The 72,089-nt window shown below is 31.7% G+C and overlaps 3 protein-coding genes across 5 annotated transcripts; 2 read left to right on the forward strand and 1 right to left on the reverse strand.

Moving 5' to 3' along the window:
- The first annotated feature begins 8,307 nt into the window (after positions 1 to 8,307).
- LOC139524288 (ubiquitin-like protein NEDD8) lies at positions 8,308 to 22,307 on the forward strand. The gene is made up of 5 exons (XM_071319025.1): positions 8,308 to 8,632; positions 12,563 to 12,580; positions 13,915 to 13,944; positions 18,779 to 18,861; positions 21,807 to 22,307. The coding sequence occupies exons 1-5, from the start codon at positions 8,615 to 8,617 to the stop codon at positions 21,889 to 21,891; spliced, it is 234 nt and encodes a 77-aa protein (XP_071175126.1). The 5' UTR covers positions 8,308 to 8,614; the 3' UTR covers positions 21,892 to 22,307.
- Positions 22,308 to 27,524: 5,217 nt separating this feature from the next.
- LOC139524289 (adenine phosphoribosyltransferase-like) lies at positions 27,525 to 35,321 on the reverse strand. The gene is made up of 4 exons (XM_071319026.1): positions 35,144 to 35,321; positions 29,906 to 30,143; positions 28,986 to 29,064; positions 27,525 to 28,486 (listed from the first exon to the last, which is right to left on the reverse strand). The coding sequence occupies exons 1-4, from the start codon at positions 35,224 to 35,226 to the stop codon at positions 28,350 to 28,352; spliced, it is 537 nt and encodes a 178-aa protein (XP_071175127.1). The 5' UTR covers positions 35,227 to 35,321; the 3' UTR covers positions 27,525 to 28,349.
- Positions 35,322 to 35,606: 285 nt separating this feature from the next.
- On the forward strand, positions 35,607 to 52,167 carry LOC139524290 (coiled-coil domain-containing protein 102A-like). 3 transcript variants are annotated; one of them, XM_071319030.1, is made up of 11 exons: positions 35,607 to 35,739; positions 38,316 to 39,051; positions 39,859 to 39,967; positions 40,469 to 40,585; positions 44,968 to 45,177; positions 46,659 to 46,829; positions 48,010 to 48,113; positions 49,615 to 50,096; positions 50,141 to 50,692; positions 50,955 to 51,722; positions 52,002 to 52,167. In XM_071319030.1, the coding sequence occupies exons 2-8, from the start codon at positions 38,390 to 38,392 to the stop codon at positions 49,733 to 49,735; spliced, it is 1,494 nt and encodes a 497-aa protein (XP_071175131.1). In that variant the 5' UTR covers positions 35,607 to 35,739; positions 38,316 to 38,389; the 3' UTR covers positions 49,736 to 50,096; positions 50,141 to 50,692; positions 50,955 to 51,722; positions 52,002 to 52,167. The 3 variants fall into 3 exon arrangements, with proteins under 3 accessions (XP_071175131.1, XP_071175130.1, XP_071175128.1); XM_071319029.1 differs by having other exon boundaries at positions 50,955 to 51,543; positions 51,902 to 52,167; XM_071319027.1 differs by having other exon boundaries at positions 50,955 to 52,167.
- The last annotated feature ends 19,922 nt before the right edge of the window (positions 52,168 to 72,089 follow it).

Genomic DNA, 72,089 nt, shown 5'->3' on the forward strand with positions numbered 1-72,089 from the left:
CTTTATATATTCTAGCATCCCAATATATTTTACTTACTGATGTTTAGTTACATTACGACGTTTATCTCTGATTTATATACTGGTTAATACCAATTAGTATACAAATTGGTGTCATTCATGACAACCTAAACAGAATTCACATGATATATGCGACCATTCTTGGATGAAATCAATATGTATAGATTATAACATGCCCTTTTCTATATTAGCCCTGGTATCATCCCGAGACTCCCATATCGGCCTCGAGGCTTTAGCCGAGGGCCGATATGGGTCGAGGAATGATACCAGGGCAAATATGGAAAAACATGATATAATCTTTAAGCTATTTATCACATATTTAAGTGTTGCAGAAAAGAGGGAAAAAAGTTCAATTATAACAATTTAATAAAACATAACAGGTAAATCTTAAAAATTTATCCGTATCCGTAACAAATATGTGATAAGATATAAATAACACATAGCTGAGAGGGTGATAGAGCAGATTGGGTCCCGAGAAAACATTGTCAACCGCGGCGAAGCCAAGGTTGACAATGTTTTTTCGAGGGATACCGATCTACTCTATCACCCTCTCAGCTATGTGATATTTGATTTATTATAATGAATGTCTTATCATCATTTTCTTTAACAGATGAGTTTTATTATAAAGTATTTTCTATGTAGTCACGTACTTGACAGCGTAACGGGTATTTGAAAAATCATCAGAAGTGAAGTAAATAGACAATAGTAGTGCATTGACTTGACATATAAACGATACAAGGATTAGGCCCGAAACGTGAAAAAAGCTCTGCTATCAAGAAAAAAAATATTTTCAATTGTTGTTATTTTGTTATTGTTATTTATTTTGTTTAAATTTTGGGTAAATACCCCTTTCAAAAGGCCGCATATCTGGCGGAGAAATATACATCACAATGAACATGGTGAAATGTACATCACCAGTTGAAACCCATCGATGGTGAACGAATGCGTTTAATATCAACAATAAGCATAACACACAATGATGTATAGGTTTTAAAGTAAAAATATTAACAAGTGAAATACGTTTTTCCAACAATTGTAAAAGAAATAAGTTTGAGTCGTTCCACGATACGTTGTATAGTAAATTAGAACTTTAAGCATTGTCTATAAAATAACTTGATGTAGATTCAATTCATTGTCGTTTAAACTACCGATTTTTGATTGGTCTAGCCGAGAGGGTGACATTCCAAAAAATTGTCACCCGCTCAGCCATGTGATAGAGTAAATTAACACCTTCGTATTAGGCAATCAAAATATGGCATTTTAACATGATGTATAATAATACTTTAATATTACACTTTTTTTATATCAGTTTTCAATATTCATGGCCTAAATTCATTGTTCATGTCAGTGTTTCCGTATATATTATGTTTCATTGCTCATGTGTTGTTTCCGTATATTTTAGCCACTCGTCTTGAGCCTACCCATTTGATCCGATAACACCCCATACAGCAATAAAATTATACTTTTATTGCCATTCATAACTCTTAACAGACCAATTAACAGACCGGGTTTTATACATCCGACCCATTAACAGACCAGGTTTTAAATAAAGATTGAATTATGTCACCAAAATACAGATTTTTGTGTAGATTTTTCACACAATGATATCAATTTGGTTGACAAACATAATGCCTGTCTTTGTTCGATGTTCAAAATATCGCATGCAAGTAAATTCAACCAAAGTGTCTTTTTGTGTACACATTGTCAAGAACCAGTCCGGTCGACATTGCGCATGCGTGAATTCAGATACCCTACATGGAGACAATCGTTATATAGAAGTTATATGGAAAATAATCTTTATAAGACGATATTCAATTTTCTTCCCGGTTGTTTTCTTAGCTGTTGTGATCACCAGAATCCTTAATGTGTCTTCTTTTTAATGATATAAATTATTTTAAAATAATGTTTAAACTTCATGCAACAAATTTAGATTTTTCATACAGTGGTGTCAAATGGCTTACATTTGCCGTTATTCTTACAGAAAATGCCATTTTTAGGGAAAGTGGTCAGCTTTGAAAAAATAAATAAAATACTTTTACTGATGACATTCCTTAGCTGTTGTGACCAAGAGAAAGATGAAAAGTTATAGTTTAATGTGGTGTAGTTTATTTTTAAATTGGTTATTGTCTCCTTGCACCAAATTTGATTTAAAAGTAGGCGATTTTAATTTCTATTTGACAACAGGATACATTGTTTGTGTAAACAGATAGTAGCCTGTTACACAATCTTGTTTATACAGTCATGCTGAGACATAATAATTCATGTGATATAGTGTAAACGACGTTTTGTATTAACTTGGTTTAGGGCTGAAGGAATTACAAAACAATAAATAATATGAAATTCACCTTTTTATTATTGAAGTTAATTATATATTCAAAGTTTTTGTTTGTGTTTGTTATGACGTGCTTATAATAAAGTATGAGAATATGCAATAGTGATCTAAAAGTTAACGCATTGTATTAAATAGATGCACGTTCAACTGAGTGTTTTATCAATACACAATCACATTTTTTTTTGTAATTAATGGGATTAAATAGTTTCTATTCATATTTGATAAAAAAAAAAAAAAAAAAAAAGAGTTCAGCAGTAGCTGTATGATGGCAGATTGTCAATGAGACAACTCCCCCAGTGACTAGTTGCATTTTAACTGGTCCTTTTGACTCTTTTTCGTAACAATACTTGTATAACCTTTTTAAGGCTATTTTCTCACGATTTGAATACACAATCATAAAGGAGAACAATTCCATTTCGTCGCACTTCTACAGTGCATGCATAAAACAGCATACATGTATATAATACACCACTGAATTCGATCACTTGATACGGCAAGTTAAGATCAGATAATAGATTTTTCTTCAAAACCAAGTTTCTGTTATTAATTTCTTAAAACTAAATATACAAATAATGTGTGCGCACAATACATTAGAAAGTTAACCCCTTTTAAGACACGTTTTACAATATGATGATATAAATTTACATTCGCCGTCTAAAGGAAACTTGTTGATGACTAAAATAATCGAAACTAACATATATATCTAAGGCCACACCAATTTAATTTCTTGTTCTACGGATTTTTGGACTCCAAAATTTGGGGCGAGCGAGCGATTTGAAAATTTTAATAAAAAAATATTTAATTTGCAAATTTTTGAGGCGAAGCTTGAAAAGTAAAGGCGAGCGATTATAATTTTTTTTTGTAAACATAAAATAGTAGGTTTTGACAATATTAAAGCTTGATTTATCACCATGATCACTTGTACTTGGTCTATGTATGTGTGACTGACAATGAGACAATTCTCCAACCAAGTCATAATCAGTTTGGGGACAACCCCTTAATGTTATAAATATCCCCTTTACATGTTTTATGAGGGATCAATATAAGTTATAATATATTTGTTTGTACAAAAGGGCTCATATTTTCTCAGAGAACTATATATCTATCTGGTATTAAATGGTCAAAACATGTCCAAGAATTTTGTAATATTCCTGGACTTTAACCATGTTAACACATTTACTTTAACAGTTTAATATTATTCAAAATAAGTGGACCCCTCTTTTAGAAAAAGTTGTTTAAAATATGATGTAATTCTCCTCTTTTTGAGTTCAAAATTCTAAGTTTTCAAAGGTTTTGTATAGAAGAACTATACAAATCCTTGGTATTTCTATTTTCTTTTCTACATCAGTAAATTGATCCCTTGTCTGAGGGAGGATTGTTCTCAACCTGATAATAACAAACACAGGTCAAAATACGGCCTTTTACACAGGGCTTTGATACAGACCACACAGCAGGCTATAAAGGACTCCAAAATTATTAGCGTACACAATTCGAACAGGAAAACTAACGATCCAGTTTATATATCATGTATATCCAAAATGAACAACATCAACAAACGATAACTGCTGAACGACAGGCCCCTCAATCAATCAGGACAGGTGCATAAACATGCAGCGGCTATGGATAGTTTTGTTTTGCCAGCATACACTATAATTGCAGTTGAAGGCAAATCATCCAGAAGTTCTTTGTACTTTATTCTAACATAACGAACATTTTTTCGATAGGGAATATAAGTAAGGGGGAAAGTAACCAATTTTTTGTTCTTTAAATTTATACCGGGGCACTCCCGCTTTGGATAAATAGGTTTCATGCTGAAACAAATATTCTCACAGATATTTACAAAGTGTGGTGGGGTGCTTTTATGTTTAAAATCGTTATATACAGGTTAAGACTGTGATTTTAAAAACAAATCATGAAATGTTGATATCTTTTTATAATATTTACAAAAAAAAAACGGTGTGGGAAATGGACATGATTACATTTCCGGATGCGGGAAGCGGGAATATAAAAAAAATAAAAAAAATATGTTTTGAAAAAAATAGGTGCGGGCGGGTCCGTCGAACAAGAAATCAAATTGGTGTGGCCTAAATACAACAGTATTCTTGTATAAAATGAAAATATAGAATTGCCTTGTCATTTTATTTTATCCCAAGCTCTTCAACTGAATTAAAATTCATTGAACCGAAACAATATTAAATAAAAAGTCAATAATTTCTTCACAAAACGATAAAGATTGTTAGCTTTGAACAGGTACTTGTATGACAATTAACATGTCAGCTTCAGGCTATATACCTGTGGATACTCGAGGTGGATATATGGTGGAAACGAGGCTGGAATCTTGTATTATTTTTATTAAAAACAGGAAAGGGGTCAACAAATATGACATTTCCGAGATTTTATTTTCAGACATGATTTAAGTGCGTTAATTGTCATAACGTAGATACAAACAAAATGTAGAATCTGCTTTTGAAATGACGCTTTCTCACTATCTTCGTGCAACCGTATAAGTTACTGTATGGCTTTTATCAATTATCTTAACCCATATCGTATAGTAGCTTTATAACTTCAATAGAATTGAGAATGGAAACGGGAAATGAGTTATAAAAAGAGGCAACAACCCGACAAAAGAACAGAAAACAACCCATAGTCACCAATGGGTCTTTAAGGCAAAAAGGGGGGGGGGGGGATATTCAATACAATAATGTTATAACTATATATAATTTAGCGAAAAGAACGTCACACAAACTCCGTAACATATAAAAAAAAATTGAAAAAAAACACACACACACATAAGACTAACAAAATTTCTGTGTCATATTTTCTCTTGTGGATAACAAGAAACGACAACCTCATAATAACAAATAATTTGTTCCTGACTTTATAAAACAAAACTAGAAACCGTGGCATTCGGCGGTGTTAAAAATGTTTGTGAGTGCTCAAATTTATCTGTGGTATAAAAGCACAACACAAGACCAAACTCTTAAAATTAGTAGGAAAATGCTTCCCTGTACATTGGGCATGAAACTTATCTACAAAATACAAAAGATCTAAAGTACCGATTTGAAGATAAGTTATCTACCAGTACACATCTAACATACATATGAAAACAAAAAAAAATGTGATACGATTGCCAATAAGACAACTGTCCACCAAAGTTCAAACAAAAAAAGTAAAATCACAAAAATACTGAACTCCGAGGAAAATTCAAAACGAAAAGTCAGTAATCAAATGGCAATATCAAATGATAAAACACATCAAACGAATGGATACGTCATGTAACAACTGTCATATTCCTGACTTGGTATAGGTGGTCGTATCCAACTATAGACAACCGTACGATCTTCAACATTGAGGGAAAAAAACATACCGTACGTATAGTCTGATATAAAAGGCCCCAACATTAAAAAAAATATGGAATTATTTAATTGAGAAAACTAACGGCCTCATTTATAACAAAAGAATTTACGAAAAACAAATCAGAACTCGCGGAATTGTGCTGTTATCCTCACTCAAAGCATAGAAGTAATATTACTTCCATGCTCAAAGTGAGTGTACATTTAATAATTATTAACTGTCAATGAATTTTAAAATTAAATTAAACGACAGACATTCCGAATTCTCAAGGTACCTGTTGTATATATACACATAAAAAAAATAAAGACTCGTAAGACAACGACATTTCGGCCAATTGTGTTAGTTGAACTAAAATTTCAAATACATTTCAGTCAGTTTGATGATCAATCCATTTTGAATAAGAAAATATAATTTATTTATATGCATTTTTCATTTACCAATTTGGGTCAAACATCTTGCGCCGTTTTAATGTTTCAACTAGGACTAAGAAACTAATTCAGTAGTCCCCGGTTTCAACAAAGATCGGAACTCCGGCCTTCAATTAATTTTACAAATTGAACCAAAAATTAGAAAACATGAATCAAAATTATTTTAGCGATAACATCTGGTATTGGTTTTCACTGAAGTTATCTTACAGACCAGCGGGTGTTCAACCCCTTAAGTGTACGTCGTATCGCAATTGTTAAATTATCTAGTAACCCCATGTGGAGCGAGGATGTATTATCGTCCTTGTCGATACAAATAATTGTTATCAAATTGAGTTATCTCCCTTAAACCGGACAGATTCTTGGCAATGATTTTGTGTGTGTAAAATGTGTATAAATTTATTGATGAGTAACACGCCTTTTCATTTTATAGATCGTACACCGAAGCTAGAAAAATAATAATTACACCACTGGATTCAGTACATTGAATTGTTTTGTTAGACATGAATAATTTTTATGATAAACATATATTTAAAAAGTTATACAATGAAACATGCAGAATTTCCAATGATTTCCTCGATAACACCTGATTAACAGACTTTAGCCAACCCGATTAACAGACCCACCGCCGATATAGCCACATACTCAATATAGATTAACCGACCAATCTCTCGGTTAGCCGAGTGTCGGCCGTGAGGTTGGGCAAAGTTATTATTTAAAAAAAGGTTTCTCAACATACTGAACCTAGATAATTATTGACGCCACCGACAAAGTTTAGAATCGTTATTGGTCGCTTTGGCGTCAAAAATATGTCACAGGCTCGACAAAATTGTAAACCACAAAACGAATCTAAGCAGATAATGAATTGCTTTAAACGAAAGGGACTCGAAGTGAGTATAAAAATTTAAACTCACAGTATAGATTCAGACTTGACAGAAAATGAACAAATATAGAATATGATACCATTTGACTGAAAAGTAAATTTCGTCAATTTGATCCACAGTTTCAAGCCAATGTAGAACGAATTTTAAAGCCGATGTGCTTCTAACAAGTTCTTTTTATTTTCTTTAGATTAAAATATTTTGTTTATCAAAATTCAAGTGTACGTCCTGGCGTTTTGACGTAAACGTAGCCCCGCGCCTGGAAACACTTATACCCTGTTATAATTTGTAAAATATATGCTTTTTTACCTTAAATGTGATAAAAAATTTCCATATATATATAGCAAGTGAACTTTAAGAAGGATTTCCAAAGATGATTCTTCAAAAAAAAAAATTTCAGCGTTTACTGTTGTCAATGGCCATTTGAAAATAGCATTCATATCTTGTTCTTTTCCCCTATGTTTCTATTGTGATTATTGTAGTCATTGTAACTTTGGTTTAAAAAAAAATCATAAAATTCTATTTCATTCTTCGCAGTTAATTTTTTCATAGCAGAAAAGATGAAAAATGATGAACCAATCTAATTATCAAGAAATCAAGTTCTTTTTTAAATCAACGTTTTCTGTTGTCAACTGCAGTTTGAAATGCATACTCCAAACCTCCGTTCGACAGATGTCGTATGCTGGTATGTACAGTATACAAATGGATCGACATATTAAATAGAAAGGTTGACTTTATAAAAGTTTCTTCTTTGCCTACCTTCGGCATTATTTAGAAAGAACAAATTGTAATTGTTATTGAAAGTTCTATCGAATTTTTTTAAGAGATTTAATACAGAAAAACTGATGTATCAAAATGACAGTATTTTAAATTGGTTATGAATTTGATATACCGTGCATGGCCATGATATAAATCGATAAAAAATGACCAATTATTATAGAATAACACAGATACATTCAAAACCGAGGTTATGTCAATTTACCAAAATTATGAAGACTTAATTAAAATACAAAAACGAGATATCTCGCATCATTTTAAATTATATCTCGTTGAGCAATTTAAAACTATGAGAGTTTATATAAAAACTAATCTTTAAAAATTTGGGTTATCTCGCTGTGAAATGTCCAGTATTCTTAAACATGCCCCCACTTTCAATCATATAGAGACGTCAACTCGATTGCTGCTTTTTTGTCAAAATAAGAAAGTACATCATATATTAAGATAGAGTAAGTAAACCAATCTTTTAATACAACCAAAGATGTACAAATGTAACTTTTCTCGTCTAAATACTTATAAAAACTTCACCGTGCATTAGATAAATGGGGCGAAATTACCCAAAAAAAGTAGGGTCGAAGTAACCTGAGAATCGGTGGCGAAACAGTCGAATTCTCATTAGTTGATTGCTTATTTCATATTTTTTTCAAAAACTGAATTATGAGTCGAAGTTATTTGAAATCGGAATTCTCAACTGTTTCGAGAAACTTATAATTGATTCGGCCAATGAAGTTGTATGTGCTATTTTCGTCGATGCTGTGATAATCAAACCGGAAGTGAAGAAATTTTATTTGGAAAAAAAGAGACGAGTTTATTGAATTGTTTTAAACATGTTAATCAAAGTAAAGGTAATGGATTAAAAACAAATTATATTGAAAGCAAATCATCAGTTAACCTTTTTCTTAATGAGTATTTAAAACAGTATTTTATCTTTAAATTAGTTAATTACTGAGACGAGAAAAGGGGGAAGGGTTTGTCAGTTTAGGAATTACACAAAAAAAAACCCACACACACTACATTTTGGAAGAATGCAACATACCTTGTGAGAGTAAAAAATGAGGGATGTGTGAAGGTAACAACAACCAGACCAAACGTCCAAAGACAAAGAGCAAATGGCCACTAATTTTTTTTTTTATCAACGACAACATACAGACATACATGTAGCAAGAAAATCCCGCACCGTGGTGTGGGCTAAAGACTTAAGGCTTAGATCTACCCGTAACAAAAATTGCACTAGTTCAGTGAAAATGGACATATTCATACTTAACCAGTTAACTCCAAAACATCATATGAGGCAGGCATTACCTGTGAAATGGGGATGAAGTCTGTATGGTTTTTTTTTTTAATCATACATGTTTAAAAGAGAAACGGTAATACCGTAACGTTTCCGATTTTGGTTCTGTTGTTAGGGATTTAGTTGTGACATCATATTCAATGTAAACAAAGAAACGCTGTCATTAGGTAACGTCTTTTTTATAACAAACAATTTTTAAAAATGAATTTTTATTGAGTTCCTCTCGGCTTAGACTGATAAATATACATTTTATTCAAAGTCTCATGCAAACGAGACCGCAAACCGAAGTAGATTTCTTCGCAGACCTGGAAATTCAAAACTGCGACATTCTGGATTTTTTATTGAATTTTCTACTGTAATAGAGGACTTTGTCCCCGTATAAATAAACTAAAATAAAAAAACACACACAGGACTTACAAAGCCCAGAGGCTCCTGACTTGGGAGAGACGCCATAATGCGGCAGGGTTAAACTTTTGAAGAAAAAAAAATGCCATGAAAGACTTGTTAGGAATCTTCTATTACATGTATAATTTTCCTGACATGCCTGAGGATCTAAAATTTGTGGCTGTGTTACATATGTATTTTTTGTTCATTTTTATGTACATACTTTAGTCCATTAGTTTTCTGTTATGGCTGACTATGTGGTATTGGGTTTGCTCATTGTTGAAGGCCGTATGGTGACATACAATTGTTAATACTGAATGATTCTGTCTTTTTTTTTTGTTCTTTCGACACTTTACTGAAACACAAATAAAATAGCTTTTCAAGACGTACATGTAATGATTATTTGGACTAACAAAAATGTATCTGTCTGGTATAGCAGGGAAGATGTTATATCTTTTTGTTGAGCCTTCGACTTTAGTCGAAAAAGCGAGACATAGCGATTCTACATTTTGTCGTCGGCGGCGGCCGCGGCGTCCACAAATATTCACTCTGTGGTTAAAGTTTTTGAAATTTTAATAGCTTTCTTAAACTACACTGGATTTCTACCAAACTTGGACAGAACCTTGTTTATGATCATAAGATAGTATCCAGAAGTAAGTTTTGTAAAATAAAATTCCATTTTTGCCGTATTTTACTTATAAATGGACTTAGTTTTCCTGCGGGAAATCATTACTTTCAGTCTGTGGTTAAAGTTTTTATACGCCCGTCGTCTTTTAGACGGGGCGTATTATGGTATACTGTTGTCCGTCCGTCCATCCGTCCGTCCGTCCGTCTGTCCGTCTGTCGTCCACACTTCGGACAATAACTCAAAAACGCTTTCACCAATTTCCATGAAACTTGAGTGAATTGTTTATATCTATTGACGTAAGCTCCCTTTCGTTTTTTTTTAATTTCAGATTTTAAGTTTTGGATTTATGGGGCTTTATTCATAAAAAAGGGGGGATTTTCAACACTTCGGACAATAACTCAAAAAGGCTTTCACCAATGTCCATGAAACTTTGGTGAATTGTTTATATCTATTGATGTAAGCTCCCTTTCAATTTTTTTAAATTTCAGATTTTAAGTTTTGGATTTATGGGGCTTTATTCATAAAAAAAGGGGGATTTTCAACACTTCGGACAATAACTCAAAAAGGCTTTCACCAATGTCCATGAAATTTTGGTGAATTGTTTATATCTATTGATGTAAGCTCCCTTTCAATTTTTATAAATTTCAGATTTTAAGTTTTGGATTTATGGGGCTTTATTCATAAAAAAAAAGGGGGATTTTCAACACTTCGGACAATAACTCAAAAAGGCTTTCACCAATGTCCATGAAACTTTGGTGAATTGTTTACATCTATTGATGTAAGCTCCCTTTCAATTTTTATAAATTGCAGATTTTAAGTTTTGGATTTATGGGGCTTTATTCATAAAAAAAAGGGGGATTTTCAACACTTCAGACAATAACTCGAAAAGGCTTTCACCAATGTCCATGAAACTTTGGTGAATTGTTTATGTCTATTGATGTAAGCTCCCTTTCAATTTTTATAAATTTCAGATTTTAAGTTTTGGATTTATGGGGCTTTATTCATAAATAAAAGGGAGATTTTCAACACTTCGGACAATAACTCAAAAAGGCTTTCACCAATGTCCATGAAACTTTGGTGAATTGTTTATATCTATTGATGTAAGCTCCCTTTCCATTTTTATAAATTTTAGATTTTACGTTTTCTTAAGTAATGAATTTTTATACTTAAAAAAGGGGGATTTTATGAAACTTTGGTGAATATATTAATGTAACATCCCTTTTGATTTTTATATATATTTATAGTTGATCATATAAATTCATTTAAAGCATAAAAGACAACTTAAAAGAGCAACGAGCGTATCATGCGCTAAAGCGCAGCCCTTTATTAAAATTTTAATAACTTTCTTAAACTATCCTGGGTTTGTACCAAACTTGGACAGAAGCTTGTTTATGATCATAAGATAGTATCCAGAACTAAATTTTGTAAAAAATTAAATCCATTTTTTCGGTATTTTACTTTTAAATGGACTTAGATTTTCTGCCAGGAAACAACACATTCACTCTGTGTTTAAAGTTTTTAAAACTTTAATAGCTTTCTTATACTATTTTTATTTTGTACCAAACCTGGACAGAAGCTTGTTTATGATCAATAGCTAGTATCTAGAAGGAAATTTTGTTCAAATTTTGTACCTGTGTATTTTTCTTATAAGTGGACTTAGTTTTTCTTCTAGTTAACATTACATTGTACATCATGTACATTGTACATACAGTCTGCAGTTAAAATTTGAATAACATTTATTAGATTCATAAACTATCCTGGATTTTTACCAAACTTTGGATAGAAGCTTCTTACAATCAAAAGGAATATTTTTATTGATTTATTTTCTTTTTTTTTTGTTCAGCCTGCGATTTACAGCAAAAGTAGGCAAGACACTGGGTTCCGGGGAACCCTTACGAATTTTTTAATTTATTAAAAGATACTTTTTTGTGATGTCTGATTTGATCTTTTATGTATGACAGGTACATGTACATGATGTAACTATTGGTAACTGATGCAACACATTTCAATCTCAAATAATATACAACATGTACAAACAGAATTGAAACACTGCAGTAAAAGATTCTGTGTTTTAGAAACATTTCATTACCGCATCGTTTTCCATTTATTTGAGATAGTCATCAGGTTTTATCAAACGTTCACCAAATTGTACATGTAACTAACTGAAGATTAAGAGTAATGATAATAATCATGTTAGGGATTTATTATACTTAATGAACCTTCTAGTTCACAAGGTCAGCAGGAAGACATGACCTTGTGAACTAGAACATTTGTAGAAGGTTAAAAATCTGGCTCAGCATGTACATTGTATCATGTGTACAATGTATGTCTAGTACAAAGCAGGGTTTGTATTCATACAAAACTTAAAATGTTTTTCATCCTAAATATGCATATTAATTTGCTGCTGGCCATTAAGCAGCAATCCATCGTCACCAGTTGTGTCATTATTCATCTTTCTTTTTCTCTTTTCAGACGCTTACTGGAAAAGAGGTAAGTAATTTGATTTTGAATACATACATAAAGTGAAACAATAAGAATTTACATGTTAAATTAAGTAATCAACATGTACATTAATAAGTTTACCTCAAAAACCAACTAATTTGGATGTTTAATTTGTTGTCCAAATAAACCAAGTCACAAGTGTAGACATTTGTAATGAAAATAAAAGATAAATCATTTTACATAGTCATGATAGTGTTAAATTTATAATTTCTTATGGTCAGACAGGGCATCATTTGTGTGTTACAGATAGTACAACAATTTCAAGTTGTACATCATAGTTTTTAAAATCTAAGTATGTGGAACTATTTTCATGCACATGGCAGAGCAGAGGGAGCATCGTCCATATCTATTTTCAAATTCACAAAAATATACAAAAGTATTTTCATTTCGTCAAGAAAAATTGAAAGTATGAATTAATGTTTTTTGTCAATAAAATATGATATCTACATTCTAAAAGAGACAGCACATTCACAGGCACTTGTCGCAGTAAAAAAATCATATATACCTTATTATAAAACAAGGTACTTAACTTGCATTTTAGAAAAATGTCAGGTGGTGACGAAGTTCCGTTATATGCCGCTTTATAGGCTATCAACCCCGCTAAAACATGTCTACATTTGTTGTCGAAATCATCCGTAGCAATCCTACCAAAGTATGTCAATTGTAATAATTTTGCAAACCGCTGAAAAATTGGCAATACACGTCCGCAGTAAATGATTTATTATAAAAATTGTTTTAAAAAAACCTGTTAGTTTTTCGTATGAATAGAACTTATCATGCAGTTAGTAAAATTGTATAATATACCGTGAAAAAAATCTAACAAGTGTTGTTTGTGGTATGTCTAATAAGTTACAAGTTTTCCCATGACGTCAATGTCTTGCAGACTCTCTCTTGACTTTATGTATGAAATGAAACAAGATAAGATAACTCCGAGAATCATTTAGACTAACCCATAGAATTGACTTATCGGAAACCGAGATATACAAGGAGATGTGACACGTTTATTGACAATTCTTCAGCCGTTGGCAAAATTATTACAATTGACATACTTTGGTAGGATTGCTACGGATGATTCCGACAACAAATGTAGGCATGTTATACACCATTGTAAAGATAAATCAATTTAGATTTACGATATAACAAGTTTTAGCAGGGTTGACAGCCTATAAATCGGCATATAACGGAACTTCGTCACCACCTGACATTTTTCTAAAATGCAAGTTAAGTACCTTGTGTTATAATAAGATATATAGGAATTTTTTTTCTGAGACAAGTGCCTGTGAGCACATTGATGTAGTTGTGTTAAATTTTTTATTTTTCAGATTGAAATAGACATAGAACCCACAGATAAGGTAAGATAAAATATACATATACAATTCAAACTTGATTGTTTTTGGTGGCAATAAGCATTGTGTGTAACTTACACTTATGTAATTGTCCTTGGTAATTAAAAAGATCTAAATTTTGTATTTTGAAGGGTTGCCACCTACATCAAATATTGGATTGATTGTGGCAATTTTCAAATACAGTACTGCTCTTATGGATCACAAAAGAAATAATTCCATTAAGGCATTAATTAAGCTTTGAAAAAAGTATGAAATACAATAAAATTCAAATGCATGTAGATTTTATTAAGGCATTTGCAGTGTTCTCCCCAGGCCAATTTAGCGTCGCGGTACCACAACGCTATATTATTTTCTTCCCGTGACGCTATAATTATTTTCAGGATGTTATTTTTCTCGTTTCTATATGCATGGCAAAGCCATGTTCTAAATTTTGAACTTTCATCTAATTACCGCTTATGATCATAAAAAATATATCACCTTTAATCCCTTCAAGTCGGACAATAGACTATTAAGAGTCATTAAATAGGTGCTAATTGCCCTTTGGGGGATAACTGTTTGGATAGGAATACCCCAAGCTGTCACTTGTGACATGATTAATACCACGTGGTCTGCAAAATATTACAGATGTATTACTTTCTTTCACTTCCTATCACTTTTTGTAAATCAAGAGTGAAAATTTTGATTATTCATCCATTTAATGCATTAAAAACGCCATATTCATTTTAAATCTCTTGTCAAACATTGTTTATTTTCGTATTTTTCATTGCTTTTGGCGGCCATTTTATATTTTAGTGTAAACTAATGATCGGAACCGGACCAGATATGACAAAAATCCATATTTTACAATAATAACTACATTTGCACAAATGGCACAGTAAACAGAAAACAATGATACCTAAAGAGAAAACTAAGCATTAACAGACTATATGTCAGATAACTTTCAGTGTTCCAGCTAGGCCGTTTTCAGAGGGTGCGGCGCCCGCCCTTTTCCGAGTGGCGCCCTGTGCCCTTTTTACAGTTTCCAGGGCGCCCTGCCTTTTTTGAAGATCGATTGCATATTAATTTGCGTATTGATATGATACGCTAATTACTAAATTTTACCTGGGGAAAAGATTATGACTTTGTTTACCACCCCAAGCTAATCAATGGTTACAACTGGTGTCATAATCTGTTGTTATAGGTAATCCGTTTATCGGATGGGTCATTAATGATCATCAACATTAATTCGTTCAAATAGAATCGGTCAGTCGGCAATTATCTTTGAAGAAATGTGCATACAACAACTTGGGCACAATTTGCGATGTTTACCGTAGTTTCATGGAAGAAACGTAATGACAGAAAGTTTGGAAACCATTATAAACTCTTTGAAGACATTGTTTTACTTGTTTTCTGTAAAATAAACAGAAAATTCAGACGTATTTGTCATTGACTGCCTTCATTTTTGATACGAAAATAACAAAATCGGCCTCCATATTGTGATCATATTTACATCATATTTACGTACTGTTTATAATCCTCCAAAGAAGGAGCACACCCGAATAAAGAAAGATAACTCAATCTGATTTTTTCCTAGCATTGAGTAACCCATTTACATATTCTAAAATGTGTCTCCATACTTCTTGCTTAAGAATATATATGTTTAGGTATTTATTTTGAGTTATGGGAAAAGTTAAAGAGGGTCTTAGTAGCAGTGTTGGTAGGGTGCCTTGGTCATCTTTTTCTGTATTCTTTATTTTTGATACTATTTTTCACTGTTGCTTTATATCCTAAAATTGTGAATTTACTGAGCACACCTGTTTTGTGCTGTATTGCCATCAAGCACAGCAGGGGTAGAAAGGTGAAACTGGTAAAATGTGGTAGACCATAGAAACAGTATGAAACAGATCTCCTTTAAAAACATACTGCATATAAAGTTCAACTGTGCCAAGCAATGATAAAAAAACTTGTGTGACAAGCTGCTTCACAAGTTTTTCAGCCTTAAAAGTAGAAAGATAGAGTTCTATATGGGCTAAAGATGTTGTTCTTGTATAACCTGTGATTCAACGAATAAACACAAATGTTTGATTAACATCTTTTATTAAAATATGCCCTTTTCATATTATCATATCGCGCGTTAAATGCCCTTTTTCAGGATTGGCACCCTGCCCTTTTGAAAACCTAGCTGGAACACTGACTTTGTTAAGAATATATATCATTAGCTCACCTGGCCTAAAAGGCCATGTGAGCTTTTCTCATCACTTGGCGTCCGTCGTCGTTAACAATTTTTCAAACATCTTCTCTGAAACTACTGAATGGATTTGAATGAAACTTAGCATGATTGTTCCTTAGAGTATCCTGCACAAAGTGTGTGCTTCGATTTTTGATCCGTCAAAAAACATGGCCGCCGTTACTTAAAATAGAACATAGGGGTCAAATGCAGTTTTTGGCTTATATCTCAAAAACGAAAGCATTTAGAGCAAATCTGACATGGGGTAAAAATGTTCATTAGGTCAAGATCTATCAGCCCTGAAATTTTCAGATGAATCAAACAAACCATTGTTGGGTTGCTGCCACTTAATTGGTAATTTTAAGGAAATTTTGCAGTTTTTGGTCATTATCTTGAATATTATTATAGATAAAGATAAACTGTAAACAGCAAAAATGATCAGCAGAGTAAGATCTACAAATAAGTTAATATGACCATAATTGTCAATTGACCCCTTAAGGGGTTATTGTCCTTTAATGACAATTTTTCACAATTTGTTCATCATATTTGCTAACTTAAAAAAAATCTTCTCCTCTGAAACTGTTGAGTGGATTTGAATGAAACTTAGCATGATTGTTCCTTAGATTATCCTGCACAAAGTGTGTGCTTTGATTTTTGATCCGTCAAAAAACATGGCCGCCGTTACTGAAAATAGAACATAGGGGTCAAATGCAGTTTTTGGCTTATATCTCAAAAACGAAAGCATTTAGAGCAAATCTGACATGGGGTAAAAATGTTCATTAGGTCAAGATCTATCAGCCCAGAAATTTTCAGATGAATCAAACAAACCATTGTTGGGTTGCTGCCACCTAATTGGTAATTTTAAGGAAATTTTGCAGTTTTTGGTCATTATCTTGAATCTTATTATAGATACAGATAAACTGTTAATAGCAAAAATGTTAAGCAAAGTAAGATCTACAAATAAGACAAATTGACCAAAATTGTCAATTGACCTCTTAAGGAGTTATTGCCCTTTAAAGACTTTTTTTCACAATTTGTTCATCATGTTGACTTACTTTAAAAAATCTTCTCCTTTGAAACTGCTGTATCAATTTCAGCCAAACTTAGGCTAAATGAGTTTTAGAGTTTCAGAGTATCTTATATAAATTTTATATTTCATTTCCTTGTATGTCAAGAAACATAGCTCCTATGGCTAAAATAGAACATAGGAGAAAATGATTTTTTTTTGCTTTTGAAGAAAATAGGACGATTCAAAGAACATTTAAATAAATTGAAAAGCCAAAATAATCATTGATGAGAGATTAAACCAAAAAAATTCAGGTGAGCGATTCAGGCTCTTGAGAGCCTCTTGTTTTGATAAAAAGAAACAACTGGGACTGGTTCGTGGTATACCATGAAACAATATATTTCATAGACATGATAAAGATTGTTTTTAACTGGGTAGGTAGGGTGACTGGAACCACACATATATTTTTATTTGGCCCAAGAGGAAAAATAATTCTGGAACTATAAATGAATATAGAAAACATAAACTGAAAATACTGTTATCATGGTTATAGTTTAATTGTATTCTCAGTCATGAATTCAACAATATTGACACAAAGAATAGGGTTGAATAGAATATTTTATACACCAAATAAGGACCTATAGCATACAAACAATATAATGCATTTTGTAATAAACAATAATGCATATATCATAATGGAAATAGAGCATTGCCACGACGCGACAAATTACATTGAAATTTTTTTTTTTTTTACGCCAAATGTGAAGCTATCCAAAATTTCTGGGAGAACACTGATTTGGTGTATTAATGTCTAACATAGAAAAAAGAATGCAAACTTGACACTTTGACTGACCATTATTTGGTAAAGTGTATACTTTTAAATTATGAAAAATATCATCATAACCTCATTTTGAGGTAGTTGTGTTTTGTTTTCCATGATAATCAATGTTATAATTGAACATGTGGAGTTTCTTAAATTCATTATGAGTCTAGCTCAAATTGAAACACTATTAAGTGAGAGTATATTGGCTTTGGATTCAACAACAATAGCTGCCTGTAAAGGAAAAGAGTGCAACATAAAATATGCATTGAAATGTAAAATATGATGCAATGTATACAAAACACCTTTTATATGTTATAGACACAACTAATGTCTCTATTGCAATCAAATGTATATTCAACTTAGTTATTTTATTACTCTTTTAATACCAATTGATATAATCAAAATATAGTCAAACCTGTGAAATGTAAATATACCTAAGCACACTTGTCACAGATGTCTTTAAACAGACATATAAAAACCTGTCATACATGTCATATAAGACACTGTCTTATATGACATGTATGACAGGTTTTTATATGTCTGTTGAATCTGTGACATATTCTAGTACATTGTACATGTATTCCAATGTCTTTGTAAAGTTGCTTAAAATAAATCTCAATCTCATATAATTTTAACACTACATTATTTTTATATGAAGAAAGCTCCCTTTGGTTTTGCCATATGTATGTAGTTTTAAAGTTACTGGATTTTGTCATGTTTATCTGTTTGAATAAAGGTAATTTTTCACATACCTTGCATGATTTTATTCTGATACTTTATTTGACAACAGTATTTTGTATTTTAGGTGGAAAGAATAAAAGAAAGAGTAGAAGAAAAAGAGGGAATTCCCCCACCACAACAGAGATTGATTTTTAGTGGTAAACAAATGTGAGTGTACATATATCTCACAGTACTATTTTCTCATACATAAGTGACTTACCAATATTTTCAGTTAACATAAGTCATAGACTAAATTGTAAGTAGGCTATGCAAATTGTTTCATTGCCCACTACATTTAAGTAAATGTATTCCAAAACGATCTTATGCCCCTAGGCATAGTGGAGGAAGCTGTAAGTTTTACCCTTGTCTGTCTCTACGTCCGTACATCCAATAGTTTGTTTCTGAGCTGTAGTGGAGGGAGCTTTAAGTTTTACCCTTGTCTGTCTCTACGTCCGTACATCCAATAGTTTGTTTCTGAGCCATAGTGGAGGGAGCTTTAAGTTTTACCCTTGTCTGTCTCTACGTCCGTACATCCAATAGTTTGTTTCTGAGCTGTAGTGGAGGGAGCTTTAAGTTTTACCCTTGTCTGTCTCTACGTCCGTACATCCAATAGTTTGTTTCTGAGCCATAGTGGAGGGAGCTTTAAGTTTTACCCTTGTCTGTCTCTACGTCCGTACATCCAATAGTTTGTTTCTGAGCCATAGTGGAGGGAGCTTTAAGTTTTACCCTTGTCTGTCTCTACGTCCGTACATCCAATAGTTTGTTTCTGAGCCATAGTGGAGGGAGCTTTAAGTTTTACCCTTGTCTGTCTCTACGTCCGTACATCCAATAGTTTGTTTCTGAGCTGTAGTGGAGGGAGCTTTAAGTTTTACCCTTGTCTGTCTCTACGTCCGTACATCCAATAGTTTGTTTCTGAGCCATAGTGGAGGGAGCTTTAAGTTTTACCCTTGTCTGTCTCTACGTCCGTACATCCAATAGTTTGTTTCTGAGCCATAGTGGAGGGAGCTTTAAGTTTTACCCTTGTCTGTCTCTACGTCCGTACATCCAATAGTTTGTTTCTGAGCCATAGTGGAGGGAGCTTTAAGTTTAACCCTTGTCTGTCTCTACGTCCGTACATCCAATAGTTTGTTTCTGAGCCATAGTGGAGGGAGCTTTAAGTTTTACCCTTGTCTGTCTCTACGTCCGTACATCCAATAGTTTGTTTCTGAGCCATAGTGGAGGGAGCTTTAAGTTTAACCCTTGTCTGTCTCTACGTCTGTACATCCCATAGTTTGTTTCTGAGCCATAGTGGAGGGAGCTTTAAGTTTTACCCTTGTCTGTCTCTACATCAGTACATCCCATAGTTTGTTTCTGAGCCATAGTGGAGGGAGCTTTAAGTTTTACCCTTGTCTGTCTCTACGTCTGTACATCCCATAGTTTGTTTCTGAGCCATAGTGGAGGAAGCTTTAAGTTTTACCCTTATCTGTCTCTACATCCGTACATCCCATAGTTTGTTTCTGAGCCATAGTGGAGGGAGCTTTAAGTTTTACCCTTGTCTGTCTCTACGTCTGTACATCCCATTGTTTGTTTCTGAGCCGTAGTGGAGGGAGCTTTAAGTTTTACCCTTGTCTGTCTCTACGTCTGTACATCCAATAGTTTGTTTCTGAGCCATAGTGGAGGGAGCTTTAAGTTTTACCCTTGTCTGTCTCTACGTCTGTACATCCCATAGTTCAGTCAGAGCTCAGACATAAACAAGTCGATTTCTGTTTTTGACTTAAAGAAGTCAAAACATGTATTTATTATAAAAATGTGTTTTCAATTTTAGACTTATCTAAGTCACAAAATGACAGACTTGTTTAGGTCTATTTATGTTGATGAAAAAACTTAACTTGACTTGGTGGCCAAAGTACACCACCTATGACAGCAAAAACCTGTCTAAATGTTCACAAGGACTTGAGCTATCTATATTTAATTATCTAATTGAACATCCTTACCAAACACAGATGTTTTACCTCATTAAGTGTGGATCCATGTGGTTGCATTGTAAGGTTAATTAACATGATTCCCCCATTTTTTAGACTCTCATTCATATTTTTCTTTAGAAGACAAAGCATTGGCTTTCAATGTTGTCATTATTTGATTTAGATGCATGACCTTTTTATAAATATGCGTGGGTCTTGAAGTTAACCAATTTTGGTAACTTATCGACTTGTAGGAGTCGATATTTGCAACTTTTTGATTCTGGTCAATCATTTCTTGCTTAACAATATTTGACTTATTCAAGTCGTATTTTGTCTTGCATTAAAGGGAGACAAATCCTAAAACTTACAAATTTAGACCTCTATGAGTCAAAAGCAGATTCAGACTTATTTATGTCTGAGCTCTGACTGTAGTTTGTTTCTGAGCCATAGTGGAGGAAGCTTTAAGTTTTACCCTTATCTGTCTCTACATCCGTACATCCCATAGTTGTTTCTGTTCTCAAACTTTAGCATGTTTAGTTTGCCTCAACCAATTGTTATGAAACTTATACACAATGCTTATTACCCCAACATTCATATCAAGTTTGAATTTGGGTGGCTTTTCTTTTACAGTTCTTGAGGAATACCTCTGTATAAACATAAAAAAATGATGATTTTTTCGTTTCCTTTCTTCAACTTTAATTTACCTTAAACAAATTTTATGAAACTTATACACATTGCTTTTTACTACAAAAAACAGACCTAGTTTAAATTTTGGTGTCACTTATACCTTTCTAGAGTTATACCTGTTTACAAATGAATTTTTCATTTCTGTTCTCAGACTTAAGTTAGCCTCAACCAAATGTTATGAGACTTATGCACAATACTTATTACAATATAACTCAGATCGAGTACAAATTTGGGTAGCATCAATTTTAACGTTCTTCAGTTATGTTCCTTCTTTAATATCTTTAAATGATATGCAGGTGGTGGCATCATCTGTGTCCCATGGACACATTCCCCATTTATTTTTTTCAAACATTTTTACATATACATTTTTGAAATATTATGATCCCAACCAACATTTCTCTTGATAAAGAATAACACCTCAATCAGGATTTGTATCAATTTCACTGTTTGATTGTATATACAAATGTAATTTTGTTTTAATTTTAGGAATGATGAAAAGACGGCGGCAGATTACAAAGTGACCGGAGGATCAGTATTACATCTTGTTCTAGCTTTACGAGGAGGAGTGTAGAATATACTAATCATGCCATTATGTTGTTATGTCATCATGGAACACTATCATCTATTCCACATCTAGGATTGTTATTGTACACACAGGAATATGATTGACGGAAAACAAATGATACTTTGGGGGGACATTAAGTACAAAAAGTACTTGGAATAGTAAAATGTATTATTTGGTTTTGTACTTACAAGCATTTTCTTTGAAATATTTGTTTTTTTATGATAAGTGCTTTCTTCACCATATTAGTTTAGTTTTGATTATACAAAGTGTAAAGTAAGACCTTTTTCTTTTACTTCTAAATAGTTTCAAAGAAATTTAAGATTACGGATATCCATTTGAAAGAATGAACTTTCAATTTCTTTTGTTGTTTATGTATTAATGTACATTTTTGTATAAATAATTAAAATTATTTGTCTAATGTATTTATTGTGTCAACATGACTGACCTTTTTATCTTGCCACGATTCTTTTTTACATCCTCTCTGAAAGGATAACAAACATGACTCCTTTTTTTTTTTTTTTTATCAATTTTCATGATAATAGGTGTTTGTCCTCTGCTCAACATGCTGCAATGACCATAGAAATAGTTTTAAATGAGTAAAGTCCCTTGGAAATATCATAATATGATGGGGGGAAAAAGTGGCTCTCAATATTAAAATACAGATATTCATCTAACAGACATGGATTTAAACAATTATAGGTCATCATACAGCCTTCAACAATGAGTCAAACCCCGACAATTAAGCCTGATGTAAAAGGACGAAGAAAACAACTGTGTAAATTAAAACAAAACAAGACATGGCATTCAGCAACCACTAAAAATCAGTTTTTCTTTTATTTTTTTATAAAAAATTGTATCTAAGGTTTATATTGACAATGCCTCTGGTTCTAAGATCAGTGCTGATCAATTATTTTTATTGGAGTTATATCCCTTGGAGATTTTATTTCTATAGGATGTTGCAATGTAAGCCTTCTGTAACCTACAATTTATGTCAGGTTTTTATCAAACTATCAATGATCATAAGTCTAACAGTTGAAAAATCAGTGACCATTATTTTTACATGTAAAATGCCCTTTAAAATAGAAATTAGCGGTATATGTTAAATGCATAGCCACTTCAGAAGAGATCTTGCACCATTATTTCTGGTAGGGTATTTATGAAACAGTTGAAAAGGACCAGCACAAAATATGAGTCGCTGTGGGAGATCAAATATATACATCAGATGGGGGACATTGGAATGTTCTTTTAAACTTGGTTACTTTGGTGCCTACAGATTATATTAAGAAAATATTTTCTCCAAGAGTTGCAGAACAAATTTAGAATAAATACTTAAGAAATATTCCTCATTTATAGGTACTTAGTGTTTGTGACATTTGTGCTGATTAGCTGGAAATTATGATAGCTGTTGGTTTAATTTTAAAACTTAAGCCTATGGGAAACATGTACAAAATCAGTATGATATAGAACATAGTTTACTGAGTTTACTGGCTCAGTGTATCTAGCCAGCTTTATGCTCTCTGAGGATGTTCCTAAATATTTCTGTTCTGAAAACTAAAGACTGGCAACAAATTGTCAATTCCAGTTCCCTACTGGATATTCTTCAAACTATCATGAACAGATCAGACAATCTGATTTAAAATTGCTGGTATCTTCATGAAATATACATGTAGTTGACAGTGCCATTAAACCACTCCAACAAGGAAACATCTAAAACAGCTGTCAAAATCTATTAAGATCGGAATGAAATCTGCTTATGCTTCTTGAGTGGAAATTCTCAGCTCATTGCAATAGGCAGTAAAACCAAATTTATGAATCAGATTTGTTTGAATGGTACTTTAACACAAGAGGGCAAACAAGTCCACAAAATACTAATGATTGTCAAAACACTGGCCATGGAGGTTTAGTATTTTTGATTGGTCTGCAGTTCCTACTCCAAAAGCAGCTATCATTGTTTGCCATGGTAAAATATGTTGATGTTATCATTTGATCTAAGTCAGAACTTGATGGAAAAAGGATCTATTTAACATATATTCATTAAATTTTATAACTATCATATTCAATCTTAAAAGTAAAATCACAAAAATATTGAACTCTAGGAAAAATTCAAACAGGAAAGTCCCTAATCAAATGGCAAAATCAAAAGCTCAAACACATCAAACAACTGTCGTATTCCTGACTTGGTACAGGCATTTCTTATGTAGAAAATGGTGGATTAAAACAGGTTTTAAAGCTAGCTTTTACTCTCACTTGTATGTCAGTGGCATCTAATTCCATTATATTGACAACGATGTGTGAACAAAACAAACAGAAAAGCATCTGTTTGACTAGATGAGATATACAACAAACATGTAAATGGCCAACCAGCCACAATGAGAATGTTAATCCCTATCCATTGTTAAGGAAGACTGCCACATTCATACCTTTTCAAAGAACCATTGCAACAATTTTTTAAGGGGTGTACAGGTGGCCAAATTAATGCCTGGTTTCGGTGGCAGTCTAAATTTTCTGTCCATCCTGGTTTAACCACTTTGCAAAGCATACCTTTTGGATTTGACATGTCTTTAAATATGCATGATATATTTGCTAATAGATGCTAAGCAATAAGCAATCCATCAGTCAATCATTCCCTTTCATTAATGTGACCTACTGAATTAGACTATTTACCGGATTTGTTATCTCATAAGCAACATGACGGGTGCTACATGTGGAGCAGGATCTGCTTACCCTTTGGAGCACCTGAGATCACCCTTAGTTTTTGGTGGGGTTTGTGTTGTTTATTCTTTAGTTTTCTATGTTGTGTTATGCGTACTATTGTTTGTCTGTTTGTCCTTTTCATTTTTAGCCATGGCGTTGTCAGTTTATTGTCGATTTATGAGTTTGACTGTCCCTCTGGTATCTTTCGTCCCTCTTTTTCAATCATCCTGAACATTGGAGCTTGAAATTAAGGTCATGTCCTATGATGTATCTCCAACTGATATGTATTTCATGCAACCAACCCACAAACTAAATACTGAGGATTCATTATTATTATTCGTTGGATACCAATTTTCATGGATTTTGTGGGTGCAGGTGAACCAAGAAATTAAGTGTACAACGAATGACGTAATTTTTATGGGATAGTATTGAGAAGACGGCAAAACCATGAAATTAAATATCCAAGGAAATGCAAGTTTTCCTTAATCCACGAAAATTGGTAACCACAAAAATAAATGAATCCACAGCATTGTCAAACATCATTGATAGTTTTTGAGGAACAGAACACATCCCAATTTTTTTACCACTGTACAACATGTTTTTGATCCACATACAATGTCCACTCTCATTGATCTTTAATGCAGCTGTTTATTGTGTATATAATGAAAACAATGTTAAAGTCTTCCAAAATTTATTCAAATATACATCAAATGTTTCTTAAATTTACCTAAATACACATTATAAAATTTGCCAAATAAGCCAAATTGGTTCATAGAACAACAATATTTGAGTTTTCGTTAATAGATTTATCCTGGTTTCTGTAAGATAATTAATAGGGAATTCACAAAAATGAACATTCATACAGATAGATATAAAAAAAAAAAAAAAAATTAAGGTAAATTTTAAAAGTCTAGTTCTTAAAAATAATATTAAGAAACAAACCGTAAATGACTAAAAACTCCATACCAGTTACAAGCACTTTACAGTTAAGAAAACTAAAAATTCAATTTTCTTTTATCAATTAAATGCCTGGTATCTTGAATTATTTTGTGTTGATTGTATACAAATATCTGTATATATATTTTTTTCTGCATTATCAATTAACATAAACAAGGAAACAGTTAAATTTGATTTTTTTCTTCTTCATATTTTTACTCATATTATAATGTACTGTTAGAACAAGAAATATAGACCAATAAACCAATAAAAAGTGACAGATAGTAGATAAATTATCTTTATAGAGATGGAAGACTGGAAAACTTAAAGAAGAATTAGAAATGTTTGTCCACAAAAGATGTACATAAAAGAACCATGTATGTAAAAAAAACTTTAACAAATAAAACTTAACATTAATCACATGAAATGAAGGATTTCAAAAATGAAAATAGACTCAGGAAAAAATGTTCCACACAACACTCTGCTTTCATAAATGAAATACATTTGGAAATGCAAAAAAAAAGTATAATTGTCAGATATCTTAATTTTTTTGAACTCTGTATAATACCACTGACCCTAGTTATTCTAAATTTGCATGAAGTTTTTACTTTTACAGAACTAAACAAGCACGTTTTATGCTGTTTCAGACAAATATAATATATGATCTAAGGGGACCAATTATTTTTCAGGAGTTTCAATTCACAAGGAAAAAAGCCTACTTTAATCTTGTTAATTGTAGGTAGTAATTTCATTTGAAGTCATCTGAAATCTGAATATGTTCGTGTTTAAAAATCTTTATAAGCCAGATTTTATTATCGGTATACATTTTCTTGTGAGAATCTAGATGCCTATAAATGTGTCAAACATATTTTCAGTTGAGGATCTACATGGACGAATCAAACACATCCACATCAAAATATTTCCAATCTGCATACACTGCCTGACTGACATTACCATGAGTCACTTCACTTATTTTAAAGCAAAATTTGATTAGAAAATTAAGTAGAAATTTATAACAAAATGTTTCGTTGTACATTGACAGCAATATTTTCTTAACAACAGTAAATTTATGCAAATAACTTTCAACAACTGTACATCAATTCAAATCGTAACAAATATATAAACATTAAAAATTAATTAAAATATATAATATAGCACTAAAATATCCTGATATAAAGTATATAAACCCTCAGATTACAAAAAAAGCATGTGCCAAAAAAAATGCATGTTATGATCAAATGTACACAGCATAATCTACATTTTCTATTTGATTCAATTTTCTTTTCTACAGCCAAGTATCATTTAAGTAAACAATTGAATAAAATAAATGTGGTTTTTTTTCTTAATTCTTTTGTCAGATATTTGGAATCCTCTAGTTTTATCCATGTAGTACCAGTAAAATTTTGTCTGCTCATCCCCACTTTTCTTTTCATAATTTTGTTACATGAAGTTTAAAATGATTTTTTTAAAAATCAAAAAAAAATCCTTGTTATTTTCCACAGTTTTTGTAAGAAAAAAGTTTGTCAATGTTAAATGCATGAACAATCTAGAGAGTATCAAATCCTGCCAATTTCATTTGATTAAATGTCAAAACAAGGCCACAGACCTTTTTTCTGCAATTTAAGTTCTATTATTTATATTCTATCAATTTGTAACAGCCTCAGGAGCCTGTAATTCAGTGGTTTTCGTTTGTTGATGTGTATCATATTTGTTTTTCGTTAATTTTTTGTATATATTTAAAATAAGGCCTTTAGCTCGTTTCAATTGTTTTACATTTGTCATTTCTGGGCCTTTATTACCTAACTATGTGGTATGGGCTTTGCTCATTGTTGAAGACCTTACTGTGACCTAGAGTTGTTAATTTTTGTGTCATTTGGTCACTTGTGGAGAGTTGTTTCATTGGCAATCATACCACATCTTTTTTATATTTAAAGTAGTGACCATCCTTATTGTAATTAGTCAAATAGTAAACAACAAACAAAAATGCATTTACTGACATTAATTCCAAATTTTTTTTAATTTTTTTTTTTTTTAATTCACAATATTTTGTTATCTTTAGTTTTGTTTCTCTAATAAAAATAGGAGAAACTTACTTGTATAACATTGTATAAAATTCAAATAATGATATGAGATTAAAATATAGACTTAGAGATGGAAAATATAAATGCAAGTTCAATCACATTTGTGTATGATTGAGCCTCCTCATGGGGTTTAAGATTAGATGATTACCTGGCCATGATTATCATGATTATTTGATTATCAGTCAAGATATTTCACTATTATTGAATTATTTGATCATCTAAAACTGTATTTTTGAATATTTGATTATCTTGTTTCAAAAAATAATTAAAGATTATTTGATTATATTGGCAAACAAAATGTGACTGTGTGATTACTTTGAATACCACCATGAGGGGCCTTATGATTCAAACATAGTATATTACTAAGATATGAAATGTCAGGTATAGAAAGTTGTTTGTCATTAAGTTCATGATTACTTTTTCTATGTTTTGCAACCAAAAATATATATATCATTACTTAATAAGATAAAACAAGAAAACATAGGACCACATGTACTTCTAGATTTACCAGTACATTGCATGTTTCGTTTGTTATCATGCAGCAATCACAAATTTGACAAAAAAAGTTACATATATCTTAAAAGAAAGTTTATGAATTGGCAGTGAATCTGTTTGTGATGATGAAGTTTTTTTTTTTAACCCTTTCCGCCATTTATTGCATAAATAGACTAGAAACGATGATAGTTTGAGGATTTATCCTGTCAGATACACTTCTATATCATTCAGGAATATAAAGAATGTGATTATCATGGATTAATACTGTATCAGGGATGACACTGTTTTAGAAACTTGGTCTCTCCCTTTCAAATCACTTAGCTCGATAACAACTAAACAATTTAACACATCTCCAGAAGCTTTTTCAAGTAGCTCACAAGCAGCTTTCATTGTACCTGTTAAAAAAAAGCAGAAAATGTTGTCATATGTAAATTGATTTTGACAAAAAATTCAGCTATTCATTACACGTTTTAAAAGAGAATAACAAGACAGGTATGGTATTTAGAATATTTTGGTCACATTTCGTTAAGGCTATACAAAAAAGAATGCATGTTTACTGTACCCCTACCTACTAGCCTACCCAGATTTTTATACTACAGGATGTAAGATATAGTTGTTGGAAAAACTTATTGTTATTTATCAACAATTTAGTAGTACATTAGTTAGCAATAATGTCCACACATTTTGTACAGTACTGATTTGTATCAACCAAAGTTTATTTATTCACAACAACAGTTGTAAACTCCATATTATTTTTGCACAATACAATCATGACAATTATCAAATGATTATACTAACAAAAGTTGGGTTTTTTTTGGTTATTTTTGACAAAATTATGTACATGATGAAAAGTAATTCAAATTGTATATCTTTTTTTGTAATCAAATTACTTACCGCCAGTAGCTAGTAAATCATCAACTATCACAACCTTAGCTCCAGGCTTTATTGAATCCTTCTGTATTTCAAACTTATCCTAATGAATAAAAAAAAATTGTATGCAACTCTTTCTATGTCATGTATGTTGTGATGTTACACTATTGTTTCAGGTAAGGGTGAAGGTTGGCACCTATGAAAACCTTTAAACCTGCTGCTTTTGTTTGCACTTGTCCAAAGTCAGGATCCTGATGTTAGTGGTTGTCTTTGTTGATGTGGTTCATAAATGTTTCTTGCTTCTCTGTTTTTTATATAGACATGATAGATAAGACTGTTGGTTTTTGGTTTGAATAATTTTACACTAGTCATTTTGGAGCCCCTTATAGCTTGCTGTTTGATATGAGCCAAGGCTCTGTGTTGAAGACGATAATTTGACCTTTAATGGTTTACTTTAACAAAGGTGACTTGGATGAAAAGTTTGTCTCTTTGGCACTCATACCACATCTTCTTATTCTATTTTCATGTATATTGTGGTCAGTCATGGGTACTACTCGTACAAGTTATTTTTATTTACTTGAAGAAGTAACTATAAATATACTTATATAAGTAAATTTGCAGGATACGTATACAAGTGAATTCTTTTTACTTGTACAGGTAAAAAAAAAAATGGCTTAGTTATGTCCCTTAGACATTCAGTTTTGTTTACTGGTATAAGCATGATAAGTAAAAAAGTCATCCTATCTTCTTTTATTGAATTCTTAGGATTATTTGTAGGAATTAAACAGTATTTTTCTCGATATCGCAAAAATCAAAATCGAATTTTAGTCTAAAATGACAAAATCGCAATAATAAATGCATGCAATAATTTCTGATTTTACAGTATTTACTACAAATGTACTATTCAGACATAATAAATTCTCAGTTCTTAAACATATACTAACCTGACCATATTCTAGTGAGTAAGTAACTTGAAATGTCTCCCCAGGAAGTTTCCCAGCTTTTCTAACAGGAACAAAACTAATGCCAAGTTCCTGTGCTATGATTGGTCCAAAAAGAAAGCCCCTGGAATCTAATCCAACTATTACTTCCACATTAGGGGTTTTTGATTTAACATGGTCCACAAGAACATCTGTCAACATTTTAAACACAGACGCATCTCTTAAAACTGGAAATATGTCCCTAAAAGAAATATTAAATTGATATTCATGATTACATTTTGAAGCTATTTATTTACACAAAAAACTATTTCAGATTAAAATCACTATAGTCAATTTATGATGTTTATTTTCTGTATACATGCATATATATGTATAATACGTATTATGCTTCAAATATTCTTCTTGTGAATAAAAGATGATAGTATATGATTAAACGGCACAAAAAATGAACTTGAGAGAATGCTACATTGCATCTTTATTCTATTCCTCTGTCTTATTAATTCATTTTAAATTAATGATCAGATGATGAAATATTAAAATCTAAGCTTGTTGGGTCCTCATCTTGGTTATTGACATAAATAAGCATTTCCAATACATTGACATTATAAATTTTTAAATTTTAGTCAATTTTTATCAAGGAGGAAGCTGGAGTGTGTGGAGAGAATCACTCAGACCTTCCACATGAAAACTGATAATCCTTGTCAATTAAGATTGGAGGTGAATGCACCTGCCATGTGCGATAATCAAACTCACTTCTTAGACCAATTGGCCATCCAGGCCCCCATTTAGATTTAATTATTTAATCGAGATTCAAAAGTTGACAATAACTCATCATTGTACATATGATAATCCCTGCAAATACAGGCCTAGCTTGTAGTAAGCTAATTTTTTTTATACGACCACAAAATTGAAAAAAAATTTGGTTGTATATTGGTATCATGTTGCTGTCGTCGTCCGAAGACTTTTGGTTTTTGCACTATAACTTAAGTATAAGTGAATAGAAATCTATGAAATTTAAACACAAGGTTTATGACCATAAAAGGAAGGTTGGGATTGATTTCGGCAGTTTTGGTCCCAACAGTTTGGGAATTAGGGGCCAAAAAGGGCCCAAATAAGCATTTTCTAGGTTTTCGCACTTTAACTTTAGTTTAAGTAAAAAGAAATCTATGAAATTTGACAAAAGGTCTATGACCACTAAACGAAGGTTGGGATTGATTTTGGGAGTTATAGTCCCAAGATTTTAGGAATAAGGGGCCAAAAAAGGGCCCAAATAAGCATTATTCTTGGTTTTCGCACATAACTTTAGTATAAGTAGATAGACATCAATGAAATTTAAACACAAGGTTTATGAACACAAAAGGAAGGTTGGGATTGATTTTGGGAGTTGAGGTCCTAACAGTTTAGGAATAAGGGGCCAAAAAGGGGCCTAAATAAGCATTGTTCTTGGTTTTTGCACCATAACTTAAGTATAAGCTATGAAATTTAAACACAAGGTTAATGACCATAAAAGGAAGGTTGGGATTGATTTTGGGAGTTTTGGTCCCAACAGTTTAGGAATAAGGGGCCCAAAGGGTCCAAAATTTAACTTTGTTTGATTTCATCAAAAATTGAATAATTGGGGTTCTTTGATATGCCGAATCTAACTGTGTATGTAGATTCTTAATTTTTGGTCCGGTTTTCAAATTGGTCTACATTAAGGTTCAAAGGGTCCAAAATTAAACTAAGTTTGATTTTAACAAAAATTGATTTCTTGGGGTTCTTTGATATGCTGAATCTAAACATGTACTTAGATTTTTGGTTATTGGCCCAGTTTTCAAGTTGGTCCAAATTGGGGTCCAAAATTAAACTTTATATGATTTCAACAAAAATTGAATCCTTGGGGTTCTTTGATATGATGAATCTAAGCATGTACTTATAAATTTTATTATGGGTCCAGTTTTTAAGTTGGTCCAAATCGTGGTCAAAATTAAACTTTGTTTGATATCAACAAAAATTGAATTCTTGGGGTTCTCTGATATGCTGAATCTAAACCTGTATTTAGTTTTTATTATAGGCACAGTTTTCAAGGTTGGTCCAAATTGCGGTCCAAAATTAAACTTTGTTTGATTTTAACAAAAATTGTATGTATGGGCTTCTTTGATATATGCTTAATCTGATCATGTATTTAGATTTTTGATGTTTGGGCCTTGTTAACAGATTGGTCCACATTGAGGTCTAAAGGGTCCAAAATTGTACTTTATTTGATTTCATCAAAAATTGAATTCTTGGGGTTCTTTGATATGCTGAATCTAACCATGTATTTAGATTTTGGATATTGGACCATAATAGGTACTTATTATAAGTTATAATATATCAGTCAGAGATATAACTCTATAGGGTTATTACAGAAAATAACTTGCGTCTGTTATTACAGATTTTCTTCCTAAAATTTTCTAAATCTGTAATAACATATGTTTGTTATTTGTAAAATTATTTCATTTTTAGTGGGCTCTAGGGAACTCTTGAGACTTTGCGCAGAAACTAAATGCATAGCCTTGATAACTAATTTCTTAATTAATTTAATACATTTTTGATTAACCATGGTAAATCAATGAGACAAGGTTATTAAGGGATAAACTTAGCTGTAATAACAAGGCTTAGTTATTAAAAGAATGTAACTTATTACTAGTATATAAGACACTTGGGAATTACTGAGAAACTTGCGCAGAACCTCATTACATGCTCAGGTCATTATTTCTTACAATAAATTAAAATACATTGTAATTAAGCATGATCTATGTCTGAGCAAATCCTTTGAAGTGATATAGACACCCTTTAGTTATTACACTACAGGCATATTTTTTCTGTGATAACATTTACGGGCGTTATTCAGTGTGCACCAAATTTTTTATGTTATTTCTTCATAGACAGAAAAAATATTACAGTCATTCCTTAAATAACAAATGTATGTTATTTTCCTGTAATAACCCTATAGAGTTATATCCTTGACTGTATATATTTTTTTATTTTTTTTAACAGGTAATTATATCATGTCCAATTTAAAATTTGAAGTTTTTAAGTTTAAATTCTTAGACCACATTCATTATGTGTCAGAAACCTATTATGTGTCAACTAGTTAATCACGATCCAAATTCAGAGCTGTATCAAGCTTGAATGTTGTGTCCATACTTGCCCCAATGTTCAGGGTTCGAACTCTGCGGTCGTATAAAGCTGCGCCCTGTGGAGCATCTGGTTAAATTGTTTATAAGAAAAATTTAAGTTGAAGTTTAAATAGTGTTCAACCTATTTCTTGGTAACCTTTGTTTATCATATGTGTATGTTAAAAGGATATTTCAAAGAAGAGTTCAAGTATTTAAGAATAATATTTTACAAATAAATTTTTTACAAATATTTTATTGGCACAAACTCAATTACAATAATTGGCAACGGCCCATACAACTAGTATACGAATAGTAATTAATGATACAGCAATTAAACAATACTACATAGCATATCATTGGGCACATTTCGAACAATGAAATGTGCAGTTATAAATATCAATATATATTAGGTTAATTTGTAAGAATAGACTACTGAAATAAGTATATTGTATGTTATAATTTTATAGCTTCAAATTGTTCATATTACTCATTTATAAGGAAATTTTTCCTTAATTCAAATGATTGATTAATAAAAGATGATATGGGGACGGAGTCCCCAATAACAGTAGAAAATTCAATAAAAAAAAAATACGGGAAAATTTCCTGAATTTTTCATTGTACTAATGAACTCAAAATCGTTCAAATTTTTTTTGTCGTGTTTTGAAATCCCGGACCTGCGCAGAAATGTACACTGTACTTCCTTTTTTCCGGTCTCGTTTGTATGAAACTTTGAGTAAAATATATATTTATCAGTCTAGTATAGAATAGGAAGGAACGCGCAATACCAATTTCCTTTTTAATAATTCCTTGATATGAAAAAACGTTACCTGTTGATAGTGTTTCTTTGTTTACATTGCATATGACGTCATAATTTAAATAACGTCACAACTAAATCCCTAACAACAGAACCAAAATCGGAAACGTTACGGTATTTCCGTTTCTTTTTTTTTAAACAAATATTTAAGTAACAAAAAAATAATTCACACACAGACTTCGTCCCCATTTACAGGTAATGCCTGCCTCATATTATTAATCTAAGTGTTTTTCTACACTTGTTATTAAGCATGTTAAGTAATAGTTTGATATATATTCATCCTCAGTTTTGGATTGTTTGTCATAATTTTTAAAATAGGACAATTTTGATATAAGAACATTTCTTTGTGATTCATATTTTGCGCAGTGCAAGATAAAATGTTTTTCGTCTTCTATATTTTTATTATGACATAATTTGCACAACCTTTCTTCTCTGTTAACTTGCATGTATCTACATCTTTCAATTTCAAGATTGTGTGCACTTAGCCTTAGTTTTGACAAAGGTGCCCTATCTTTCAGCATATTCAATTGGTCAACATAGTGTGCACGTTTATTTGAAAAACAAAAATGTCGAAATAATGATAGTTTTGATGATTCTGTAATATATGAATTCTGTTCTTGTAAAATTTATGGTCATGAATTCGTTGTTTAATTTGAGCAAGCATAGGTGTAATAGGTAAATTAAAAGATGTTAAATATGAGAAACCCAGATTATGGATACATTTCTTCATATTACTTGTCCATAGGTTGTTTTCTCTTGTTTGAATAAATATGTCATGAGCTAAGATTTTGAGAATAATTATGAATTTCTGGAAGTTAAAATAATTCTCAACCAGTGGGCCAGCATTCACAGTTTTAGGCAGAGACATATAAGAGGGTAGTAATGCACTTAGACGTAAGGCAGCAAACAACGGCTATTGTTAGCGTCAAATTCATTAAAATTTATCGTCATTTCTCAAAACGTTATCGTTAGTCATATTTGGAAAAAATATATGTGATTCGTCAAAATCAGTCGATGTATTTATTGTCTAAAAGAAAGTGTACATTTTTTCGTCATACACCAAATATTACCGTTAACGTCTGCATTTGGCAAGAATTTTTACTGTTATTAATCATGAAGGTACCCCAATTACGACCCTCATATAATATATATAACAATTAACATGTGTTAAAGTAGTCTCAGTTCACATATATATTATATAATTTAGTCATTTATATATATATATCATGTATATATAGATAAATCAACTTCTTAAAATTAAATCAGTAAAAAGTGTATTTAAATTACCTAAATAATATACCAGGTTTGGGGAAATCTGGATGACCAGTTATGCACTGCTTAATTTTTGCAATTTTTTCTTCAGTAGTCATTCTTGAATAGATTGAATCAAGTACAAAATTACAAGCCAAGGTACAACAAGGTGTTAAGAATTACTTCCCCTTCTGATCTATTACCTTTTACCTTTGACCACAGATACAAACCGAAACTAAAAGGCACCAAGGGATTATTTTTTAATCAGAAATAGCCTGTATCATGGATGTATGTAACTACATATATTTTTGATAGTACATTTCCTTAATTTTTTTTAGTATTTATTTCGAATAATTCTATATCTATTTAATAAAAAGATTTAACGATGTTTTAATTATTTTTTAAATTATTTTATCCTTGCTTGAGCCCCACATCTACAGAAATCGTGTTCATTGCAACGTTTTAATGACCCAATAAAAATAATTGATTAAAAAGTAACATTTCTACATCGAAGGGAAACTTGAACAAAAAGTTTCTTTGTAATCAAGTAATTTTACAGCAAAGCTCTCCGTTCATTTTATGTATTTGTGGTCATCCTTACAACAGAATAAGTTAAAAGGAGGCATAAAATCGTATGACATTTTAAATTCTAAACTTTCATCATTTTTTTTTATCAAAAGACAAAACAGTCAAAAAAATGATGACACTTTTAGTTTTAGATTTACATTGTATATATTCAAAATGAAATGTCATGTATATCATACAAATACTGTAATCTAATAACACATACTTCTTTAATGTGCGTTTATAGAACACTGCATTAAGGGATAACACCACTTTGTTTATATTAGTCCGAGATTACTCTGAGTCTGACCTCCAACGGCTGTTTTGCCAGACAAGCTGGGGCCATTTCAGAGCTCGTCCCTTATCAAATAGTGGATATTTGCCCCTCAAAAATAGATGCTCTGCTTCATCGCTTCTGGTGCCAACTGACAGCCTTGGATAATATAAATCGAGTATCAATTTCAGTAGTCTCGTTAGCCCAAAATAGAAGGGCGCCGCGCCCTGGGTGCCCTAAGCCGAATTGAAGTAATCAACTTTGCCTTCACAGAAACATCGTCCATCTCAACTTGTGAGCGACAAGAAGACGTAAACATGTTGGAAATTAATTTTGGAGTTACTTCCCCTGAAAAAGCTTATTACAAAATTGTGCTCCTAAAATATTATCTAGCACTAAAAATAGGAAAAAATAACCAATTGAATACAAAATTATATAAGAATGTTACCTTAACACAATGCTTAAGGATACTAACTGTCTTTGAACATACAAAAAAAATATATTGCAATTTATTTTTGATAATCATACTTTTGGCAATCCATGTTTTATACATTCTCAAGTAAGAAATATGTATAAATTAATTATTTGAATGGTGTCAAGCTATCAACTTACAAAAATGGAAGTGTGTAGTTAAACTCTCATCACAAATCAACATGATGAAGCTACACTAAATAATATATTCCTAAACACAAACAATAAAAAAAGTTTTGAGGGCCAAGCTCTAGATGAAAATTTTGAAATACAACTACTCTGTCAGTCATGTACATGTATGGTAAACTATGAGATGTTTAGTTTATGTTCATTTTTTTGGAAGGAGAGGGGGTGGGGGAGAATAGTAAGTTTATTTTGCCTCTTTTGGTTAATAGTATGAATGTGTATTGCCATTTTATATGAACATGTAGTATGAATGACTTTTCTTATGCAAATTTTATAGAATAAATAATCATAACAACAACTTATGCATCTTTATTGACAATATATACAGTAAAAATATATGTGAACTCGTGATACACGCAGGGACGTAGACAAAAGAAATGAGCAGTGCCTTCTATCATAAAAAAGTGCCCTGCCCTTCACTGGCACCCTGCCCCTTTTGAATTCTAGCCAGAGCACTGAATTTGTTCATTTTTCATTTATCTCTTCATTTATATAAGTTTCACCTACCTGCCACCCTTTATTTTCTCATATTTAGACAGTTTTCACAGTGACCAAACAATTCTGGCATTTTGACTTTCATTTTGAAAGATTGTCATGTGATCACGAGAAAAAAGTAAGGCACAATGGACTATGGGGAATGATGTACATGTATGCATATATATGACTCTAACATGTCTAAGTCACAGAGTTCGCGAAATCTTTATTTCCTTGGTGGTCCTTGAAGAAAATCTGCTGGTCCTCACTATTAATTCTATTGAAAAATACTAAAATTGTGTCAGTCCTATGCAAAATTTTTGTGGTAAAATCCTGAGGACCGCCACTTTTCGCGAACTCTGAAGTCAATATGAATATATAATCTAACACCTCGCTCATTTACAATGCAATCAATGTAAACATCTGAGAGCTTCTGAATGTTATCATGGTGGCACTAAATGCTTAATACCAATCTCCTGTAAAGGAGCGGAAAAAAATATGAATATTTGCATTTTTGAGTCGAGGTCTCGTAACTTGACCTTAAAGGTGGAGGAGGGGTCCTGATCCGGAAATCCTAGGCTTAAAAACACATAAACCAGAGGTCCCCAATTTAAATAAATTTAAATCCTCTCATCCCGAAATTCAAAAAAAGATTTCGTGGATCCTGAAAGGGTCAATCCTGAAATCCCAAGCTTAAAAACACCCGATATCAGGGGTCCCGATAAAGGTCCTATTCCCCTCTTAAACCCCCTGACTTATCTTCCAATAAAAGTAAGTTTCATGGGCTTGTGGAAATTAAGATACAGTAGGAGTCACATTATTTTTTATAGTTTAGGTTAAAACTTTGGCTTGGAATTAAATTATATAACTTGAATGTGTTGGATTTTTGTGAACTGCAACAACTAGTTCCTGATATTGGTGAACTTCAAAGCAAAATTGTTTTTCTAATGATTTTACAAAGAAAATCATAACCCCGTAACACGCCCCTTGGTTACATATACATTTTTAAAGAATTATTTTTTCTTTAAATTTATGAGTTTTTTGCCAGATGTAAACATAATGTTATTGCTTAAATGTGTTCTTAGTCTAATGATAGATATTTTAAAACAGAAGGCCTACATGTATTATACAAGTATTTGATATATATGTTTTATATGAATTATATCTTTGAATCTACATATATTTGTTATCATAGTTATTTTATTTAAAATATGACACATATTTTTTTTTGTATTGCAGACTTTTTACATTTGTGATGAACCTACAAAAATGTACTACTAAATATTTTGAAATGGAGCTATAATTGAAGATTCATGATGAGTCAAAAAATAAAACCCAATATGACTAAAGGTGATGTTTCCTATTTACGGGCTACAGGAATACCACCTCCAGCATCCCCCGCCCCTTCTAGAGAAGGCTCTCATACACCAATGTCACAAATATCTAATATAGAAAATGATTGGGATGACAGAGATGAGATAAGAACACGTGAATTAGAAGAGGCAAGAGCAAGAGCCACCCAGATGGAGAAAACTATGAGATGGTGGTCTGATTGTACATCCAACTGGCGTGAAAAATGGAGTAAAGTTAGAAATGAGAGAAATAAAGCTCGTGAAGAAAACAGACAGCTCAGGACTAAATTGGAAGCAATGGCTAAAGAATGTACTGCATCTAAAAGGCAAAGTGAAGAACTTAAAGTGAAAAATGTAGAACTACATAAAAAATTAGGTATAAATGTTGACGTGGCAGCTGAAGACAATGTGACAGTCAATGATGTTGACAAAAAGTCAGATAGTAACGCTGTAAACAAAAGTGAAAGTGAAAGTAACAAAGCATCTCCTGTGTCAGATGTTCGGAGAAAAAGTCATCCAAAGTCTGAGGATGATTCTGATGATTTTGAACTTGCAGAGGAAAAGACCAACCTTGCAGGACTCAAATTAGATGAGGCACAAAAGACATTAATTGCTGAAAGGGGGTAATGATTTGTACAGAAGTCAAAATTTATTGAATTTCAATTCGCCTTTTCAGAATCTAAAGGACTATGGGTAATCTCATTGTTCATACACAAAAATGAAAATGAAGTTACATCATTGTTTGAATTTCCATTGTTGATCACGTTGTAAACCAATCACAATGCTTTGGTGTACACTTTTGAAAATATTACCCAGAATGCATTAGATTCTGAAATAGTGAATTGAAACAGTAATTGCAGGTTTCAAACTAAAACTAGAGACTGATCAGATCAGTCATTTATTTATAATGTTTTAACAATGAAATAAGTATGATATACATTTTACCTACTTCATTAAAATTTCAGTAAAATAATTAGTCATGTCTACAAGTTATATGTAGCATGTATATGTTACACTCATTAGTTTAAGCAGTATTTATTAATGAAAAATTACAAGAATAAAGTATTTAAGTGTTTCATGTACATGAAGTTCAAATATGGGTGTCGGAAACATATTTGGAAAAACTTAAATCCATACTCGTTGTTTAGCTTTGTTACAGAATATAATATTTATGTTAGGATTAAAAAACTAAGAAAGCTTTCAAATATATGTTTAATCTAGAAAATTTAAGAATTCATGAATTTCGACTATTGTTTGAGAAAAAAATAAAAACTAGGTCATAAAACTTTAATCAGAAACAGTTAAATCAAAAGATAGTTAGAAAAGAGCTATTACATATATATATTTATATATTAAGAAAACTTTTTATATATTTAATAAAGAAGGTAGAATTGATTATACAATTGTGTTTTTTTTTCTTTATTTTTCAGTGAAAAATCAGTATTGATGAAAACGATAGAGAAGTTACAATTAGAATTGAATTCACAGAAAACAAAGTATGATGATCTTAAACAATCAAAACAAGAAGCATTATTAGAGGTAAATTCTTTAATAAACAAAGACATTTCGGAGATGTCTGCTCATTTAATTTCTATTCCGTCAAAAATACTTAGCAATTGTTTAAAATGAATAATATCTCAATTTGTGTGTACAAGTATATCTTGTCTATAATGTAATAGAAATGTTAGCGTATTAAATCACACATAACAAGTTTTGAGCTGAATTCATTAATGTTATTGAAAAAGCAAAATCATGTTAACTTCAACACAGCACTTTATGACAATTAATTATGAACATCTCTGTCAAGGTAGTTTTCAGTCTTACAAAATGGATATAATTTAAAAAAAATTTGAAATAGCTTTAGCCATGTTAGTAGTACAACAAAAAACATTTTTTTGATTAAGGATTGAGTGCAATATTGCTGAGAGTAGAATCTTCCTGCACAATTTTGCAAAACTGTCCACAGATGCATGCTGGATATCTTAAAATATCTTATACATAATGTAGTTGAAATTCATTGAATAAATGTCTATTTTATAGATAACCAAATTGAAAGAGAGTAACAAAGACGAATTAAGTCGTGTTACTGTTGAGCTTGAAGATGAAGCAGTGAATAGATCTAACATGGAAAAGAAACTAGCAGAACTGAGACGAGAGGTATGAAGTGGTGTAATATGAAGCGCCAACCGTTATTATAAATGGTTGGCAGATATTATACAAATATCAATTCTTGAAGTCACAGTATTAAACTGCTTTGAAGTCAAACTTTGGAAAAACTAGAAACAAGATTTGTTTAAATAAATAATTTTTATACGACCGCAAAATTTCGTATATTGCTATCACGTTGGCGTCGTCGTCTGCGTCGTCGTCGTCGTCCGAATACTTTTAGTTTTCGCACTCTAACTTTAGTAAAAGTGAATGGAAATCTATGAAATTTTAACACAAGGTTTATGACCACAAAAGGAAGGTTGGTATGGATTTTGGGAGTTTTGGTCCCAACATATTAGGAATTAGGGGCCAAAAAGGGCCCAAATAAGCATTTTCTTGGTTTTCGCACTATAACTTTAGTTTAAGTTAATAGAAATCTGTGAAATTTTGACACAAGGTTTATGACCACAAAAGAACGGTTGGGATTGATTTTGGGAGTTTTGGTTTCAACAGTTTAGGAATTAGGGGCCAAAAAAGGGCCCTAATAAGCATTATTCTTGGTTTTCGCACAATAACTTTTTTTAAGTAAATAGAAATCAATGAAATTTAAACACAATGTTAATGACTTCAAAAGAAAGGTTGGTATTGATTTTGGGAGTTTAGGTCCCAACAGTTTAGGAATTAGGGGCCAAAAAGGGACCCAAATAAGCATTTTTCTTGGTTTTCGCACCATAACGTTAGTATAAGTAAATAGAAATCTATGAAATTTAAACACAAGGTTTATGACCATAAAAGGAAGGTTGGTATTGATTTTGGGAGTTTTGGTCCCAACATAATAAGGGGGCCAAAGGGTCCAAAATTAAACTTTGTTTGATTTCATCAAAATTGAATAATTGGGGTTATTTGATATGCCGAATCTAACTGTCATGACTGTGTATGTAGATTCTTAACTTTTGGTCCCGTTTTCAAATTGGTCTACATTAAGGTCCAAAGGGTCCAAAATTAAACTTAGTTTGATTTTGACAAAAAATGAATCAGTTAGGTTCTTTGATATGCTGAATCTAAAAATGTACTTAGATTCTTGATTATTGGCCCAGTTTTCAAGTTGGTCCAAATCGGGGTCCAAAATTAAACTTTGTTTGATTTCATCAAAAATTGAATAAATGGGGTTCTTTGATATACCAAATCTAACTGTGTATGTAGATTCTTCATTTTTGGTCCTGTTTTCAAATTGGTCTACACTAAAGTCCAAAGGGTCCAAAATTAAACTTAGTCTGATTTTAACAAAAATTGAAATCTTGGGGTTCTTTGATATGCTGAATCCAAAAATGTACTTAGATTTTTTTTATTATGGGCCCAGTTTTCAAGTTGGTCCAAATCAGGATCTAAAATTATTATATTAAGTATTGTGCAATGGCAAGAAATATCTAATTGCACAATATTGTGAAATAGCAAATTTTTTTTTAATTAGAGTTATCTTTCTTTGTCCCGAATAGTAAGCAAGAAATATCTAATTGCAAAATATTGTGCAATAGCAAGATTTTTTTTTAATTGGAGTTATCTTTCTTTGTCCAGAATCAACTTAAATCTTTGTTATATACAATATACAATGTATATTCACTTTTTACTACCAACTGATAAATTAAAATAATCTTTACCATTCAGTGATAACAAGCAGTTTTTTTACATCTTAATATTTTATGATGTATTTAAATGAGTAGTTATTGTTGCAAACTCCATTAGAAATTTTAATTGAGATTAGTTTTGGAATAAGGGAAAGGGGGATGTGATTAAAAAAATTGGGTTCAATTTTTCTCATTTAAAATTTCATAAATAAAAAAGAAAATTTCTTCAAACATTTTTTTGAGAGGATTAATATTCAACAGCATAGTGAATTGCTCTAAGAGAAAACAAAAATTTTAAGTTCATTAGAACACATTCATTCTGTGTCAGAAACCTATGCTGTGTCAACTATTTAATCACAATCCAAATTTAGATCTGAATCCAGCTTGAATGTTGTGTCCATACTTGCCCCAACCGTTCAAGGTTCAACCTCTGCGGTCGTATAAAGCTACGCCCTGCGGAGCATCTGGTTTTTATTTGAAGCTAATATCAATAAAAATAGATAATAATTTGAAACTGACTATACTTTCCGAAAATATAGGTTAGACGACGTCACTCAATACATGCTAATGTATATATATATGTGTTACATATTTGTTTTTCATGTATTTTTTTTACATAAATAAGGCTGTTAGTTTTCTCGTTTGAATTGTTTTACATTGTCTCATCGTGGCCTTTTATAGCTCACTATGCGGTATGGGCTTTGCTCATTGTTGAAGGTCGTACGGTGACCTATAGTTGTTAATGTCTGTGTCATTTTGGTCTTTTGTGGATAGCTGTCTCATTGGCAATCATACCACATCTTCTTTTTTATAAAAACAATACATGTGTACACTAAAATAAAAATAAACCAAAATGATGTTCTAGTTGACAAGTATGATTTTGGATAATTCTAACATTATAAAAGGATAAATATGGATTAAATAGGATGCATTAATAACTTCTGAATGAAGTAATTATGTTGTAACTAAGAAAGATTATTCCCCATAGCAAACAAGTGTTCAAAAGTGAAAATAAGTATTACCCAGTTTCGTGGAAAATATATATGCTGTGAAATAGTATGAAATGAATGCTAAAAATGTAACTGTTACTGTAAATAATCGTGGCACAACATAAGATCATGTTGAAATTGTCTTGCATTTGTAAACACTGGTAAAGTCTGTATTCATACAAGTTCATAGAAAAAGACATTATGAGATTGATAAAAGAATTCAAAGCTGTATGTTACCAAGCAGACAGACAGTACACACTGAAAAATAAATTAAAGATAGATCACACCTGAATGATGAATTATCTCCCTTTTATGTTTATAAAAAGATATGTCATCATATGTGTATTGACAACTGCAAATTATACCTTATATATATAAGGCCTAAATTAATATATTGTTTGTTTCCCCAATCCCGACCCTGCCAATCCAGGTGTGGGTCGGAAGGTAGGGAAATAATTTTATTTTTTCCAAAAAGCTTGAACAACATTGGATGATCCTGCAAGCCTGAAAATCGGAAATGAATAAAATAATATTTGACTTAAATTTGACAATAAAATTTTATGAGTAGCACTGTTTTTGCAGGGTCGGTCGGGATTGGGGAAACATACAATATTTTATTATATATATATATATATAGAAATATTTAAATTCACAAAATCATTTAACAACTGTTATGACAAAATTTAATTATTAAATGGGAATGATGGCAGACAGTGGCGGATCCAGCCATTTTAAAAAGGGGGGGTTTAGTTTAGACAATATTTTATTCAAAAAGTGCATGAAATTTTTGAATTATACAATATAAATATAAAAAAAAAGGAGGGGTTTCAACTATATGTCCCCATTCAAATGCATTGATCGGCCAAAAAAAGGGGGGGTCCAACCCTCAGACAACCCCCCCCCCCCCCCCCCCCCACTGGATCCGCCATTGGCAGATATATTTGAAATAAAAAAATACTCTTAGACACATTATTATGAGTTGGATACTATTTTTCAGAGTTTTGTGTGTACTGGTTCGCTATAAATTAAAAATTTAAACTACATGTACTAAAAATTATCTTAAGGCTTTGTTAGCAGTGATTGGCAATCCACGAAATCTAATATCAACAAAAATGCAAGTTTTCATCAATCCACGAAAAAATATATGAATCCATATAAATGTTGTCATCTCAATTATTATTATGAACTTGCTCGACGATTCTGTGCTGATTGTTTATCAAGGACACTATTGGTATTTTAAACTTAGGCACCAAAACTAAAAAGTTAATAAGCAACTAATTTTTCAACCACAATCACTGTATGAAATATTTTGTTTGTTGATTATACTTTATGGATTCTTTTTAAATTTAGATAATGTGCACAGAGGACAGAGTTTACAATGTAGTATACATACGTATAAAAATAAGGAGATGTGGTATGATTGCCAATGAGACAACTATCCACCAAAGTTCAAACGAAGTGAATTAGTGATGAAAGCAAAAAAATAGAAAAATCCATACTGTATATAGACATAAGAAGATGTGGTATGAGTGCCAATGAGACAACTCTCCATCCAAGTCACAATTTATAAAGGTATACCATTATAGGTAAAAATAAGGTCTTCAACATGGAGCCTTGGTTCAAACCAAACAGCAAGCTATATAGTCTGCTCTTAATGAATTGTTTAATAATTAAATTAATTTCCTTAACATTATAATTACTTTACACTTATTTATATGACTTTAAAGTTCACATGGTTAACCTGATCCTATTTAAAAAAATTGTTTTGATATTTTAGCTTGAACGATTGCAAAGAGAAAATGCAGAAGAATATGGTAAAAGAGAACGTTTAGAAACGGACAAGTTTTCTCTCGAAAGAGAAAATAAAAAGATACGCATTCAAATAGAGGACCTAAAGGAACAGATTGACAGAAAGTCGCAGCAAACTTCTGCCATGGCTAACTCAGATGTCAAAAGTTTACAGACAGACCTATCAGCCAGTAATAAGGTAGCATGAAAACTATGTAGTCAGAACAACAAATAAAATGATGTAGCATGAAAATATAGTCTAACAGATCAAAGTTGGCTTTAATTAATTAGTAGCATGAAAAAATATAATCATACCAATGAACTAAAATAATGAAGCATGGAAATATACAACCATAGCTTAAATACAGACCAATGAACTATAACCAGCTATTATTAAAGATAAAGTCAGACCAATGACAATGAATGAGTTGAAATAAAGGAACATGAAAACATAGTCAGACTGACTACTGTGGATTCATTATTATTCGTTGGATACCAATTTTCGTGGGGTTTCGTGGGTACAGGTGAACCACGAAATCAAATGATCAAAGAAATACATATTTTCAATAGACTTATAAGCAAAACCATCTCAATCCATGAAAATTGGTACCCACGAAAATAAATGAATCCACAGTAGCTAAAATAAAGAAGCAGATCAATGAGGTAAAATTTGTCATACAAAAAAATAGTCTTGCCAATGAACTTATTATAAGGTAACACAGAAAATATACAGAATAATTTATTTTACTTGTAAGTTCTTTAAAAAAGAAAGCCCAGTTTTAGCATTCAAACTTGCAAACTTTGACAACCATTGTTAAATAAATTATTGAACCCTTTGGAGAGAAAAGTATTGTAACTCCTGCTATCAAAAGAACAATATTTTATACTGTACGACCGCAAAAAAAATTTTGCGTCATATAATGGTATCATGTCGTCGTCCGAAGACACATTAGTTTCCGGACAATAACTTTAGATTTTGTGAATGGATCTCTTTAAATTTTTACCAGAAGCTGAAGGTTAAATACCACTAAAGGAAGGTTGGGATTGATTTTGGGGGTTATGGTCTAAATAGTTTAGGAATAAGGGGCCAAAAAGGGGGCCCAAAATAGGCAATTTTGTAGTTTTCAAACATTAACTTGTGTTTAAGTGTATGAATCTCTCTGAAATTATACCACAAGTTTCCATACCATGTAGGGATGGTTAGTAATGACTTGGGGGGGGGGGGGGGGGGGGGGGGGGGGGTATGGCACAAAATGTTTTGGAATTAAGGGCAAAAAAAGGGGAATTCGAGGCAAATTTCTCAAATTCCAAATTTTTGTAAAGTTTGAAGAAGAAATCTTTAATTGCACAATATTGCATAATAAATTTGTAAGATCTTGACATTTTTTGTGTGTCAGAAACTCATATTATGTCAAGAATTTGATCACAATCCAAATTCAGAGCAGTATCAAGCTTGAATGTTGTATCCATACTTTCCCCAACAGTTCAGGGTTTGACCTCTGTGGTCGTATAAAGCTGCGCCCTGCGTAGCACCTGGTTTATAATTATACTTGAGTTTTACTATTTGGTACTCCAGGTTGTATTGTTGCTTTATTTTTATAAGCCATGTGGTAGTTCAGTGAATATATATTTTGTTTTGAATGGTGAATAGAGGCTTATTAAAAGTGTTTTTCTTTCAAGGAGCTGAACGACTTAAAAGTTGCTTATACAAGGTTAAAGAAAACTTTACAAGAAAAAAATACAGAACTAGACCATAGTAAAAGACGAGCTGAACAATATGAGGCAGATGTAAAGAAACTCAGAGTGAGGATTGAGGAATTGAAAAAGGACTTGGCAAATGCTGAGGATGAGGTAAAAAGCCTTGACATTCAAATAAAATGCTGAGGTTGAGGTACTGTTAATTCAGAAATTATTGCATACATTTATTATTGTGATTTTTGAAGAATGGACAAATATGTGAGATTGATTAACACAATATCAGGAATATCTTTATACAGATATATGAATTGTGGATTCATTATAATTCGTTGGATACCAATTTTTGTGGGTTTCATGGGTAAAGGTAAATATTGGTTTCGTAGATACAGGTGAACCACGAATTCAAATGTTCAACAAATTACAAATTTTCTATAGGCTTTGTATGCAGAGAACAGCAAAACCATGAAATCAAATATCCACAAAAAAGCAAGTTTTCCTTAAACCACAAAAATTATATCCACGAAATCAAATGAATCTACAGTATCAGATATTAGACAATGAGTTCTTATTATTGTTATACTCACCCTGTCTCATTATTCACATTAATAATAACCACACAATAATTTTTAAAGGAGTAAGTCAGGTAAGGGCCCATTTTGGCCTCAAATTTCAGGTTCATCGAACGAAAGATTTTGGACACTTTTTAAACACTTAAGTGTCCATTTAAATTGATTCAATTAGTTTATAAGTAAAATATTTTAACTGATTAAGTCATTAAAAACGCTCCTATCAAAAAACGTCACTTTTCAGATAGTCTTTGTCAAAAGTGAAAGTGGCCGCATCCATGTTCATCCTCAACCTTTATATATGTTATGTATTATAATCAAATACAACTTACATTTCAATATTATGAATGAACACGAATGCGGCCACTTTCATTTTAGACAGAAGCCGTCTAAAATTTAACTAAAAGGCTCAAATTGTTAAGATTTCAGTAATTTAGCATGACTTAATGATGCTAGTACCGATATATATGTGCATTGTATTGTCAAAAACAGCCCATATTTATGTAGCAGAAGCATTCTACTTTCCAGTAAATAACTAAAAGATTACATTTTCATACTTTTGTAAAAAAGCTATATTTTGGGACCAAAAAGGGGTCTTACTGAACCTACTCCTTTGCAGTAATCAGGCTTGATAATGAAACCAGTCAAATGAAATGCTAAGGATGAAGTCATTAGGCCTATCAATGAAAATAAATGCAATACAATGTATTATATATCAGTTTTTTGTTTCACAAGATAGGTGTTCAAGAATTTATTTTAATTTGCAGGCTGATGCACAGGGAAATTCATTAAGAAAGCAACAAAGAGAAAATGATGATCTTCAAGAGCAACTTGAAAACCTACAAGTTCAATTAAATCATGCACAAAATAGGTACGTTAGTGAGAAACACATAATAGATATAGGAAGATGTGGTATGAGTGCCAATGAGACAACTCTCCATCCAAGTAACAATTTATAAAAGTAAACCATTATAGGTCAAGGTACAGCCTTTAACACGGAGCCTTGGCTCACACCCAGGGTTTCCGCTGGCGGTCGCCATTTTTACAATTTGGGAAAAAATAGTAATTGTGGCAATAAAAATTCGTCATTTGCGAAAGAATTTTGCAAAAGAAATATATATAACGATTTATTTTCCTCCATCTTGTTTATTTACTTTTTTTTTCGAGTTTCTCGGACTTTACCCGATCAGACAATACTTGGAATTCAACTTGACCTCATTAAGATTTGGACAGAAAATCAATAATCAGCTGATTCCATTTTATAGCTATCGACAACATAGGACTAATTAATAAAGGTGTTGATTGAATTGTTTGACAAAATGATCTGGTTAAATGGCTTCCGCTAAATGTCATAAAGAATTTATTCACCATTTTGCAACGCACGTGTTTGAAGCAAACTTTTGACGTCTCCTCTCCCTTTAAAGATAGTTTAGAAAAGAAAGCTGTTGTTATGACGAAAAATGTTCCAAAGCAAGAAAAATCTCTGATTTAAAACTTTAGTTATCCTTTGACTTTAATATAGGTAATTGATTAGGGAGACTACTTTAAAGTCGATTGAGTGACACACGTGTTTCAAGCATTTACTTTTACTTCTGAACTTTTTCACTTACGATGGTCAAGAAAAGAAAACTGTCGTTAGGAGGAAATCTATCCCAAAGGTTGGGAACAACCCCTCGAATGAGAGTAACCCTTCAATGTAATGACTACACTTAAAATGAGGGATCAATTTCATGTGATAAAAGCTTTTGTTTTGTTGTAAAAACCACTTCTTAGTACAAAAGGGCACATCAGTATTTTTCTTTTAAAGAAACTTTCCCAACGAACTATACTGGTATTATGTGATCACAATATGTCCATCAATATTTGTTATATTCCAGGACTTATATCTTCTTTATTATTAAAAGTAGGCCCCCTCATTTAGAAAAGTTGTTCAAAATACAAGGAATATTTTGGTAGAAAAAAAGATAAATTTTAAACAAAAAATATATTTATGTTACTTTGCGAAAAAAATAATAAAGTGGCGAAAAATATATTGTTTTGGCGAAAAAGGTGGCAAAAAAGTAATTGACCAAGGGGAAACCGTGCTCACACCGAACAGCAAGCTAAATAGGACCCCAAAATTTACTAGTATAAAACCATTAAAACGGGAAAACCAACGGTTTAATCTATATAAGCTTATACTCTACTTTATACTGGTATTTTTTTGGCATTAGGTTTTTTGGCATTCATGGTTTGGGCCTCATATTAGATCGACAAATCTTTGCTGTATTCACATTTTATTGCATTAGTACACAATGCATTTAAATGATACTGATAGATCATTACAGCCAAAATCCATTAAGGGTTTAATCCCTATAATAAACTATTTGCAGATTACAAAGAAGTAACCCATCAACAGTGAAGTCCCGGACACCTAGTGTAAAATCCTTTGATCCAAATGAACTTGGAGAGGACCCAGACAGTGATGACTCAGATCTTGACATAGAAACGTAACCTGAGTTATTGAAGCATAGTATACACATATGTAACTGTATATATATATTTGTTCCAGAATATATGTCTGTGTGTTTTAATGGTGCATCATTATACATTTGTCTCCCAGTCATATAAGATTCCAACTCATCATGTTCCTAACGGCTTTATGTGTGCCAGTATGTACTAACAAACATTGTTGTAGTGTATATCTGAATAGAAAACACTGATATTGTTATATACACCTTATTGCTATTTGTCAACCATTATTTGACACCACAAAGGTTCCTGTAAAATTTTGACAATAGAAAAATTTTGACACCCCAATGGAAAAGAGATTGTTGTAGGACAGTTCAAGAGGCACAGATTCTCAGGTCAAGAGGTGCAGATTCTTAGGTCAACAGGTGCAGATTCTTAGGTCAACAGGTGCAGATTCTTAGGTCAAGAGGTGCAGGTTCTCTGGTCAAATGAGCAGATTCTCTGATCAAGTGGCACAAATGTCTAAATAGTGATAAAGTCTATTGAAAATGCTGATATTGTTATTGTTGTTAAGTGTAATACTAAATTCACATAAGTTCATATGATAAAAGTCTTAATCTCAGGTATAATTGATAGTATTAACCAGAATACATCATGTAAACATTAACATCATCTATGTATAATGAATATACATTTAGAAATAATAATTATTTTCAACTTGATTCTACACCGTCAGTAGGAAGTTCTCTACTTCACAGCATTCTGATGCAATATTCATTGATAAAGTGATTTGATTAGGTAATCAAAGACAACTTATTATTGATGCTATTTTAGCATTTACATTTTTTTTCATCATTTTAGAATATGAAAGTCAGTCGGATCAGAAAGGGATATCTCAGTTTCATAGCAATGATTAAATTAAACTGGATATGAAATTGTAGCTCATTGAAATATAACATAAAAGCAATACTTTATCACTCTAAGAAATGATTTAAAGTGGTACCCAACACTTTCACTAAAATTAATTTGGCTTGTTTAATTTTCTTTAAATTTTGACAAAGTATTTTCTTTGACCCTTTGACAAAAATATAAAAATTTCAAAAAAATTTGAACCAACCCTTTTACCGGAAAAATTACACTGGTTATATAGCAGTTTGATGAACACTTATTTTGATCTTTGAGAAGCTTGATACTCCCTTAATAACACAACGTAATCAAAACGTTGAGCTGATTTTACAGAGTTATCTCCCTGTAGTGTTAGGTACCACCTTAATAAGTGGTATTGTCACTATAATGTATTATAAATCTTTATTATTGTATATGGTTTGAATCATGTAGAAAATATCGGCTTGTTGAGCATTTTTATACTGTTGAATGCAGAGTAAATATGCAATTGATGTTTGTAGCATTATATGATTCTTCCCCTTATATTGCAATGTTCAAAACTAGATATTTTAGAAATGAATCAGATGTGAAATTTTCACAAACTTGTATTTCAACAAGATTAATGGTTCACTATTTCATAACTTGGATATTATATTTATGTGCCTTGGAAGCACGTATTTGTTAAGTAATTTAAATAAAATGACACTGTTACCCCTTTACTAGTTATTGTTAAATGTAAATCATTAATATACTTAATTATGCAAGTTATATCATGCTGTTTATTTCAAGTTACTGTTTATTAAGATATATCAACATGACGAAATGAATTTCTGTAATATTTTATTTTAATTACATAAAATATTTTAAAAAAATTATAATACATTTTTCAACCCAAACTTCCAGAAATTGATTTTATGTATAAAAGAAAGGAAAAGTTTATTATAAATTCATTTATTATATACTTAGTAGTAAATATAGATAAATTGTATGTGTAATACAATCAATGGCAAGCGTGTTGTATCAGCCACCCTTGATGATATCGATATCAGCACGGTTGCAAAAGCTTTATCACACCTTTAATCTGTATGACGTCACATCATCGATTGCAGTCACTGTTGCAAAGGCTTTTTCAAAACCCTTATCTGTATGACGTCATGTCAAACCTATAATCTGCATGACGTCATTTCAAACCTTATCTGTATGACGTCATGTCACATAAATAACATCTACTTGAGATATGTGTATATAATAAAGTGTATATGATATGGCTTTTTCAATATCTCACAACGTATCAACCCTCAACCAATATAATCCCTCGGGCAGAGCTCTTGTGATTATATTGGTGTCTTGGGTCTATTATGCGATATTGAAAAAAGCCATATCATATTCTCTATTTATTACTGTGGATTCTTTATATTTTGAGAGATACATTGTACCAGTTTTCAAGGATTCCGGGGGTATAGGTAAACCATTTTTAAATTTTCAACTAAATCAAGTGTTCTTTTAGCTTGTATGCAGACTTTGGCAAAACCGTAAAATATCAAATATCCACAAAAACATGTTTTCTTTAATCCACAAAAATAAACAAATGAATCAACAGTAAATAATTAAGGTGGTACCCAACACTTTCACTAAAATTAATTTGGCCCGTTTAATTTTCATAAAATTTTGACAAAGTATTTACTTTGACCCTTTGACAAAAATATGAAAATTTCAAAAAAATTGAACCAACCGTTTTATCAGAAAAAATACACTGGTTATATAGCAGTTTGACAAACACTTGTTTTGATCACTGAGAAGCTAATATTCCCTTGAAACACAACGTTATCAAAATGTTTAGAAGACTTTACACAGTTATCTCCTTGTAGTGTTAGGTACCACCTTAAACATCTGAAAGAATGATGTGAAAATCTTTATAAAACATAATATTGATAGTCTAACAACAGGGAACCTTTACAACCCTTGAGGAAGAAAAGTGAAAAAATATTTAATTGCATTTTCTTTAATAGTTGTATTTAATTCATTTATATAAAAACATTATTTTGATGTACTAAAAATATGTTTTACCATGATTACATTTATTTTGTGTATATATATAGTTTGTTATAAATAGTAAATTAAGTAATATTCAGTATAATTGAAAAAAAAATAGTTCTTATTTCTGTATTAATCTTTTTTTGGGGTTGTGACACTTTGTTTGTTTAATTTGAATTTTATTATATTTTTTTACAATAGAGTTAGTGATCTGTCTTAATTTAGTTATATTTAGGACAGACTTATATATTTTTGTTATGTAAAGTAACGTTTAACCAAACATAAACTTATGTTCAAATTAATTTTAATTTGTCAAATACTTGCCAGTAGTTACATTGTTTCATGTTTTTAAATTGTCAGTTTTCCAACCAAAGGTCAGTGTTTCTCTCTGGGTACCCCTGGGGCCATCCACCGATAAAAACAGTCTGCCACAAAAAAACTCAATAGTGCTGAAAGTGGTGTTAAACACCAATCAAGGTTTTTTAATGAAAAAAAAAACACAAGAAAACAGCATTTTTTCAACTATTTTGACTCGAAGAAAAGTGTAACTGATTATTTTCCATCTGGTTTTATTTGTTAAAATTCTTTTTTGATGACTTTCATAATGTAAACTACTGTTCCTCTAAATCTGTGTACATATCAACCTGTTTTGACCAATGTAAGTCTTGCAATTTCACACCATATCCATTTAGAAAATTACTCTGAGCATTATTGATTAAATGTAAGAGAAACAGATTCTACCACTTTTCCTGACTACAATGTTTATCCACATTCAACCTCAGTTAAGCCTTCTGATGGACATGGTAGTGTATAGAATTTATCATACAATGTTATAAAAGATTTATTTACAATCAAAACTTGTTGCGGGTACATCATTAAGGAAAAATGTCATGAACATGTTTTTATGCAATGAAGTCATATTATTTATTCATGCTTGAATTTTTATTCGTTTTGATTAGGACCATTCTATTGAAATGGATAGGGGATAGGAAGGAGGGGGCTTAAAATATCTCCTCACAAAAACATACTTGCTATGAGTAGTTTTACACCCAAATCATAAAATACATATAGATTAATGACAATTTTGTTTTTGATACTGACTTTATTAGCAAGAATACCCCTAGGGCAAGCTGAAATTTTTAGCTGATGAAGTACATTCAAAAAATTATAAGGCTATTATTATTGTTTTGATCTGCAATTTGTCTCAATTTATTTTGGTTGAGATAAATATATTAAGATGAAATAATGAAGGAAAACTACTTTGTCTTATTTTTCTACTCTCTTTTGCCCAATTTGATTGAATAGCCCTTAGTTATTTTTAAATAAAAAAGGCAAAGAAAACCACATATTGTTGTAATTGTCTTAACCAGCACTGTAACTGCTAAATTCGTTAATACTATTCAATAGCAATATTATTTTGCAATCTTTATTGTTATGTGCAAATCATTTCTTGTGTGTGTACACATATATATACATTTTATATTATATTTGAACTATTCTATCATTTATTTGTCAATTTACAGTATATTCAGGAATATTGGATCTGATCAGAAGAACATGATATATCTGTACACATCATTTACAATTTTTTAAAATCATAAATAAGTTTCATTGTATACTGTTTCTAATTTACTAACATATTTATTTTCTAATTTTTACACTTTTTGACCTGTTGCTTAACAATATTATCTGATTAGGAATATGAATTGACATTGTTAATAAAACTATTGTTTTTCTTTTCTAAATTTTTGATTTTCAGTCTTTTGATTTTATTTTTAGAAACATTTTATATTAACAAGTCAGTTGAAAAAACTTCTCTAACTATGTGTGGTATGCTTCTTCTTGGCTCAAACTAATAAATTGTGGTCGGTTGCTTTTATTCTTTAAATTTTGTTAGAATTGTAAGAAAAATAAATTTTGTATTATGGATGGTTTGGGTCTAAAAGAAAGGTAAGAAATACTGTTACCTTTGTTTTGTATTTTATTTTGTCTCATATCTGTTACTGGTTAATGACTTTATAGCGTAAACATTTAAACCATACAACAGATACATTGATACAGATTTTTAGAAATAAAACCAACTATTTATTATTCAGGTAAAAACATAACATGGTATAACATGTGTTCCAATACTGTTCATTCTCAAAGTGCTCGATGACTAATTATTTTGTGTCCATATGAGACCCTTTTCTTTAAACATCAGCATAATTTATTTACATCTAAGATATTATTACCAAAGATCTGTGTAAGTAACATTGTGTAGTAAAATTTTATTATTTTTATGCCCCACCTACGATAGTAGAGGGGCATTATGTTTTCTGGTCTGTGCGTCCGTTCGTCTGTTTGTCCGTTCGTCCGTCCGTCTGTCCCGCTCCAGGTTAAAGTTTTTGGTCAAGGTAGTTTTTGATGAAGTTGAAGTCCAATCGACTTCAAACTTAATACACATGTTCCCTTTGATATGATCTTTCTAATTTTAATGCCAAATTAGAGTTTTTACCCCAATTTCACGGTCCACTGAACATGGAAAATGATAGTGCGAGTGGGGCATTCGTGTACTGAGGACACATTCTTGTTATTTTTTATTATTTGGTCATGAATAATATATTATGATATCTTTTTCTTGTCATTCATATTTCAGAGAGGTAACTGATTGAAACCCATGATACTTTGTTCAAATATAATCTTTTTATAAAAAAAACAATGTTTATGAAAGCTCTAAAAGGAACCTGTGTCAGAATTGTAATCTATTAAGACAGAGATTCAGAGATATGTTAAACCTCTTTTATCAAATAAAATGTATGGATTAAGTGTGAAAAAAATAAGAATGAAATTGTTTCACTATTTTAATATTTATGTGCTATACATTGTCTTAAATACCTTAAATGTGTACTGCAATTATGACACCTCTTCATTTTCATCTGTGTAGAAATGTTTCTATAAATAAGAAAAGGGGAAACATACTAAGAATTATCTATACAGGGTTCATATTAAGAACTCTAGATTGCAAAAAAAAGTCATTCTTGAAAGACTTAACATTATGTGAATTTTAATCTGGACAAAATATTTTATTTTGCCTATATATAGCTAAAATGTTGAACATAATATGTTAATCGATTTTTGTTGATTCCTTTAAGGCAGTTGTAACATGATGTTCTATGCACAGCCCTTCCTTCATTCTTAAGGGGGCTCGCGGGTCTAAATGAAATTTTTTATTTAATATAGGATTTCTCTATATTTTTCTATAAATGAACTTTATCTTATACTTATTAGAAAAATGAAATAAAAAAATGGGGTCACCGTTCATTTACGCTCACAATCTGCCTTCGAAAGGAGCATACATTTTTGTTAATGTCCTTTTTTTCTGTTGAACTAACAGGAGAAATAGCGGCAATATCGAAATAAAAAAATAACTAAATTACAGAAATCGCTAAAATTTTACAATTATTTAGTCTATGTACAGCTTATTCGAAAACAACAGTAAAAAATATAGGTCACCGATGAGTTAAAAAAGATATTTCAATTTTTATGCCAAAAATGGCATTTTTGCACAAAAGGGAGATAATTTGAAGCTTTTTCAATGGCATCTACAGTTTAAAAGTCCGCTGGGGCCAACACGAATTGATTTTTTGAAATGATTTTTGTACCATATGATAAAGTAACAGCTACTTAAGGTAATAAATTAAATTTGTAACGAAAAATTAATGTTTAATTTTTTTCTGAAAATCTTATACCCGCGAGCCTCCTTAATACAATTTTTTTAATAGAAATTAAATTTTGTCATTAACATTAAAGTTGTTTTTAATTTTTCCCACTTTTGCAATATTGTTTATTCCATACTCATAGATCTTATTTTTTGTTATTTTCTATTTTTTAGCAGATTATTTAGTATACAGTTGACTTGATTGAAACATACCTTTTCTGTAGACAAAAATAAAGTGTAATTCACAAACTTTTGTAATCAAATAGGGAAATACAGTTTTCCTCGATTCAATAACACATGGTATTATTTTTTAGTTGAATGTTACGAAGTTTGGTTTAGTATTGTCAATATTTACTTAATGCAAGCATTTAGCTAATTTACCATCCTTGATATACTTTTGACATTCTATTCCTTTGTGAAATCTTATTGATATATACATTAATTTTTATGATGTACATTTCTTTGTCAATTATGAAAGTAAAACTTGACTTTCACTGTGATCTTGATAAACTACAGATATATATAGACCTTTTGTTATTGATTTAGCATACTAAATAGCCATATGTGCTGCGGCAAATACTGTTTGTACTCTTTTTCCATAAACCTATGAAATACATTATTTGATTGCCTCCAATTTTTCATAGACTACTCTATGATTATTCCCTTCAAAATATCCAGAGACAGATAAAGTGTATTGTAAGGTACTGATATGGAAAACCCTCCAAAGCTGCTATAGAAAGAGGTTTTAGTGCTCATGTCTCCAGTGATTTTCTTTCTGGCCTTCTAAGCCCAGATCTTCTGTATACCGGTACCTAAAAAAAATAAGAAGTGGTGTGAACACCATAGACCAAATACTGTGAAAGTACTTTTATTCGTGGGGTACCAATTTTCGTCGTTTTCGTGGATGACTTTATCCACGAATTTAAGTGTCCAACGAAATAAAACAACCGTTGTCCAAATCAAGGCATGGAAAGATCCCCATCGGTAGGTTTGACCACTGATATGATCTAGAGAATATATTGAATAACGCCAAATCTGAGAATACTTTAATAGCAGTCACAGAACTACAACAGCATGCAGGATGATACCCATTTAATCTTTAATCACTTAAACTGTACAACTTTTGATCCTTTAATTCTCAAAAAAAATATTTTAAATCGATGAAAGTCAGATTTCCGGTATTGACATGCTTGTATGATAAAGTGTTCATTTTATATCCTCATAGTTCTCGTACATATGGAAAATAATAATTGCATGCTGGGCTTGATTTTGATAAGAATTATTTGACAATTCGAGATACGTTTATAGCATTTGTTTATGTTACTATTTTTTTATAGGTGACATGTGTATGGCCTAATTAACACCTTTGATGGTCTTTAATCTGTTGATCACTTTATCATGGGTTAATAAGTGTTATCACTACGATTTACAGCGTGACGGGTCAATGTTTACTTTGGATTTTCCTTTAATCCAGGCTGTTTGTAACCTTCGTTTCTAGAGGCTTTAATTTTTCATTTTTTTTTTAGAAAACTAAAATCCACGAATTTAAAAACCCACGAATATGTAAATATTGCTCAATCCACGAAAATTGATACCCACGAATTAAAGTACTTTCACAGTAGTGTAGATGAAATCAACTGTAGATCACCATTCACCCTTCAACAATGAGCCGAGTCTATACCACATATAAGGATATTAAAGGAGTAAACTTACAGTTAAATGTATGTACAAATTAATAAATGAAAAAACAGGATATACAGGGTTCATCAATAAACAACAACAACTGAAATGCCTGACTTATATACAGAATGTGTCATAGCTCGAACCTTTTTTTGTTGAAATTTTCTCTTAGGTTGTGTACAATGTGTTGAATTTCTGATATAACAGAAATGTTTGTTTAAGTCATTTGTAGCAGCTAGGTGCTTTAAACTGTATGCACAAGACTGTCCTAAATGTTTATAAAGAGCATTTAAGGATCCTTTATGTTTAAGCTACCAATACCTGTATATTCTTATCTGTTGTTTACTGGCTAGTCGAAATTTAATTTCTGGTGTTATCAAAATTATTCTGATTTTCACTATTGTGACATTCTGGTTTATAGCATTCTCCAGTTTGCATGATGTTTGAATGTTCTGTATGTCAAAGTAGTGATTCCAAAGTTATTCCTTTTCGAAAGGTAAGAACTTTGAACCCACAATCAATTAATGATCAAACTGGATATTTGCCAATGCACAACTTATTAAGATAACTTGTAAATATATAGTATGAATAGTAAAATAGCATACTGAACTGCGAGGAAAAATCAAACGGGAAAAGTCCCTAATCAAGTACCATTACAAATAAACTCAACAAATTTTTCCTCTGATGAAACCCAATGAAAAGATTGAAGCCCACTCATGTTTTACATCTATACTACTATACACACGATAATGATACTTAACACAATAATTACCACATATATAACGTGACGGTATCCAAATTGCACATATTTTGACAGTTTTTTCATCTACGTTTTTTTATGATAAAGACAAAAATGTCCATTCTGTGTTTACTTTGTAGCCGTATCATTCTTTATTATATAGGTACACCAATTGGGTTTTTATTCCATATGGAATCATAGAAAAATTGATCTAAACTGACCTCCAAACCATCAATGATTCTGAAATGAGGAGTACCCAAATTGCATCCATGCTTAAATTCACATCGTCAAAAGTCTAATAACAGAGCTTTTATTTAATTTCTTCAAATATTTTGAACAATTGGATATTAGTCCATGCTTACTATTCATATTTTTTAAATGGATACTTGTAACACATTGTATTTGCTCATTTTAAAAAGATGACGGTTTAATGACGTCGCATGGCGACGTTACAGTACATTTTGCCTTTTTCAGTAAATACTTCATCTGTTGATAAATACTGTGAGCGTTTTGTGCATATCTAAATAGTTTTATCTATGTTGAAAGATGTGCTTAGTATCAAATCATAAAAATACAAATTGTTTAGTCTCTATGAAATCTTGTAAGATTTTGGCTACTAGTTTTGCTAGATAGGTGCAATTTGGGTACCGTTACGTTACAGTCTGCCAAAAGTTAAGCACCACCGAAATATAACTGGCAATATTTTTTAAACTATTGCGAAAAATGTTTGGTGTTATGAATTACCTTTAACATACACTAATAAAATGCATTACGACCAAAAAGATTGAACTCCGATAAAGCAGTCAAGCAACCTTTTATCAAAGGTCATCAGCGCGTTTACAAATATACTGTTTCTCCAGGTGGTCATGTTAGTGTTCGTACATTGGTCCTTCGACTTCATAGAGGCAACTGAAGAGCAAGTCGTGGTGTATAGAGACCTGTACTTACAGGCAGACACTCTACCATCAGGTTTCAATGGGATAATGACTATCTATGCTCAAACATATGAAGCTGACAAAACACTCAATGGTCAGATGGGAGTCATTTTACTGCCAGTAGACGCCATGATATGAATTTTGCGAGGAAACAAACGGCCTATGACCAAAAAGATGTTTGCACAAGGACTGCATTCAGTGCTGATGGTGTTCCAGTACGGGTTTGCTTCATATACCGTTATAAGCTGGGTATGCATATACTGCAGGGTCACATAAACAGACAGACATACAGAGATTTGGTGTCTTAAAACATTGTAGTTCCTCATTTTAATAATCCCCCATTTGCGTCAACATTGTCAAGACCCTTGTACATGGACGACAACAATAGACCACACAGGGCAAGGATTTTTACCTAGTCCAAAGAGCAGCAAGCCATTTACACTATTTTTTGGCCCTCTATGTCTTCATACATAAACCCTATCAAACATGTCAGAGATGCCCTTGGCGGAAATCTCAATCGCAGAGTTCCACCTTCACAATATTTTGTCGATTTAAAAGTGGCATTTGTTGTTTAATGCAACAGAGTTCCTCAGCTAAAGTTTTGAAGGTTTGTACCAAGAATGATACGTCGTGTTATGAAACTGTACCGGAAGAGAGGTTGTTACACATGCTATCGACTCAAATTTGACATAAAATTTGCGGAACATACCAAAGATTATGTGTAGAAAATTTTAATGATATTGGGTGATCAATTGTTGTAAAAAAATAAAATCACAGTGAAACTTAAATTCCGTTTCTGAATTGTGTAATTTACACTATTTTTATAAATGAAAAACCTTCATGCATAGAACCTTCATAAGTGACCAAAATTATATTTGTGGTTTGTTTATGGTATACATTAGCAAAATTGCTATATGACTGTTTTCTTTTTTTTTTTGAGCAATAATTGATTTTTTTGAATTTGAAAATAAAATCAATGCAATAAAATTAGGTGGTGCTTAACTTTTGGCGGACTGTATATAATAAACTTATCAAAGATCTAAGGTTTATATATTTTTTTTGCCAGACACCAGTTCTTATTTGGACCATTTATGAACAGGAATCCCCTTTTTAGCTCACCTGGCCCAAAGAGCCAAGTGAGCTTTTCTCATCACTCGGTGTCCGTCGTCTGTCGTCCGTCGTCGTTAACTTTTACAAAAATCTTCTCTGAACCTACTGGGTTTTACCAAACTTGGCCACAATCATCATTGGGGTATCTAGTTTAAAAAATGTGTCCGGTGACCCCGCCAACCAACTAAGATGGCCGTCATGGCTAAAAATAGAACATAGGGATAAAATGTAGATTTTAGCTTGTAACTCTGAAACCAACGCATTTAGAGCAAATCTGACATGGGTAAAATTGTTTTCTATCAGGTCAAGATCTATCTGCCCTGAAATTTTTAGATGAATCAGACAGGGTTGCTGCCCCTGAATTGGAAATTTTAAGGAAATTTTGTCGGTTTTGGTTGTTATCTTGAATATTATTATAGATAGAGATAAACTGTAAACAGCAATGATGTTCAGCAAAGTAAGACCTACAAAAAAGTCAACATGACCAAATAAACTTATCATAGATACCAGGACTAAATTTTGTATATACGCCGACGCGCGTTTCGTCTACAAAAAGACTCATCAGTGACGCTCAAATCCAAAAAAGCAAAAAAAGGCCAAATAATGTACAAAGTTGAAGAGCATTGAGGACCAAAATTCCTTAAAGTTTTGCCAAATCCAGCTAAGGTAATCTATGCCTGAGGTAGAAAAGCCTTATATTTCAAAAATTCAAAATTTTGTAAACAGTTTATTTATAAAATAATCAGTTGACCCCCTTAAAAAGTTATTGCCCATTATAGTCATTTTTGTCGAGCCTTCGACTTTAGTCGAAAAAGCGAGACTAAGCGATCCTACATTCCGTCGTCGTCGGCATCGTCGTCGGCGTCGTCGGCGGCGTCCACAAATATTCACTCTGTGGTTAAAGTTTTTAAAATTTTATTAACTTTCTTAAACTATACTGAATTTCTACAAAACTTGGACAGAAGCTTGTTTATGATCATAAGAAAGTATCCAGAAGTAAATTTTGTAAAAATAAAATTCCATTTTTTCCGTATTTTACTTATAAATGGACTTAGTTTTTCTGCGAGGAAACATTACATTCACTCTGTGGTTAAAGTTTTTAAAATTTTAATAACTTTCATAAACTATCCTTGATTTGTACCAAACTTGGACAGAAGCTTGTTTATGATCATAAGATAGTATCAAGAAGAAAATTTTGTAAAAATAAATTTCCACTTTTCTGTATTTATTTATAAATGGACTTAGTTTTTCTGCGAGGAAACGTTACATTCACTCTGTGGTTAAAGTTTTTAAAATTTTAATAACTTTCATAAACTATCCTTGATTTGTACCAAACTTGGACAGAAGCTTGTTTATGATCATAAGATAGTATCAAGAAGAAAAGTTTGTAAAAATAAATTTCCACTTTTCTGTATTTTACTTATAAATGGACTTAGTTTTTTTGCCAGAAACAAAACATTCACTCTGTGGTTTAAGTTTTTAAAATTTTTATAATGTTCTTAAACTATCCTTGATTTCTACCAAACTTAGACAAAAGCTTGTTTCTGATCATAAGATAGTATCAAGAAGAAAATTTTGTAAAAATAAATTTCCACTTTTCTGTATTTTACTTATAAATGGACTTAGTTTTTTTGCCAGAAACAAAACATTCACTCTGTGGTTTAAGTTTTTAAAATTTTTATAATGTTCTTAAACTATCCTTGATTTCTACCAAACTTAGACAAAAGCTTGTTTCTGATCATAAGATATTATTCAGAAGTAAATTTTGTAAAAAAAAAATTCACTTTTTCCGTATTTTATTTATAAATGGACCTAGTTTGTCTTCCAGTTAACATTACATACAGTCTGCAGTTAAAGTTTATAAAACATTTATGAGATTCATAAACTGTCCTGGATTTTTTTACCAAACTTGGAAGCTTCTTTCAATCAAAAGACAGTATCGATAGGGAAATTTTTATTGATGTTTTTCCTCATTTTTGTTGAGTCTGCGATTAACAGCAAAAGTAGGCGAGACACTGGGTTCCGTGGAACCCTTACAAATTTTTTGTAAATTTTTGTAATCTTTTACAAAAATTTTCCCCTCTGAAACTACTAAGACAAATTTAACCAAACTTGTCCACAATTATCATTATGGTATCAAGTTTAAAAAATGTTTCGGATGACTGCGCCTGCGAACCAAGATGGCTGACATGGCTAAAAATAGTACATAGGGTAAAATGCAGTTTTGGCTCATATCTCAGAAACCAAAGCATTTAGAGGAAATCTGAATTTGTTCGTTAGGTCAAGGTCTATCTGCCCTAGAATTTTCAGACAAATCAGACAACCCGTTGTTGGGTTGCTGCCCCTGAATTGGTAATTTTAAGAAAATTTTGCAGCTTTTAGTAATTATCGGGAATATTATTATAGATAGAGATATACTGTAAATAGCAATAATGTACAGCAAAGTAAGACCTACAAAGAAGTCAACATGATCAAAATGGTCAATTGACCCCATAAGGAGTTATTGCTCTTTATAGTCAATTTGTTTTTTACAATTTTCATAAATTTTGTAAATTTTAACAAAATATTTTAACAACTGGGCCAAGTTCATTACAGATAGAGATAATTGTAAGCAGCAAGAATGTTCAGAAAAATAAATCTACAAACACCTCACCAAAACACAATTTTGACATGAATCCATCTGTGTCCTTCGTTTATGATATGGACATAGACCAAGGTGAGCGACGCAGACTCTTTAGAGCCTCTAGTCTATACAATTTGTTTTCATAGGACCATGTGATCTTTTCTTATCGCTAAACATAATTCATCGTCTGTCAACTTTCACAAAAATCTTCTCAACTGGACCAACTTTAACCAAACTTGGCCATAATCATTGTTAGGGTATCTCGTTTAAATCAATAAGGCAAGATCTACAATTAAAAAGGAGGAAATCGTCAAACGACTCCTTATTGGAGTTCTTGCCCTTTAATAATGATTTAAAAAAAAATTGGGGGCATTTTGCCAAATATCATTAAAAATAAATATAGATGAATAGACACTTAAAATGACAAAATAAACAGCAAGTCAAGATCTTCTTACAAGTATGGTTTTGCCAATATAGTTAATAGACGGTGATACTTTACAGGGGTGATAGCCCTTACATTTTACCCTCTTTTGTGTTTTGATGCAAAGAAACAGACTAAATGATCAGTAATACAAGATCAACCAAACAGAGATTTTGTCATGAATTCTATTCTCGTCTACAATGTTGGAGAGAGTCCTATGTTGAATATTTACACAGGGTCTTTATAGCCTCTTGTGCAGGAACGATTTCTTAATATATATAATATGCCCCTCTTTCCATATTTTCATGAAATTGAATACAATAGCAGTTATAAATATATGATGCCCCTCTTTATTCTCATTTTGTTGTAATTTATATATGATAAACTACTATAAGTTATATGGTTTGCTACTGACCACTACGGATCCATAGAGGGTAAGTAAAATTCATAGGGGATGAGGCCGGAGGCCGAATCCCCTATGGATTTTATTCACCCTCTATGGTCCGTAGGGGGTCGACCAGTAGTAAATCGTATAACGAATTTATCGCACGCTGGACTTTTTCTGCTGCGTTATGTTGAAAAATAAACAATGAAACACAACAACATTAATAGATGACGTCACCATTAACGCGTCATGAAACCCCTATGAAATTTACTACCCCGCTACGGTTTCATAGAGGGTCGCCACGTGACAGCGTTAAACCAATCACAACGTTTTTATTTTAACCGTGTTGCGATAAAACAAAATGAGAATATAGAGGGGCATCATATATGAATAACTGCTTTTTTTAAATTAAATGAATAAGAGTGACCTCACATTAGATATATAGCATTAAGGAATATTTATTAAACAAATAAACAAAAACAAAGCAGGTAGTCCATCCTCAAGCGCCTGTGTCATATATTTTCAAATCAGCGAAATAACTATGCAGATTGATGTTTGAAGCAGTTAAAAATGCTAGGTGATAGCAGTTCTAGATGGCATCCAGTTCAAAGTGGATAAATGATTCAAAACGTATTTCTGGTTGATGTTTAATGTGTAAAAAATGGTTGAATTTCAAAATAGAAAAGTAAAAGAAGACCTGTATGCAATCAAAATCATAAATCAAATAACAGACACATCATAGCTAAAAGGAAACCAGAATGACAGTAACGTTTGGATAGTTGTCTCATTGGCAATCATAACACATGTTCTTTTCATATATATTGCATATTTTCTGAATTTTAACCTCTTTGGTTTTCTTTTTTCCGCAAAAGACAAATATTCTCAACCTTGAAGTATAGGTTGTCTATTTATCTCATTTGTGTCAACAAATTATGCAGAGCTAACATTTAAAAACTTACTAGAAAACACATTTAATGGTCTGAAGAATTATTCTAACGATAGGACGTTGACAGTGATAATATTTTGACATGCTAAGTTGCACTTAGACGGTAAACGAACTCCAGTTTCAGTCTAGCAGATATTAAGATATTTTTATTTGATGTTTCACTAAATATCCGCTATAGGTCAAAACTCCAAAACTGCAAAAAATACCATATCAAAACGGCCAAATTTTGATGGCTTGTCTTTTTTATATTGATATAAACCAAGGATTGACCTTGAATACGTTTTATTGTAAGATATCGTATACAAAAAAGTTAATGTTGGTAAAATATCTTTTTCGGTAAGGCCTTGACTCAATCTAATTTTGACTAATTAGTTATCAAAGGTACCAGGATTAAAATTAAATACACCTGACGCACGTTTCGTCTACATGAAACGCATCAGTGACGCTCAGATCAAAATAGTTATAAAGCAAACTAAAACTGTTTAAAAGATTAAATTGATAAATTGGTTAATATATATAATACCTTTTAACCTATGATGATTTACAAAAGACTGTACTTTCTTTTGAAAATATGCCACCATGTTTAGTGACGTCTCAAAAGAATCTTTTGCAAATAATTGGGGGGGGGGGGGGGGAAATTAAAGATGATGTTGGCTTCCAGATCATAGAAGCGTCTTCAGAGAAACAGATTCCACTGCCGTGTTTCGATCCAACGATACGATACAATACAGTGAAACAGTAAAAGTTATCACTTATCATACGACGTCTCCCTCATATTTTGACTACTTCTATAAATTGAAAATGAGGGTTCTTTGAGAACAATTTTATACGACAAAAGAGAGGATATCAGCGTGCCAATTTTGAAAATTTCGTTTTGTAGCAGCAGTCCAGCAGCACTTGTATACGGAGTATATATTTCCCAGTTAATACGATATTCCTAAGCTTAGATTTCCAGCATGTTTTTTTTTGTATATAGGGTTCCTGCTCACAAGGCTGCACCATCATCAGGCCTCGACAATAACGCTTGTCCGATTGTCCGGTACCAGAGGGGGAAATGGTCGGACAAGTAAAAGCTGTATCATGTTTGTCCGTCGGGACAATTACAGTTATTCTGCTGAAAATAAATTTAATCCAACTTTGATGAACAAAGTAATTTATTATAAACAAAAAACAAAAAACAAATATTAATTTGACATGTTTCTGTATTCTGTTTTTTTCAAATGCAAAACCTTTTCCTTCAACATGTTTACTTGCAATCGATAATTTTTAACTGGTTCTTTGTCAGGTACTTTTTAACAAGTAAAAGGTATACTATTCTCGGAAACCAGTCTTACTGATCCGAATCAATGATGCCCTTTGTAGATAAAGTAACTTTACAGGACAGTGCGTCACCTCGAAAGATTCAGCTCCAAGTTTAATAGAGTTTGGCACTTTAGGAGACATATTAAGTAGACATGATTGATAGACAGTTTGACAAGGCAGGAGACATTTCGGGACCAAGACAAATCAGTACCTCATTTTGCTACCTTATTCTGTTCCTTATAATAAATACCATACCGTAATTTTTTCACAAAATTTTTTTTTTTTTATTTACCATAAAATTCACAAAATCATATTTGATCATAAGTAGAAAAAAACAATACTTGCAATATGGTGACCTATAGTTGTTAATTTCTGTGTCATTTGGTCTCTTGCAGAGAGTTGTCTCATTGGCAATCAGACCTTATGATGGCTTATCTTCCTCGTTTTATTGATTGCATTTGAATAAACTTTTTTCAACTTAAAAAACAAAACAGAATACAAATCCAATTAGTGTACAGGCCTATCAGATGGTGCCTCATGTTTAGAGTCTGGTGAGACTAGCATTGATGAAAAGTTCAAAACTAGAACCTAATTCCTGTGACATGACTAGTTTTGCAGTTGTACTTGACTCATATTTTTGAAAAGTTTTTCAAAAGAAATACATCAAATTCTGTTATATTGTTTAAATTCGTTTTGCTCCTTTAATGAACTAAAAATGTAAAAAGGTTATTTTTAATAAAAAAAATTTGGACAAGTAACAATTTAATTCGGACAAGTAACAGATGTCCCATAATAGTATACTATAAATATGATGGCATTCTATAAATATTTGAATGGATGATGCATCCATTCAAATATTTGAAGAATGCCATCATAGTTATAGTAGACTATTATGGGACATCTGTTTCACAAATGAGGAGAGATATGTTCCAATTATTGTAATCAGAATCTCATTCTCTTCTACTCGTAGGACCTACTGAATTAGACTTATCAACGAGTTTGTACTTGTACATAGTGATAGCTGAACAGACTGAGTCCTCTATTCTCTGTAAAATTTAGTGTCTGAACCAAGTAAGGCTAAGTTTATTTTCCGTTGCCTTTATGTCTGTACTGTTGTTTCATTTAGTTGGGTTTCAGGTGGCACCAATATATTTAATAGGGAAAGAATATGTCCAATAGTAGCTGATCCCTCTTACGGCTATCCTTGTGTGATTAAAAACACAACGGATTAAAATGGTGAGTGAATTCTAGCAAAAACAAAATAATTTACTTTCAAAATGAGATATTTCGTAAATTCCCTTCTGAAGAGGTATAACATCTATCAATTTTCATCGGAATGTTGAGACAACAATCAAATATCTCCACTTTTCTGTGACTGCCAATTACTATCTATTTAAATTTGGTAAATATCACGTGAGCGTCTTCTTCTGCTATATATGTATTACCCACCATGCAAATTCACACTCATTGAAAATGTCACAAAGTGGAATAGGACACAATCGGCATTCAATTCTTGATAGTGACCCTAAACAAAAGTTGTCGTTCTTCCTCATAACTCTGTTGTTGGAAAATTTTGTTTGTAATTGAAGTCAGTATGGTGTGAAAATGTATGAGTGTGACGTATAAAGTTAAGAGCTATGTAAACGCAGAATGGTGGGGCAGATAGTATGTTGAAGAGACATGTATTGTCGAAATGCGCATCTGGTGCAAGAAAATTGGTACCGTTAATTTTATTACTACCACTGGGTCGATGCCTCTGCTGGTGGACTATTAGTCCCCGAGGGTATCACCAGCCCAGTAGCCAGTACTTCGGTACTGTCATGAACATACGGATTTTTTTTGAGTTATTAAAATTTGCTGTTACAAAATATTACAAATTATTAGAAATTAAGGAATGTATCTCCCTCATGCAAAGCTCTGATTCCTTTCACAGATTTGGCTATACTTTTTGGACCTTTTGGATTATAGCTCTTCACCTTTTATATAAGCTTTGGATTTCAAATATTTTGGTCACGAGCATCACTGAAGAGACATGTATTGTCGAAATGCGCATCTGGTGCAAGAAAATTGGGACTGTTAATTTTATTACCGCTGAGGAATGGGAGGTTGACAATTAGATAGTTGAAATACTGACACTTGTCATAGATTATAGTTTGAGGCTATCATTATTATGCCACTACATAGAAAGCGTTGAATATCGGATTATCTGAATAACGGTGACGTAATCTTGAGCTAAATATGCTACAATAAATACAAGGGTACGGGCCACAAATATTGATGGTGGTGATACTATTTGGTATGCAATGTGCTCCGTTAGAAGCTTCGACCGAGCCATGGAAAAATCTTAACAATTAAACGTTTTGTCTACATAACACTCATGCATTAAAGGGGATTGAATGAAAATCTTTTTCAGTTTTATTTGTTTTATTTATCATTTGATTTTGCCATTTGATTATAGGGACTTTCCGGTTTGAATTTTCCTCAGAGTTCAGTATTTTTGTTATTTAACCTTTTTTGAAACATTGAAAGATATATCTATCTCGTTCATTGTAGCCGTCTTTATTTTTAATAAACCAAACAATGCGCTATATATATTAAAAGTTACAATGTGCATGCATATAATATGAAAAAAAGGGAAATTGTTCATTCTCGATAAAAAAAAACCCAGAGAAAACGCGATCTTATTTACCTTTCTTCCTGTTCCTGTTTCTAAAGCTTGTGTAATACTTTGCAATGTTAGGGATTTTTTAAAAGTATTTTTTTTTACCCGACAACTGTACTTCAACGTAAAAGATATACGATATGCTTGAGCGTTTTTGCGATTATCTTGATCTCAGTTGATATCTTACCTCTACAATGATGAGCAGTGCCTTTTAAGCACTAACGTTTTGTTTGTTATATTTGTTAGAAAAATACAAGAATTAATTTACGTGTAATAGAATAAATGTGTTTTTATTCAAGTTAAATGAGATAGAGTTAACAATTATGGAATATATAAGAAAAATATAGATAAAGGATACCAATACGTTTGATATTCGTTAAATGAGATCCAATCAACAATTATGGAACACATTATAAAAAATATAGATCAAGGATACCAATCGTTCTATATGGATATATTGAATACTAAGTCCAACGAATCTCTCGCACCTTATTATACGACAGGAAGAAAAAATATGACGACCTACATCAACGATTTTGCAAATACATATACTTATAAAGTAAATAACATATCATTCGATTCCGTTAAGTCGATTCATAAAAGAAATCAAAATAATTCTGGATTCCTCGAAAAAAGATCGTACATGAATACAAAGTTTTATGAAAATACTTCAATAAGAAAGGAGAGTCTAACAAGTCCAGAAAAGGATTACGTTCGGGGATACAACTGCAATATTTGTAAAAGTTGGCATAGTTATTCCACAACTAACAAAGAAAACGATGTCAATGCTATTCAAACAGAAATCGTTTACACAGACAATATATCAAGATCAATGCCAACACAAGTTTACTGTGCAAATATAAAATTCCTTTTCACAGGAGAATTTTTAGACTTCGTAGGAATTACTAGAGGTAAGTTTCATAAATGTTTTTAACGATGATTTGTTCAACACACTGTTGAAAAAAGAGGGGCGAAAGATACCAGAGGTACAGTCAAACTCATAGATTGAAAATGAACTTTGAAGTTGCAATTCATTAATTTACACCAAAAAAGAGAGACTTATTAAATTTGATATCAGATCGTATATATGTGCAAATTTAATCCTTCAGATTAGAGGAATTTCTGAATTGGTTTTATAAATATATTCTTTTCTGGTCTAGTAGAACATACTTCATGTCTTAATACAATCATTGGCTAATATAAGTTTTCCATTTTTGTTTTAATGTAACTAATCTAACACATGGCCCTTTTGGACATGACTTATTTTAATCATTTCGGTGTTGACATGAAAATCAATAATGTGGTCATGTTTTATAAATTTCCTGTTAACAAAAGTTTAATTTTTCTAAAAACTAAGGATTTTTTTTTCCAGGCATAGATTTCCTTAGCCGTATTTGGCACAACTTTTTGGAATTTTGGATCCTCAATGCTCTTCAACTTTGTAATTGTTTGGCTTTATAAATATTTTGATATGAGCGTCACTGATGAGTCTTATGTAGACGAAACGCGCGTCTGGCGTACTAAATTATAATCCTGGTACCTTTGATAACTATTTAGTAACACTCTTAGATGATTTTTAAGTTGAGATTTTTGTGTAATTTACGTATCTTTTTATTTTCTTATATTGTTTGCGGTTTTTTTTTAAATACCACAATTTAATTTTCGGTCATTCAATTTAATATCGCTCGATATTTCACATACGAAACGAATAAAGTAGTGTAATGTATTGTGTTTACTGTTGTAGGTGTATCAATATCCGTAAAACAATAACTGTGCATTGATTAACTGAATACAGGATTTATATGTACATAAATTTAGTCTTAGATGAATTATTTATCTTATTAGTTGTTAGTGGCTTAGATCTAGCTGTGAGTAACTGCAAATACTCTCAGATCTGTACCTAGTGTTATGTTGTTGTTGAGATGTACAAATACCCGACTACGTCCACTTCTATTTGTAGTATTTTCCCATCTAATGAGTTAAGCCCTTTTCAACTGATTTTTATAGTTCTGTTGTACTGTTACACCACTATCCAATGTTATAGGCAGGGTTGGGATCCCGCTAACATGTTCAACCCCGCCACATTCTGTATGTGTGTGCCTGTCCCAAGTCAGGAGCCTGCATTTTAGTGTTACATATTTGTTTTTCATTCATTTTTGGACATAAAGTAGGCCGTTAGCTTTCTGGTTTAAATTGTTTTACATCGTCATTTCGGGGCCTTTTATAACCGACAATGTGGTATGGGCTTTGCTCATTGTTGAAGGCCGTACGGTGACTTAAAGTTGTTAATTTCTGTGTCATTTGATCTCTTTTGGAGAGTTGTCTTATTCGCAATCATACCACATCTTCTTTTATTTATATAAAGTTAAGATTTTAGTCTGTGTTTTAAAAGTTTCAGCAGGAGACGGGCTTTGAAAATTTCTTTTTCAGAACTATTAATCCGAAATTTAGAGCATCTGTATTCATAAATTAGATGGGCAATATCATTTATGTCAATTCTCAAAGAAGAATGAATAATTTACTCAACACTGTATTAATAGATTGAGTCATTTGTTGTTTTTTGCCTCATTTTCAGTACTCTCTTTTTAAACATTGCAGTTAGTTATTTTTGCGGGGGACGGATAGTGGGCCCATGGAAAATTACCGCATAAGACTTAACAATAGATCATTTGAAATTCACCCATACATTTTTCTGTATTTCATTGTACAAAATGTGATAATACAGTTTCTTATTAAAAAAAAATGAAGATTTGGTGTGATTGTCAGTCAGACAAATCTTCACAAGAGACATAAGACATATAAATTAACAAATTCAGGTGATCACATGGTCTTCAACAATGAGCAAAGCCCATACCTTATATTCAACTATAAAAAAAACCGAAATGACAAATGAAAAACAATTCAATTAAAGATAAAAATTACAGCCTAACTAACGGCCAAATTTGTGTACAAACAAAATATTCAATACAGCAAA

Source organism: Mytilus edulis, chromosome 5, assembly GCF_963676685.1.
Source record: "Mytilus edulis chromosome 5, xbMytEdul2.2, whole genome shotgun sequence".
Taxonomy (NCBI): domain Eukaryota; kingdom Metazoa; phylum Mollusca; class Bivalvia; order Mytilida; family Mytilidae; genus Mytilus; species Mytilus edulis.

Coding starts and splice junctions, on each gene's coding strand:
- LOC139524288 (XM_071319025.1), top strand. Junction 13,945..18,778: donor ACATAGAACCCACAGATAAG/GTAAGATAAAAT, acceptor TTTGTATTTTAG/GTGGAAAGAATAAAAGAAAG. Junction 18,862..21,806: donor ATTTTTAGTGGTAAACAAAT/GTGAGTGTACAT, acceptor TTTTAATTTTAG/GAATGATGAAAAGACGGCGG.
- LOC139524289 (XM_071319026.1), bottom strand. CDS start 35,226: ATGACTACTGAAGAAAAAATTGCAAAAATTAAGCAGTGCATAACTGGT. Junction 30,144..35,143: donor AAACCTGGTATATTATTTAG/GTAATTTAAATA, acceptor TATTTCTTTTAG/GGACATATTTCCAGTTTTAA. Junction 28,487..28,985: donor TGATTTACTAGCTACTGGCG/GTAAGTAATTTG, acceptor TTTTTTTAACAG/GTACAATGAAAGCTGCTTGT.
- LOC139524290 (XM_071319027.1), top strand. CDS start 38,390: ATGATGAGTCAAAAAATAAAACCCAATATGACTAAAGGTGATGTTTCC. Junction 39,052..39,858: donor ACATTAATTGCTGAAAGGGG/GTAATGATTTGT, acceptor TTTATTTTTCAG/TGAAAAATCAGTATTGATGA. Junction 48,114..49,614: donor TTAAATCATGCACAAAATAG/GTACGTTAGTGA, acceptor AACTATTTGCAG/ATTACAAAGAAGTAACCCAT.